This window comes from Raphanus sativus, chromosome 2 (genome assembly GCF_000801105.2).
Source record: "Raphanus sativus cultivar WK10039 chromosome 2, ASM80110v3, whole genome shotgun sequence".
Classification (NCBI taxonomy): Eukaryota; Viridiplantae; Streptophyta; class Magnoliopsida; order Brassicales; family Brassicaceae; genus Raphanus; species Raphanus sativus.
Window position 1 is genome coordinate 21516830 of NC_079512.1, and position 63663 is coordinate 21580492.

The following is a 63663-nucleotide window of genomic DNA, read 5'->3' on the forward strand; positions in this document are numbered from 1 at the left end:
ATTCTTTTCATAAAAACTGATTATGTTTGTTATTTATGATTTTAAATAAATAGCAAAATTTCGTTACAATAAAATCATTAGTTATGATTTTGAAGAATGTATGGAGGGGTGTTTTATCTATTTAATGCTTTAAACACACATAAAAATAATAATTTTGATTAACATTTTTAAAATGCAAAACATATATTTGTGAAAAAGAAGAGTTACGTGGGTGGACATTTGGTGTTAATTTTTATAAGGGTGAAAACCAACTAATCATGAGGTTTGGTAAATACTGTCGAGGAAATAGTTTCGTGAAGTTAAGTTGGATTAGTGAACAATTCTATTATTTTGGTATAAATGTGTTAATTGGTTTGTGAATTAATGGTTTGGTAAATACTGTCGAGAATAATAGTTTCCTATATTAGCTCCATGAAAATTAGTGACTCAACAGTTTAGTTTTATTTTGATTTTTTATTTAAAAAAACAAATTAATCCAATGGTATATATATGTAATTATTAAGGAAAACTTAGGGTTATTTCTAATTTGTACTTCAGTTTTAATAGATTAAGATTATTATGTTGATCTAAATATTTTAAGAATATCTTAATTTTCAAAAACTTTATGTAAATATTTTCACTAATTTTGTAATTAGTAAATAACTATTATTATGCATTAATATATATATTGAGTTATTATTTATAAAATTAAAAATAAATATTCTATCCTACTATATCTATTTTATAATCATAATCAATCATATTAAAAATTATTATAGAAAATATGATACAGTTGTATAAATTGATAAAACTATATTAAATTGATAATATTATAAATTTAATTTTCATAAATATAAAATATTATGTTAAAAATATAATATGATGACAGAACAACTTAAAATTAGAAGACTATATAACACACATATATTAAAATTAACATATCTTAAACTTATGTATATGCAATAATATATTATATAAAATGAATAAACATAAAAATGTTGCTAAAGGAAATCTAGTTTTGAAGGACGGATAACAATTTAACATAAACTAAATACAAAATAATTTTCAAATATATTTTTTCAAACACATATTAATATGTTTAATAACTAAATGTAAATACAATAAGATACATATATAAAAAGAAGCAACAAATACATGTGAATTATAAATTATTGTATTTGAAATAGTTATATAAATATTTGAATATATGATTATAATTAAAATGTATACCACTAATAATGCAAATAAATATATAAGCATATAAAATAGAAAATCACACCCGCGCAAAAGATTCAGTATACCTTATAGTTAATATTTTCTCAGTTTGTTGGGTCCTATGATCATATAAAAATGGGCTTATGTGGGTGTAAGTTTAACTTTCACCATCAGCAATCCTTCGAGATTGCATTATCTTATTGATTTTAGACCGTGAACTTCAGCTATATGCCTATATAACTGTGCTTAAGAGTTAAAGACATTAACTTTGACCAAAAGAAAAAAGAGTTAAGACATTACCATATATCGGAAGCCAAGAAGATCAGACATGGAATCAACGAGATTACTCAAACATAAGGATTATATTGATTTATTTATATCAAATATCATCAGATTGAATCAGGAATCAGTATAAACATAAACAACAATGGGGCTTCTAACTTTATGGGTGCCATCAGACCATATTAAACTTGCGGAAGAAGGCAGCTTTGGGTCGATATTGCTGCCTGAAACAGTCACGGTGAAAGACTGCTTTTCCTTCACCGACTTCATAAACAGGACATCAGGTAAAACCTTGACACTGAGCTTACTCCCGTGATTTAAGACAATCTGTGATTTGTATGTAGAGTTGGGGGTACCGACGTTGGTAACGGTTCTGTTGAAAGTGACGGTGAAGGAGCTATTAGTTTCCGAAAGTTTAGCCGACATTGAAGGATAGTTGAGGTTTCTTGGTAAGGTATTTCCAGTGCAAGTGACAGCTTCACCAGTAATGAGTTTAAGGGCTTTAGAAGTGTAGTTCAAGCCGCAGAGAAAGGTGATGTGGTCAGCTTTGTCCAGTTCGTAGACAAGTCCAGGATTTAGAGCGGCTATTGGATCGACATGGCCAGCTCCATAAGCGAACTCGGTTGATGCAACCCCAGTTTCAGAAGCATTCATCGACCAAGCTGCAAATGTTAATAAAGAGACACCATACAAGAAACAGGGTTATCAGCCAAAAGGTTACTTGTATCACAAGAAACTAAAAGCTGGATATGAGTTTTGCGTACCGGTTGTCATGATGGCAGATTTGATAGCGGCTGGAGACCAGTCAGGATGAAAACTCCTGATGTACGCAGCAACGCCAGCAACATGGGGACAAGACATTGAAGTTCCAGATATAACAGAGTAGTTAACATGTCTTTGGTCGTGTATCCTGTCTTCGGCTGGTGAACCCATAGGTGAAAAAGCAGCAAGAATCTCCACTCCTGGTGCTGTTATATCCGGCTGCATTTCAATCAAACATTTTCTGTCAAAACCATATTTGTAAACAAAATCGAACAAATATAATAAAACAGTATATGTCACCTTAAGAAGGTCAACAGCGATAGAGTTTGGACCACGAGAAGAGAAGGAAGCAACTTTCGGAGCTTTATTCTGATTAAAGACTGCCTCAGTTTTTAGAACAGTGCCTTGTGTGGAGCTGAGGGAAACAAACATAGATATATCAGGAGTTGAGGACAAAGGAAAAATCTAGAGAATATTTAAGTGCATGAAACAGAGAGCGTTACTTTGTGGACTTAACGTGAGAGAGGAGAGAGTCATAGTCATCTGGTGGTATAGCAGAGAGGGGACCGGCGCTAACGGTGGCATGGTTTCTGGTGTCTTTAATTATGGTTGCAACAGCTTCATCTGAACTAAATGAATATATGCTCACCAATATTTTTCCCTTTTTGACCTTAGCTCTTAGGGAGACAAGAGGATAGTTCTTTCCTTGCAGATCAAAAGCACTCACTGATCTCCCCTGTTAATACAAAAACATATGTCTGAAAGGGACAAAGGAGATACTATTATCATAGGAATGAGAATGTTACTTGATACTTACGGTAAATGTCTTGCCGTTTTGGATAACAACTTTGGTCAGAAACTCACGGTTTGTTGTGCTGGCTCCAACGGTTAATATCCACGGCGCAACGCTACTGACTGTGCTTGCACTCGGACCGCTGTTACCGGCTGAGTTCACGGTGAGGATCCCTTTGGCCATAGCGTGGAAAGCCCCTATCGCGATTGTGTCCTCTTCGTAACTCTCGGCCTCTCCGCCGATGGAGATGCTGATGATGTCCACACCATCTGCTATTGCGTCATCGAATGCAGACAGTATAGCATCTGAGGTGCAGTCTGTGCTGGTGCATACTTTGTAAGCAGAGATCCTAGCAGCTGGAACGCCGCCTCTAGCGGTTCCATTTCCGATACCAAAGAAGCTTGCCCCCAAAACTGCGTTTCCAGCCGCGGTGGATGATGTGTGTGAACCGTGGCCGTCGAGGTCCCTGGTGCCTTCGCCTGTGTAGTCTCTTGCTCCGATCAACTTGCTGAAAAAACATTGTAAACAACGTTAGCCTCTTCCTGAAAACAATACTAGTCTTAATTATAAGAGAGACATTTTGGAGAATTTACTTGTTGCATGTGAAGTTTATGCCGCCTGAACAAACACCTTTCCATTTTTTTGGAGGAGGGCCAAAGCCTTTGTCAGAGAAGCTCTCTGATTCTGGCCAAATCCCAGTGTCAATGAGACCAATGATAGTGTCACTTTCTACGGCTAGGTTTCGCTTTGTATTATTTCCTTCTTTTAACCCCATGAAATCCCAAGACGCTGTCGTTTGTATTTGTAACTTCTTGCTCCGGAAGACAGACACAACTCCTTCCATTTCTAAGACAAAAATGAGACATTGGTAATTTATCTAACAACATAAGTAAGTGTGTACTTTAAAAAGATAAGTGTGTCTCTGTCAGAGATTAAACACCGGCTATTCTTTGTCGTTCTGGCTCAGAGAGCCGGGCAGCGAACCCATTGAAACTCCTCTTATAACTTCTCACCAAACGACCTTCGATCGAACTGTATATATGATATGTGTATAATGATGTATCACTTGTTAGATACCTCGTCATAACGTAAACTAATTATAAGTTATTAATGATTAGAAAATGAATCTGTTAATTAGCACCTTTCTCCAGTGATCTCTTGAAGGATGCTCATGTGATGAGACATTGGTGAGTATTCTAGCCCAGAAGGAAGTGATCCCATGTAGACAATATACACCTTCATGAATTTATATTATATCATGTATGTATGATGGATTCAATCAATAGATAAACAAAATACTTGATAATCGTTAATTATGAGGCCATACCTGTTTATCTTGAGGATCCTCTGTAACTGCTGAGACTGAACTCAAAAACAAGACGAGTACACATGAGAGGAGGCAAAATGAGTTTGCTGGTAATTTCTCCATTTTCTTATAAGATGAAGTAATCTGTAAATTTTTATGTGATGGACATGCATGATAAGATGCATATATATATATATGTAGTAAAAAACTCCTCTGGATCTGTTTCTCTTATTGCAATTATATTACCATAATTTGAATGACTTATATTAATAATATCATTGAACATTGACCTGTTTTAGTCAACATTCTATTTACATAACTAATTTGTCACATCTACTTTGAAGTCAAACTCTCTTTTTAAACTTCTTGCTGAAAAATAAAATCTCCTAAACTTATTTAGGAAGTGATTTCCTTATTTGTGGTCACTACACTCATTTTTTCTTTAAAAGATGATATGACTTTTCAAAATATGATATGAGTCTCTTTTTTTTACGCTGGAAGATTATTTTCACAATTTCTTTTTCTATTACCAAGTTTTTAATCATATTATTTGATATCTTTAATAATAAATTTTGGAATAGAATTTTATTCTTTATATAATTTTGTTTGATAATCAATCAATCAAATTATTAAGACAATTAAATGATTATCATTATTTCTTATCAACCTATAAATTAGTAAGTATAGTATTATTATGTAATTTGGTAACTACCATTAATTAGTTTTATACTTTACTTTTTAAAACATAATTAAAATATATAAAAATGAAAAATTATCGACAAATATCAAATTATAACAATTTTCTCAAACTCTCTATATAAATGACACTTAAACAAAAATCACTGAAGTGGCTTCTCATAATATATAATGAGATGGGATTTTTTGGAATTGAGTTTTTAATTTGAGCCGAATCACTAGTTTTATCAGTTCTAGCTAGGTTTACCAGTTTGTCTCAAATCAAGTCTGCTACGATTTTCAAAACACTTCTCTTCATACTTTTTGATTACATATCAATCCAAATTTTAAAGGCCTTATATATAGTCCATCGAAGGGAATTTTCACTCCTAAAACTTAGGTGCTAACATAATTTTGAAATAGTAACCGCTTCAGTGAGAACAGAAGCTGTAATATTATCTCATTTAACACACCCATGATCCCGAGACAACATAGCTAGAGATGGAACATCAAAACTATACTAAAAGGGACTAATAAAGCACTCTTAGGCTGTCCACGTAGGACAGTTAATTCGTCCAATAAGACTTGAGTTCTCTTCCACGTCATTTCGTTTGTGATCTATCAAGTTTTGGGCTTTTTTTAACGGCCCGTTCTGATTTCTTGATCACACGGCTGAGGCCCACTTGACTCTTCCTTCTCCACGTAACCCTATCTTCTTCATCTCTCACCTTTCTCTACTCCCAACCCTTCCATTTCTCATCTCTTCCAATCCGTTTCAAGGATTAACTTCACGAGTAATTGCTCTAATCAATGTATTCGTTTAACCTTCTTCTCTGTTTTCCTATTTATAGGACTTTTTTCCTAGCTTTTTCTTTTTACCTAGCTTATTTCTTTTTACTCAGCTTATTCCTCCTTTGTAATCAAAAGATACTCTGAGATATTCCTTTCGCTTTTGTTGCTGTTAAATATATTCAGTATCATGTTCTTCGTATGATCTCATAGGTTTCAGACAAGACTTATGTTTTGTTCCTTGATTCTGGGTTTTATAATGCGGCGGAGTTTTGGTGGTACAAGTCAGAAGATATGCTAAAGTTTGTTTTTGTCTTTTAATTTGTTTTTATTTATTTTTGAACTTTAAAAAGATTATGATTCTGATTAAATTTCTCAAAATGGAAATCTCTGCGTCTAAGTCTGAGATTTGGTGATAAGACTGATTTGATCAAATGCTGTCTACTTGATTGGCATTAGGATTTTGAAGGTTCTTTGATTTTGAGATTTCTCATTAAGTGAAAAGTTCAAACCTTTATACAACTTTGTGGTTTTTAACTTTTTATTAAGATGAGATTCCTTGCAAATCTTTTATTTTATCAGCTAATATAAGAAGTGATCTACAACGTTCTGTTTCAATCTCTCCTTTTCTCATTTTTCAGTTATTGATTTCAGGTTTGAAACTATGGTGTTTATGATTAATAAGTTAGATCAATGTCTATGTTTTTTTGTTATGTAGGAATCTTTGGAAGCTCATGATGGAGCAAGCAAAGGCAAATACACCATTGGACTTGGCCAAGATTGTTTAGCTTTTTGCACTGAGCTTGAAGACGTCATCTCAATGAGGTAAAATTGCTTTTTATTTTGTTTGCATATATGTATCTCTGATGCAAAGACTGAATTTTATATGTTGATCTGTGTTTCTTAGTTTCAATGGGTAGAAGTTGGACTTTGAGGAGGAACGTTTCCGGTTCCATTCCTATGAAGACTTCGAAGCTGGCTGTGATATGAAAGGTGATCTTTTCGGTAAGTTTTCTATCATTTAGTAATCTGTTGCTTCCACATACTTGGTTTACCTTTTTGTCCAAATCAGACAGTACACTATGGTTTTTTTACAAAACTGAAAATGTTAATCGTTTGCAGGGGACCTGTTCTGAAGCTCTATCTTTGGGACCAAGCTGCTGTGGATTTCTGCAAGAAGTTCAAGTCTTCTGACAACACTCCCTCCGTGATTTTGGTGACTACTGTTTACCCCAAACGTTTAGTAGGTACGCTTTTCACTATCTCAGACTGAATCGCACCTTACAATCCTAAATTCTCTGTATAGCCGTCGTTTAGCTTTGTTCTTTGTAGTTGTATAATTTTTTAAAAATATTGCATAGAGAGTAATGAAACACTTGGGACTGGGGATGACGTTATGGAGCCATCCAAAAGCCCTCAAGATAGGTGATGGTGTTGAGATAGGCAACGCTAAACGTTCTAAAGATGGGAACTAATATGCCTCTCATCGTGGCAAAGAATGCAACTTTTAATACACTTATCTGTTTTAGCTTTCCAGTTTTTTGGCTTTTGTTGGACTATTTCTCCTAATTCTGCTTATTTCATACTTTTGAATCTATTTTGGAAACAATTTGTTAAAATATATTAGTGTTGATAGGATAGCCAATACCAGCTTCCTACAATCGGACTTATCTGCATGTTTGATGATGGGTAAACAGAAGCTTGCAGCAGCTAAGCCAGTTCTTTGTTCATTTTCCAAAAATGATTCAGAAGATAAATTTAGAGATGAGATGGTGAAATATTTTGTTCTCATAATGTAGTTTTCAATTTGCATATGCAGTGTGCGCTGTTGTTTTGTATAGAGCACAAATTTGTATTTATGAATATAGAAACATGTTAATAAGACCGCTCCTGTTGCAACAGCATAAATCTGTTGTTGTAACATAATAAAAAAAGCCTTGGTTTATATTCGAGTGATAGAATACAACGGACTCTTCTCCAAATAAAGTGAGTTGACTAACCAACTTGGGTTTCTTTAATTTATGTGTAATGGTTCAATGCAAACCAGTTTAAATATATGAAGCCATTTTCCATATGTATATTTAATAATGTTAATTGTGAACGTTTTTTTCTAACTTCTGCCTCATATTCAGACGTAAAGAGGTTCTCATATATCTTCCTAAACCGGTCTTCGCACATGGTCAGTTCTATGTAGCCTTCTCACGTGTAACAAGCAAAACAAGACTAAAAATCATTAAAGGCGAAAATTCGCACCCACAAAAAGTAAAAAAACATAGTCTACAAAAAAATCTTCAACCGCTTTCGTACCCATGAGAGTAAGTAGAATTTAAGAATCAGAATCTCACTCAATATATTTTGATGGTTATTTATCTAATAATTCACATTAATCTGTCTTTCAATGTTCTAGCTATCTATCACCAGGAAAAATCAGAACAAAAACACTTTCCCTGACGACGGATATCTCACTATTTCCAAGTACGTCAACATTTACTTAGAATTAAAAAATGATTTTTGTTCCAACGTTATGTTCACTGATTAATTTTAAAATGATTTTAGGCTTCCACTCTTTGATTTACAATCACTCCTATCGTCACCAATGCTTTCTAGGATGGGTCAAGATCACCTTAACCTGCCCAATATGCAGATCAGCTCTTGCTTAACAAAAAAGGAGTCCACTATTTCTTCCTATGCAGTTATCATTTATTTACATTAAGAATGAATTGTCTCTATTTTTCCTATCAAAACCAACGCTTCCATTAATTTGATCGTGATTTACAATTATAGTTTTCATACTGTTTTGTTTATGTTTAGTTAGGAATATCTCCCCGGAAAAAAAACAAAAAAATAATAAAAGAAGTGGCAATAGAAAAGAGTTAAAATACAATTTCATCTCCAATTTAATAGAGAAAAATAAATAGAGAAAATTAGATAGATAGATAGAGAATACAACAACTACAAAAACTTGAGTATTATTAACCATTTAGTAAAACAATTGAAAACTAGATTAGGACCCGCCCTAAAGGGCGGAAATTGATTTGTCAAATTTCAATTAATAATATATGGTATATATAATATTATATATATTTTGTGTAACATTTATATATATATATAATATTTTATTAAATATATAGAGAATTTAATAGTGTTATCATTTGTGTTGTACTTGTTATTAGTTTGTATTTAATCTTCTTTCATTTTTAGTATAATAATTTGCCTTGTCACACCTTTTACCTTCTAACTTATACACATAGTTATACTCTTTTTCAAAAAAAAAATTTATACAACATAGTCTCGTAAATTGTAATATATAAAAAAATATATTTAAAAAATCTACTGACCATATGCCACCATTATTTGGTTGTTTGAATAAAAACAAAATCATGTTCTTACATAACTGTGTATGTTGTGATATAATGTAGGTGAAGAGTAAATATATGGAAGTAAAGTTAGTGATACGAACATGAGTCTATGTTGGTCTATGCCACAATTATTTGGTTTTTGGAAGATCAATGAGCATAAGCATACACGGTCTTTGTATGTTTACGTTGTAAATGAGTCGGATATTTTTTCTCTTTTGTCTGAAATGATATGAAACTCATTGATTTAAAAGTGGTTCAGTTTTATATGATCTAATTATATTAAGAGATTAACCAAAAATATTATAAAAGTGTTACTGGTTAGGTTTAACTAATCTATGTTGGTTAAGATTTGGTTTAATTTAAGTTGGTAGGTTGCATTGTACAGGAGGCATGATATATTCTAGCAACAACCATGAAAGAGTCCAAAATTTAAATGAGAACTTCAAATAGTAGATAATCCCTAAATTAATAGATTAGATAAGATTAAATTGTTTTATTTCTCTCTAAAATATTTAAATGCAAATTCAGATTCAAACTAATAAATTGTATAGAATTTAAATCCCAATATTAAACCCAATTTCCGCGCGTACGAACAATCTAGTTTCTATAATAGAGAAAAAGAAACACATAACAACAACATGGTGGTTTTATTGCAACCGAAGAGATAATCATTGATGAAATGGTAGAAAGATGCCAACTGCATGTGCCCTCATCAGTCACTAGTATAAATAACAATGGGACTTTTCACATTATGTGTACCATCAGACCATATTAGATTAGCAGACGAAGGCAGTTTTGGGTCGAGACCACGGCCTGTAACAGTCACCGTGAAAACCTGTTTTTGGTTCACCGACTTCATGGACAGGACATTAGGCGTAACCTTGACGTTGAGCTTAGACCCGTGATTTAACACAATCTTTGATATATATGTAGAGTTGGAGGGACCGAGGTTGGTGACGGTTCTTTTGAAAGTGACGGTGAAGGAGCTCTTAGTTTCCGAAAGTTTAGCCGACATTGAAGGATAGTTGAGGTTCCTTGGTAAGGTCTTTCCAGTGCAAGTGACGGCTTCACCGGTAATGAGTTTAAGGGTTTTGGAAGTGTAGTTCAAGCCACAGAGAAAGGCGATGTGGTCTGCTTTTTCCAGTTCATAGACAAGTCCAGGATTTAGAGCGGCTATTGGGTCGACATGGCCAGCTCCATAAGCAAACTCAGTTGATGCAGCTCCAGTTCCAGAAGCATTCATCGACCAAGCTGCAAATGGTAATTAAGAGACACCATATAAGAACAGAGTTATAAACAAAAAGGTTACTTGTGGTACAAGGTGGATCTCAAATTTTGAGTACCGGTTGTCATGATGGCAGATTGGATCATGGATGGAGACCACTCAGGATGAAAAGTCTTGATGTATGCAGCCACGCCAGCAACGTGTGGACAAGACATTGAAGTTCCAGATACAACAGAGTAATTCACACGTCTCTGGTCTCCTACAGATGGTGGACTCAGAGGTGAATACGCAGCGAGAATCTCCACTCCTGGTGCTGTTATATCCGGCTACATTTCAATCAAACATTTTCTGTTAAACTTGTTTTAAAATGCCAATAAATATTAAAAAAAAAGAAGAAGATATGATACCTTTAGAAGATCAACAGCGACGGTGTTTGGACCACGAGAAGAAAACGAAGCAACTTTAGGAGCTCTCTGATGAAAGACTGCCCCAGTTTTAAGAACAGTGCCTTGTGGGGACCTGAGGAAAACAAACACACACATGTCTGGACAAAGAAGGAGACTCTTAAGAAAATATAAAACAGAGAAAAGATCGTTTGTTACTTTGTGGAGTTAATGTAAGAGAGGAGAATCTCAAAGTCATCTAGTAATAGAGCAGAGAGGGGACGAGGGCTAATGGAGGCGTAGTTTTTGTTGTCTTCTACTACAGTTGCAACAGCTGTTGCATCACTAAATGGATATCCGCTCACAAATATTTTTCCCTCGCGCAGAGTTCCTCCTGTGACAAGAGGATAGTCCTTTCCTTTGAGATCAAAAGCGTTCACTGATTTCCCCTGTTAAGGACAAAAACAAAAGTCTGAAAGAGACAAAAGCCCTGTTCTTTTGATAAACGCGGCGTCTCCAAAAGCCGTGTAATTTATGTTGTTTTAAAAGCAAGATTGCAGAGAACCATTGAAACCGGTGTTAATTAAACGAGACGCAGCGTCAGATTTCCGATGATATCTGATCGCTTGAAATTCTAGCGTCAGTTACGATTCACACCAGAGACTCCTTTTACTATGATATGAATGAGAATGTTACTTGATACTTACCACAAGTGTCTTTCCATTTCGGAGAACAACTTTTGTCAGAAACTCACGGTTCATGGTGCTGGCTGCAACAGATAATATCCACGGCGCAACGCTGCGACCGTGTTGGGATCTGGACCGCTGTTGCCGGCTGAATTCACAGTGATAATCCCTTTGGCCATAGCGTGAAAAGCTCCGATTGCAATGGGGTCCTTTTCATACGGGTTGACTTGGTCATCCCCAAGGGATATACTAATGACATCGACACCATCTGCTATGGCGTCATCGAACGCAGACAGTATATCTTGTGAGGTACACCCTGTCGGGATGCAGACTTTATAAGCAGCAATTCTTGCGGCTGGAACGCCGCCTCTAGCCGTTCCATTACCTATTCCGAAGAAGCTCGTTCCCGCAACTGCGTTTCCAGCAGCTGTAGACGCTGTGTGTGAACCGTGGCCTTCTTTGTCCCTAGTGCCTTCGCCTGTGTAGTCTCTTGCTCCGATCAACTTGCTGAAAGAACATTGTAAACACATCAATGTCTTCTTTATAAACAATACTAAATCTTATAAGAGAGACATTTTGGAGAATTTACTTGTTGCATTTGAAGTTTTTGCCGCCCGAGCAAACACCTTTCCATTTCTTTGGAGGAGGACCAAAGCCTTTGCCCGAGAAGCTCTCGGATTCTGGCCAAACACCAGTGTCTATGACTCCGACAATAGTATCACTCTCTACTGCCAAGTTTCGCTTTGTACCCTTTCCTTCCTTTAACCCCATGAAGTCCCAAGACGCAGTCGTTTGGAGTTTCAACTTCTTGTTTGGGAACACAGACACAACTCCCTCCATTTCTACGCAAAACATAAATCGTTGAAATTAATTATTATATAACTTTATAATACTATTTCAACTCGGTGGAACCTTTATGGACTCACCGGCTACACGTTCTCGTTCTGACTCGGTTAGTCGGGCGGCGAACCCGTTAAAACTCCTCTTGTAACTTCTCACCAAACGACCTTCCATCGAACTAGAGTATATATATATATATATATATATATATGTGTGTATCACTTGTTAGAATCCTCTTAACGTAGGCTTATGATAACTAATCAATGATTAATAGAATGATTTAATGGAATCACACCTTTCTCCGGCTAGTTCTTGAAGAATGCTTATGTGATTCGACAGTGGTGTGTAGTCCGGTCGGGACGGAAGTGAACCCATGTAAACAATGTACACCTTCATCGAATATTATCATCATTATCTTCGACATGTATAATAAAACGTGATTGGTAGAAACAAACTATATTATTAACTCTTTGTGTCAAAAAAAAAAACGATATTATTAACTCTTATAAAAGTTAGTGTACCTGATTATCTTGACGATTATCTGGGACTGCTGAGACTAAACTGAATAACAACACAACGACACATGAGAGGAGACAAAAGGAAGATGCTCGTTTCACCATCTTTTTTCTTATCAAAGAATTATATGTTACTATCTAGTTTCTCAATTTTAATGGAGATTAACATAAAATGATGCATGAGTAGTATATTTTATACCTAAACCATGTGAAGAAACAAATCCTAATAAAATTCCATTGATTTGGTTTCCTTACTTGTTAATTATAATGAACGTATTACCAGATATTTTATGATATTTTTCCCAAATGACATCATTGTATATTGACCAAAAAGATTCTGGAATATTAATTTAAGGAAACATATCAATAATATTTGTTTTTAACATTTTGTTGATCTAGTATATTTGTTAAATCTACAGTAAAAACTCTATAAATTAATAATAACGAGACTTTGATATTTTATTATATTATAGAGTTATTAATTTACAGAAATTTTTCCTTTTTAAGTTTATACATTTTGAAGTATGCTTCTATGTAAAAATTTTAAAAATTAATTTTAAAGTGTACATATTACAGATACAAAATTTATGTTGTTTTTATTTGATTATTTGGTAAAAATACATACCATAAGTATAATTGCATTTTTAGGTTTAAAATGAAAAAGTAACATATATATATATTTGAAATATTTAGAAAGATTAAAGATAGACTTCAATTTAAATATTTAAAAACTGTACAATATATTAATATATTGTAAAATTTATACCTTGATTAGTAATTTATGTTTATATTGGGATCATATATTAACATAATGATTTTCAAAAAAATTATTATCTTATTCTCTTATTGAATTATGTCATATTTTATAATGGTCCAACTCGGAGTCGGTGAAATTTATTAATTTATCATGCTTATTAAATTATAGAGTTTCTATCATAGCTTGATTTTTATAATAATTGTTGTAAAATTATCGAACCCATCACTCTGAACTATATTTTCTGCGACATTTACCACTGTGCCACAAAGGGTTAATGAAAATTCACGGCCGATTAATCTCTTATATGTTAATCGAAGAGCATTACAACCTTTGAATGTAGCCACGTGTCATCACCAAGATGATTTCAGAATCTTTAGTAAAATAAGTTGATCCATCTAAATATATATTAATTTTTTATTAAATTAACTATCAAATAGATTATTAATGCATAATATATATTCTATATTATTTTCTTAAATAAAAGATACGGAATTACCTAAAATGATTAACATACATATGATGATTAATCATTTTGACTAATAAAGATTTGATAATAATCTTTTGCATCCTCAATCCCTTTTTTAATTTATATTATTAAAATTCTTAAATAAACACATTAATCATATAATAAAAATTTAGAGTTTTTTCTTATATGTTATATTTTAAATTTTTAAAAAGAATATAAATTACTAAAACTGTTAAAAGTCTGACAGTGAAAATTTTGTGAACATTGTTTTACTTTTCTGTTATAAAAGATACAAATGATCATAAAATCATATGAATATGAAGTATCATTCAATAGATATTCAAATCATATATATATATATATATATATATATATTTTTTTTTTTAATATCGTTTAAATTAAACTATATGCCATATAAAAATATATAAATACGTTAATTTCAAAATTTATATTGAAAATGTATTGAAACCTGAATATTTTAATTTTGAACATATAAGATATTCTAGGTATATCATTATACAACAAAAAGATATAATATTTGACTTTACTGGTGTTAATTATTAGTTTATTATCTGGGCTTAGCCCAATATCTGGGCTTAGCCCAATATTATGGGCAATTTATCTGGGCTTAGCCCAATATCAAACTTAAGTCTAGGGGCTTGTAATCTTTTTATTTTCTTTTTCTGCATTTTAATATAATGAAAGCCTGTTACAAAAAAAAAAATTATTAGTTTATTATTTCTTGGTAAGAGGAACTTGAAATATGTGCTATATTCCTAATACGAAAAATCTGTATAACTTGAGAAAGAAGTCGGTTAAACTTAATATCACATGATTTATAGTTAACATAGAAATACATATATAATGCAATCAATATACACATATGCCTTTAATGACTTCTTAAAGTCATATTAATTTTTAACAAGATAATAATATACCATGTTTTTTCTTGTGTGAACATATTTTAATTATTGTAATTCAAAGTCCAATAATAAATATAATGTGCTTTAAAAATCATCATTTTAACATTAATGACATTTTAGTTAACAATCTTATATCCAAGATCCAATATTATATATACATTATAAGAAAATGGAAAGTATTAATTACCACAGTTATAGAAAATATTATATTTTTAGTTTAAATTAAATATCAATGGGAGAGACTTGTAAATATATTGAAATGCATAGACAGAATCCTAAATTTTCAAAATAGAATCCTGATTTAATAGTGTACTAGATTTTAACCCGCGCTTAGAAAGCGCGGGATTATTTTTGTTGACATATTTATTACCCTATTTATGTGCTCACTAATATGTTTGTACGCATTTGGTTTTCGGTTTGGTTCTAATTTGTATTTTTTTGTTTTCAGATTCATTCCAGTTTGATTTCCATTTCTCGATTCAAGAAATATAAGAATCGTTCGGTTATTTATGAATTTGGATGTGATTTTGGTTTGGTTAACTTAGTTTTCGGTTTGGTTCGAATGACAATGTTAAGAACCCGTTAAAATTTTGAGTTCAATTCGACTATGGTCCGGTTCTCGTTTTTAGATAATTTAGAGTAATTGGGGTAAAAATGATCGAATTTTTGGAAAAATAACGGATAATTCAGATAAATATAGATATTTTAGCTAAAGAGTAATCGAGTGATTCTATTCTAGCAGAAAATTAAAATAATTTTAAATATTTTGGATAAAAAATAGTATGAAAATTCATCTTTTGGGTAGAAATATAAGAATTGTTCGGTTATTTATGAATTTGTATTTGATTTTGGTTTGGTTAATTTGGTTTTCGGTTTGGTTTGGAAAACCATTAAAATTTCGAGTTCAATTCGACTATGGCCCGGTTCTTCTTTTTTTGGATAACTTAGAGTAATTAGGGTAAAATGATGTTTTTGAAATTTTAGAAAAAAATAATGGATAAGTCGGATAAATTTAGATACTTTGGATAAAAAATATTCGGGTGATTCTATTTTAGCATAAAATTAAAAATAATTTCAAATATTTTGGATAGAAATAGTAGGGAAATCCGTTTTTGTGTAGTTCAGTTTATAGATAGTATTTTAGAATATTTTATCATTTTAAAATTAAATATAATAAATATTTTAAAAATATATAGACTGTATTTTGAATATTTGGATATCCATTTGGTTTTTAGTTTGGTTTTGATTTGGTTGTAATTTTTCTGTCCCAAGATATAAGACTTGTTTAGATATTATAAATATTAATCCGGTGTTGATTTTATTTTTTTTTATTTGGAAAATACTATTACTAAGAACATAATAATAAACTAAATTTATTTTAAATGTTTGGTAAATATTATATCATATAATATATACTTTGGCTAAACAAATATTCAGGTGATTCTATTCTAGCAGAAATTAAAAATAATTTCAAAATTTTTGAATAAAAATAGTAGGGAAATCTTTTTTTCTGTGTAGTTCAGTTTATAGATAGTAGTTTTAGAGTATTTTATCATTTTAAAATTAAATTTTATCATTTTAAAAAGATATATACTTTATTTTGTTTATTTGGATATCCATTTGGTTTTTATTTTGGTTTTAATTTGGTTTTAGTTTTTATGTCCCCAACATATAGGAATTGTTTAGATATATATAAATATTAATCCGGTGTTGATTTTATTTTTTTAATTTGGAAAATACTATTACTAAGAACATAATAATAAATTAAATTTATTTTAAATGTTTGGTAAATATTATATCAAATAAGTATACTATTATAGTAATATTATTATACTCATAGAAATCTGTACTCAATTATTCATTTAATTAGGATTACATATTGAGAATAATTGATATATTCTGAGGTGGACAGTAAATACAAAAAAAATTAACATATTATAACTTACCATATATTTTCGATTGTAAATAAGGTGGGGTCTACAATTTTATTTTTATTTATCAGCTATTTATTTGGTTGTTATAACTAATTTCTATAACTTATTAATTAAAATTAAATGATAATGGCATTCTTGTAAATAGTTTAAGAAACCAAGGGGATGTCTGAAAAATGTCTGCTGTTTTAATTGTATTGATGCTCATGCCTAACTGATTTTATAAATTGATAAAAAGACTGTTTATTTTGTAAAATAATTATATTAAATGAAAAATTAAGTGACAATAAATGTAACATATTTCTATTTTTATTTAAGTTATTATTTTATTCATAAAAACATGGCTTTGAATAATTTTTTTGATTACGTTATTTTCCACCGGTTGAAACTAAAATAATTTTATTTATTGAACCCGAAGTTAAACTTATTTTACACTGATTTTTTTAATTTAAATAAAATATTTTATATCTTCAACATTCTCTGTATTGAAAAAATTGTTTGTGCATTTTAAAACATTTTCTATAATTTTATTAAATTTAGTTTATGTGTTTTAGTTATTATTACAAATTTAACTATTTTTAAGAAGTTGAGATAATCTAGACCCGTATTATGATTTTGTTGATTTAATCATTTGTTATTTCAATTTGATTTTATTTTAAAGTTTCATTTAATAAATGCTTTCAAATAATTAATAACGTGAAAGATTTTTGGAAAGCTATGGCGTAAATATTTAAGAAACAATTTTTTTTAAAAAATGGTAAGAACTGAATTATTAAATACTCTTTAATGTAATTGCAAAATAGTGACTTTTTATTGGTTGCAAATACTGCAGGCGAAAAGGTACATACAATATTGGTAATTAATTGAAAAAGTCAGGACCATATTCATAAAAAGTATTATGCTTTAATAGTATAGATGCTCATGCCTAACTGATTTTATAAACTGATAAAAGACTGTTTATTTAGTAAAATAATTATATTAAATGAAAAAATAAGTGACAATAAATGTAACATATTTTTATTTTTATTTTATTTAAGTTATTATTTTATTCATAAAACATGGTTTTGAATAATGTTTTTGATTACGTTATTTTCCACCGTTGAAACTAAAATAATTTTTTTTACTAAATCAAACATTTAACCATATATAAAACTTAGTTATTTACATTTTTGATTTTGATAATTGGCACACAATCTATATTGATTAACTAATAAATAAAAATCTGCACTATTATTATTATGGTAATATAATTAATGATGTGTATTAACGTTAAGGTAATATAATTAATAAAATTATTAAGCTAATGAAATATGGAAATACAATTAATGTAATACTACTTGTTCCCAAACAACTTTCATTTAGAATACTATACTTGTTCCCAAACATCTCCAAAATGTACTTCAATTTTAATAATATAGATATATAATTTCCTTGAGGTAGAAAAGAAAAGAAATATGGAAAATTTATATTTAAGATGCAAAACTTTTATCAACAAAGCAAGAATTGAAAATAATTTATGGGGAGTTAATGAAAATCATAGTAAATGCAAATCGTATTCTTTAATGGTAATTATAGACGAAGTTAACCTATGAGCTCATCCTATTTAAACGATGAGTATCATTAACGATACCATCATCTTCCAACTAGCAAATCATCCAGATAACCATTAACCCTTTGCAAATAAGGTCCTCTAATAATAATATATCAACGTAGTGTGGTTTAAATACAAAGCCGAATCGCATATTGAATTTTTTAAAAAATCATATATTTTTTTGCATCTTATGTGTTTACTTTTAAATTCTGTACATTTATGTAAAACAGTATGCCCCGTTCGATCGACCCAATAATGAAACTTAATTCTGTCAATATGGAGAAATAGAAATATACATTGTCATGCCCAAAATAATACAATCAACAACATCCCCTATATATTATTTGAGAAGACTTTAAAAAATATGAACCTAATTTTTGTAAGAATTATAAAACTACCCCATCCTATGTGGCGAGTTTTTAAGAGCTAAAAAATCCTAGGTGGCAGTCATAGAAGGGATTTGAGAAACCATATTGTTAAAAAAAATATTTGATTATTCGACTTACTATGGTCCATAGACGTTTGTCCCGGTTTGTTTTGAACCCATTGTACCGAACATTTTTTTAAAAATATCGGCTGTGATTACACCACAATTTAATAATCACGTAACTGCACTGAAATAAAAGCTGTCAACTGTCATATACTAAGCTGTATGAAAACTCAATTCGTAATATAAGTTGATTTTAATCAAATGATCTGATGTAATCTCGATTACACAATTTCTTGGTGTACAGCAGTTACCTCATCTTCGTTTTTTGGGGGGGACCATTACGGATTCAAATGAAGGGATCTATTAAGGATCATACAAATTATTTCTCATGTGTCAGTGGATTACAATAGGCATCTATGAATGTATGATGGATCATACAATTTTGTTTGTATTATTTGAATGTTACACTAATTTTGATTTGTATTTTATTATTTACTTTATAGTTGTAGCATATAAACCGTAATATCACTTCAATCGGTGGTATTGTTATTACTTTAAAAGAATCAATTGAACCGTACCATCAACTGAATCGTCGGTATGAGAAGAGAAAAAATACCTATATAGCTAATTGAAATATCTACAACACTGATGACCTAACAAAATGGAAAGGTAGTGTTGTTCAAGTTTGTAAATGTTCAATGAGGAATATACATATTTATGATATTGTTTATATTTTCCCTATAAGGAAAATAAATTTAATTTCACGTTTTCAAAATTTAGAAACTTCCTTAGCATATATGTTGTATATTGAATACATGATTGGGCATATTGTCCAATTTTACATTTTTTTTCTGCAAGCAGTTAATTTTGGTATTACTTATAGCGCAAGCAATATTACCTATCACGCAAAATTAATGCGAGATGTGTATTGCCATATAGATTAAAAATCATAAATAACCATTTAAAGATCAGATATTGCAAATGCAAATTTTATGGGATAATAGATATATTCCCCAGCGTATTAATCCCTTATATATTAATATAGAAACATTTTAAAGTTATAACATGTATTTTGTATTAATTAAAAAAGTGTTTGTTGAGTTGTCACGTACTTAGAATGCTAATTTTTTTATGTGGCGGCTTGCGAATCAATCGAGAATTTGTTATCCCAAAATTAAATTGCTAAAGAATGGTATATTATATGGTATGTCCATTGTGGACCATTAATTTATCGAATTGAAATTTATTATTTCATTTAATAAAACCTATAAATTACGTAATTTGATTAAAATATATATATGGTAATTAATGATTTTAAATAATAAAGATTTGCTAAAAATCTGTATACTTTCTATCATTTTTAATTGTTTATTATTAAAATAAATTACATAAGTACATTAATCATATAATAAAAATTTAGATTTTTTGTATATGTTGTATTTTGAATTTATCAAAACGAGTATAAATTACTAAAAATGTTAAAAGTCTTACATAAACTTTTGTGATCAAAGTTTTAATTTTTTTCTGTGATAAGATACAATGATTATAAAACCAATTAAATAAATAATTTTATTTTAATAGGTGTTTATGTTTTATATATATATATATATATATCATATGAAAACATACTTATATTTTGATATTTGCATTGAACATATATTGAAAAGTTAATATTTTAATTTTTAAATATTCATTTTTAAATGATTATAAACTATTGAAACCACTAAAAATCTCATATTAAAAAAAATCGTTGAAAATTTTGTTACACAAATTGGCAAATAATCATATATTTATATGAGTAGAAACCTCATTTAATAAATATTCATATTAAAAGTATACTATATATCTATGTTAATATCATTTAAATTTAATTATTTATCATATACGATAGATAAGATTGATTGTTTACGAGTAAACAAGAGTGATTTTTTTTATTTTTATGAGCATGCCAATTTATTACTTAATAATAACTGATTTTTAGTAATTTAATATATAATTAATATTTTATTATTTCATAATATGCAGAAAAACATAAAATAAGTAAAAAATATATTTATTTTGCACAGGCGCGGATCTTAACCTAAGTATATATCTTTTTAATAATTTTAAATCTTACATTTTCTAAATCTCAGGCTAAAACAAAAGAACGAAATGAGAATAAATTACAAAATCAATATTTATATCGAGCAATAACTAAAATGAAAAAAAAAACACAAAAAGAGAAAAAATTGAAGACAAATAGATTTGGCACGTAAACTTCTTATAACCATAATTAACTTTAAAAATGATAAATCATGATATAAAACTGAGCTGTCATAGTTTCATTGTAACCAAATAGTAGGCTTGAGATTTTTCGGTTTAAATGTTAGATTATTATACGATAAGTGACTTTTTGTCTAAAATATTTTTAAAAATATGATCAGCTCATCAGTAACAAAGTTATGTAATTAACAAAAATAAATTTTAAAAAAATTAAGAGCCAACATTATTAATTCGATCAAGAATATATATTTTATTTTTCTATACAATATTTCTTAAATAATTTTCATATATATTCATCCTGCGCAAGGCGCAGGTCTTATCCTAGTAATAATAGTATAATAATAAATTATATAATAAATATCACTAACGATACCATCATCTTCTATCTAGCAAATCAACCAGATTACCATTAACCCTTTGCAAATAAGAAATCCTCTAACAATAATATATTAACGTAGTGTGGTTTAAATACAAAGCCGAATTGCATATTGAATTTTTAAAAAAAATCATATATTTATTTGAGAAATACTTGGGTTCACCCCTAGAGTGAACCTTTAGGTTCACCCAGCCAATAGGATTTCGTTATTTCATATTCAGTATCTTTTAAAAAAGGAAACAAAATATTGTCAAGTTTTATTATGTTTTCAAAATAAAAAATAAATAGAAAATAATAGTAGTAGCAAAAAAAGATTTTATATTTAAAATACCGTCAACAAAATACTAAACCCTAAACCCTAAATCATAAACCCTAAACCTATGGTAAACCCTTGGATAAATCCTAAATCTTTTGATTTTTTTTAAAAAAAAATACACTTTTAACACAATCGGCAAAACACTAAACCCTAAATACTAAACCCTAAACCCTAAATACTAAACCCTAAACCCTTGGGTAAACCCTAAACCCTTGGATAAATCTTAAACTCTAGGATTTAGAATTTATCCAAGTGTTTTGGATTTACCAAGGGTTTTGGGTTTACCCAAGGGTTTATGATTTAGGATTTAGGGTTTACCCAAGGGTTTATGATTTAGGATTTAGGGTTTAGTGTTGGTTGACGGTATTAATAATATATTTTTTAAACGTGTTTTTGTTTACAATTATTATTATTTTTTATTTTTTTATTTTTATTTTAAAAATATAATAAAACTTGATAATATTTTGTTTCCTTTTTTAAAAGATACAGAATATGAAATAACGAAATCCTATTGGCTGGGTGAACCTAAAGGTTCACTCTAGGGGTGAACCCAAGAATTTCTCTATTTATTTTGCATCTTATGTGTTTGCTTTTAAGTTCTGTACATTTGTGTAAAATAGTATGCCCCATTCGATCAGTCCAATGATGAATCTTAATTCTGTCAATATGGAGAAGTAGAAATATAAAATTTCATGCCCAAAATAATACAATCAACAACATAATAATAGTATAATAATAAATTACATAATAAGTATTACTAACGATACCATCATCTTCCGACTAGCAAATCAGCCAGATTACTATTAACCCTTTGCAAATAAGAAGGTCCTCTAACAATAATATACTAAGTGATTACCCGCGTTCTGCGCGGAGTGAGTATACTAAAAATAACCATAATTTATATTCTACATATTTTCTTAATGTATATAGGTGGTTGACATATATTTCATTACATATAATAACCTATATATCAAATTTGCAAATAAGAAGGTCCTCTAACAATAATATAATAAAGCAGTGTGGTTTAAATACAAAGCCGAATCGCATATTGAATTTTTAAAAAATCATATATTTATTTTGCATCTTATGTGTTTGCTTTTAAGTTCTGTATATTTGTGTAAAATAATATGTCCCATTCGATCGGTCCAATGATAAATCTTAATTCTGTCAATATGGAAAAATAGAAATATACATTTTCATGCCCAAAATAATACAATTAACAACATAATAATAGTACAATAATAAATTTAATATCACATATAAATATGGTTAAACTTGGCAACTTCGTTGACAAAAAAATAGTAAAAAACTTGAGAATTGTAGGGAAAAAAACAAACCTAAAAAACTGGGCAAATGTCCATTTTCCTATTTTCAAATTTCTAAACTCACTTTGTGCAAACTGCGGATCTTATTCTAATTGTATCTAAAGTATATTTGAGATTTGTTTAGAAACATAAATAGCAGAATAAAAATGTGTATAATGTTGTTTGGAAACATAGATACCAATATATTAAGAAAAGAAAAGTAATGACCAAGTTATTGAGAATAATTAGAAGTCTGTTATATTACGAGAACCTATATGTTTTTATCAGCTTTAAAATATATAAAAAAACAATCTAATTAACTAAAAATCTTTTTTTTTATCAAAAATAGTCATAAAACTAAATTTAAATTTTATATACATATTTCATATAAAAATAATAATTTAAGATTGATTTATTTATAAAAAATGTATTCATAACAACAACATGTTGGTTTTATTGCAACGGAAGAGATATATGATGGACTGGTAGAAAGATGTCAAATGCATGTGGCCTCATCAGCCACTAGTATAAACAACAATGGGGCTTCTAACTTTATGGGTGCCATCAGACCATATTAAACTTGCAGAGGAAGGCAGCTTTGGGTCGATATTGCTGCCTGAAACAGTCACGGTGAAAGACTGCTTCTCCTTCACCGACTTCATAAACATGACATCAGGTGTAACCTTGACACTGAGCTTACTCCCGCGATTTAAAAAAATCTGCGATTTGTATGTAGAGTTGGGGGTACCCACGTTGGTGACGGTTCTGTTGAAAGTGACGGTGAAGGAGCTATTAGCTTCCGAAATTTTAGCCGACATTGAAGGATAGTTGAGGTTTCTTGGTAAGGTCTTTCCAGTGCAAGTGACAGATTCACCGGTAATGAGTTTAAGTTTTTTGGAAGTGTACTTCAAGCCGCAGAGAAAGGTGATGTGGTCTGCTTTGTCCAGTTCATAGACAAGTCCAGGATTTAGAGCTGCTATTGGGTCGACATGGCCGGCTCCATAAGAAAACTCAGTTGATGCAGCTCCAGTTTCTGAGGCATTCATCGACCAAGCTGCAATTGTCAATTAAGAGACACCATAAGAAGAGAGTTATCAGCCAAAAGGTTACACTTGTGTCACAAGAAACCAAAAGCTGGATATGAGGTTTGCGTTACCAGTTGTCATGATGGCAGATTGAATCGTGGATGGAGACCAATCAGGATGAAACGTCTTGATATACGCAGCCACGCCAGCAACGTGTGGACAAGACATTGAAGTTCCAGATATAACAGAGTAATTCACACGTCTCGGGTCGATATCTACAGATGGTGTACTCAAAAGTGAATACGCAGCGAGAATCTCCACTCCTGGTGCTGTTATATCCGGCTACATTTCAATCAAACATTTCTGTTAAACTGGTTTTAAAAAGAAAATAAATATTTAAAAAAAAAAAAGATATGTTACCTTTAGAAGGTCAACAGCGATAGGGTTTGGACCGCGAGAAGAGAAGGAAGCAACTTTAGGAGCTCTCTGATGAAAGACTGCCTCAGTTTTAAGAACAGTGCCTTGTGGGGACCTGAGGAAAACAAACACATACATATCTGGACAAAGACTCTTAAGAAAATATAAAACATATAAAACAGTGAAAAGATCGTTTGTTACTTTGTGGAGTTAATGTAAGAGCGGAGAGACTCTAAGTCATCTAGTAATAGAGCAGACAGGGGACGAGGGCTAACGGAGGCGTAGTTTTTGTTGTCTTCTACTACGGTTGCAACAGCTGTTTCATCACTAAATGGATATCTGCTCACATATATTTTTCCCTCGAGCAGAGATCCATTTGTGACAAGAGGATAATCCTTTCCTTTGAGATCAAAAGCATTCACTGATCTCCCCTGTTTAGGACAAAAACAAAAGTCTGAAAGAGACAAAGAAGATCTATTGTGATATGAATGAGAATGTTACTTTGATACTTACCACAAGTGTCTTGCCGTTTCGGAGAACAACTTTGGTGAGAAACTCACGGTTCGTTGTGCTGGCTGCAACACTTAATATCCATGGTGCTACACCCACGACCGATTTCAGATCTGGACCGCTATTGCCGGCTGAATTCACAGTGAGAATCCCTTTGGCCATAGCGTGAAAAGCCCCGATTGCAATGGCGTCCTTGTAATACGGGTTTGCTTGTTCATCCCCAAGGGATATGCTAATGACATCGACACCATCTGCTATGGCGTCATCGAACGCAGACAGTATCTTTTCTGAGGTACACCCTGTCGGGATGCAGACTTTGTAAGCAGCGATCCTAGCAGCTGGAACGCCCCCTCTCGCCGTTCCATTGCCGATTCCAAAGAAGCTTGCCCCCGCAACTTCGTTTCCAGCAGCTGTGGACGCTGTGTGTGTACCGTGGCCATCGAGGTCCCTAGTGCCTTCGCCTGTGTAGTCTCTTGCTCCTATCAACTTGCTGAAAAACATTGTAAAAAACATCAATCTATACAATACTCTAAGAGGGAACTTAGAGAGATCAGTCTTTCTTTATAATCAGTAATACTAATATAATTTTTTGAATGAAAAAATACTAATATTATAAGAGAGACATTTTGGAGAATTACTTGTTGCAAGTGAAGTTTTTGCCGCCCGAGCAAACACCTTTCCATTTCTTTGGAGGAGGACCAAAGCCTTTGTCCGAGAAGCTCTCTGATTCTGGCCAAACACCAGTGTCGATGACTCCGACAATAGTATTACTCTCTACTGCCAAGTTTCTCTTTGTTTTCTTTCCTTCCTTTAACCCCATGAAGTCCCAAGACGCAGTGGTATGAAGTTGTAACTTCTTGTTCGGGAACACAGACACAACTCCCTCCATTTCTACCCAAAGCATAAATTAATTATTAAATAACTTTATAATACCATTTCAACATAAGTGTGTCGGACTCGGTGGAACCTTTATAGACACAACTCGATCGATTGTAGATCACTCACCGGCTATATGCTCTCGTTCTGACTCGGTGAGTCGGGCGGCGAACCCGTTAAAACTCTTCTTGTAACTTCTCACCAAACGACCTTCCATCGAACTAGAGTATAGATATGTGTGTGTACATCACTTGTTAGAATCCTCTTAACGTGGACTTATGATAACTAATAAATGATTAATAGAATTGTTTAATGTAATCACACCTTTCTCCGGTCAGTTCTTGAAGAATGCTTATGTGATTCGACATTGGTGAGTAGTCCGGTCGGGACGGAAGTGAACCCATGTAAACAATGTACACCTTCATCGAATATTATCATCATTATCTTCGACATGTATAATAAAACGTGATTGGTGGAAACAAACTATATTATTAACTCTTATAAAAGTTAGTGTACCTGATTATCTTGACGATTATCTGGGACTGCTGAGACTAAACTGAACAACAAGACAACGACACATGAGAGGAGACAAAAGGAAGATGCTCGTTTCACCATCTTTTTCTTATGCAAAGAATTATATGTTACTATCTAGTTTTTCAATTTTAATGGAGATTAACATAAAATGATGCATGAGTAGTATATTTTATACCTAAACCGTGTGAAGAAACAAATCCTAATAAAATTCCATTGATTTGGTTTCCTTACTTGTTAATTATAATGAACGTATTACCAGATATTTTATGATATTTTTTCCCAAGTGGCATCATTGTATATTGACCAAATAGATTCTGGAATGTTAATTTAAGGAAACATATCAATAATATTTGTTTTTAACATTTTGTTGATCTAGTATATTTGTTAAATCTACAGTAAAAACTTTATAAATTAATAATAACGAGACTTTGATATTTTATTATATTATAGAGTTATTAATTTACAGAAATTTTTCTTCTTTAAGTTTATACATTTTGAAGTATGCTTCTATGTAAAAATTTTAAAAATTAATTTTAAAGTGTACATATTACAGATACAAAATTTATGTTGTTTTTATTTGATTATTTGGTAAAAATACATACCATAATTATAATTGCATTTTTTAGATTTAAAATGAAAAAGTAACATATATATATATATATATATTTGAAATATTTAGAAAGATTAAAGATAGACTTCAATTTAAGTATTTAAAAACTGTACAATATATTAATATATTTGTAAATTTTATACCTTAATTAGTAATTTATGTTTATATTGGGATCATATATTAACATAATGATTTTCAAAAAATTATTATCTTATTCTCTTATTGAATTATGTCATATTTTATAATGGTCCAACTTGGAGTCGATGAAATTTATTAATCTATCATGCTTATTAAATTATAGAGTTTCTATCATAGCTTGATTTTTATAATAATTGTTGTAAAATTATCGAACCCATCACTCTGAACTATATTTTCTGCGACATTTACCACTGTGCCACAAAGGGTTAATGAAAATTCACGGCCGATTAATCTCTTATATGTTAATCGAAGAGCATTACAACCTTTGAGTGTAGCCACGTGTTATCACCAAGATGATTTTCAGAATCTTTAGTAAAATAGGTTTATCAATTTAAATATATATTAATTTTTTATTAAATTAATTATCAAATAGATTATTAATGCATAATATATATTCTATATTATTTTCTTAAATAAAAGATACAGAATTACCTAAAATGATTAACATATATATGACGATTAATCATTTTGACTAATAAAAATTTGATAATAATCTTTTGCATCCTCAATCCCTTTTTTAATTTATATTATTAAAACTCTTAAATAATCAAATTAATCAAATAATTAAAAATTTAGAGTTTTTTTATATGTTATATTTTAAATTTTTAAAAAGACTATAAATTACTAAAACTGTTAAAAGTGTGACAGTGAAAATTTTGTGAACATTGTTTTACTTTTCTGTTATAAAAAAATACAAATGATCATAAAATCATATGAATATGAAGTATCATTCAATAAATATTCAAATCATATATATATATATTTTTAATATTGTTTAAATTAAACTATATGCCATCTAAAAATATATAAATACGTTAATTTCAAAATTTATATTGAAAATGTATTGAAACCTGAATATTTTAATTTTGAACATAGAAGATATTCTAGGTATATCATTATACAACAATAAGATATAAAATTTGATTTTACTGGTGTTAATTATTAGTTTATTATTTCTTGGTAAGAGGGACTTGAAATATGTGCTTAATTGCAAATAATATTATTATACGAATAATCTATATTCCTAATACGAAAAATCTGTATAACTTGGGAAAGAAGCCGGTTAAGCTTAATATCACATGATTTATAGTTAACATAGAAATACAATATATGAATGCAATCAATATAAACATATGCCTTTAATGACTTTTAAAGTCATATTAAATTTTAACAAGATAATAATATACCATGTTTTTTTCTTGTGTGGAACATATTTTAATTATTGTAATTCAAAGTCCAATAATAAATATAATGGGCTTTAAAAATCATCATTTTCACATTAATGACATTTTAGTTAACAATCTTATATCCAAGATCTAATATTATATATAAATTATAATATATGACATAAATTTTTCAAGTAAACGTTATTAGAGAATTTTACCCCGCGCATGGGCGCGAGTTATCAACTAGTTCATTATATATGTGAAGCAGAAAGTTCAAAATTTTTTAAGCTTGGTATCAAGGCCAGCACTATATATAGCAATATGCATCAAAAAAATTATAATGAACTATTTAACCCCCAAAAATCATCCTTCATCATTTCTACAATATATACTATATTACTGTTTTCATTTATTTCTTTAATTTTTTAACTTTGCTTTTTTCTATAAGCTAATTTGCTCAATATCCTAAAATAAGTGGGACACCATAGAATAGGGGGAAAATGGTAAAGATGAGGGGAGGAAAATTGAGGGGATATTGTGTATGGAGTGCAAATATGGTGGATTTTGTGTGCATGGAGTGCAAATACTCTTTTTTTTTCTTTCCCCTAACATCTTTATTCTTAGACAATATTCTCAAAACTTTAAAATAGGGAAAATCTTGTATTTAGGAAAACTTTCATATATAACGCTCCGACAATTCAAAGGCAATGGACTTACTGGACCAGGAATTGGTCCAGGGGCGAACCCAGAATCTTTTTTTAGTAGGGTCATAATGAAAGGCAGAAATAAAAAAAAAGGGTCGCTTAAGGGTTTGAACCCAGGTTCTGTGGGTTCATTGGTTAGCCCTTTAACCTAATACGCCAAAGTCACTAATTGATTCTAGCTTGCAGTTTTAGTGTTTAATATTTATGTGGTGTCAAGTGACCCCATACCTCTGTACGTGGGTCCGCCACTGAATTGGTCACTACAATTATCTCCATTAACGAAGAATTCGTTCCCCAATTCAGTTGTTCCTGAACTGATAATTCAATATCATCCTGAAAGATTTCCGGATAATTAATCCTAATATGAGTCTCTAGCTCTCAGGTTTGTGGTATATGGGAGTGTATATTAAAGGGTTTAAAATAATTTATCGATTATCTATGTTACCAAAATATATTTATTTTTTCAGGCATATATCAAGAAAGAACTGTAGATTTAAACGTGCTTGAGATAGAGTAGTCAAAAATGAATGATTTATCGAGAAGTAATTTGTGATATCGTATGAGTGAGATCAAAATGCAGGAAAAAGTCATGTGGTAATTGAAAGATCAGTAAACATTTCTAATGCACCAGCGTCACATAGATAATGAGACCCACATGATGAGTGAGCAGGCATATGAGACCCATGAGTTGTGGGAGGTTAGAATGTTATAAGTTGTTTCAGAGCCTAAAAATTAGACAAGAATGAAGTCATGTGCAAACTCACACTAGCATGGTTTACGATCTTGGAGAGTAACGAGGATGTTATGTTCTGTAATAGAAAATAATTGTAACATGCTGGTTTGTGATATATGGTAGAATATGTTAAAAGGTTTATAAGATTGCTTGGTTACCTAGGTCACCAAAATGCACTTATGTTTTTAGGTACACATCCAGAAAGAGCTACAAAGAATGAATGACATATTGAGAGAAATCATTTGTGGTATCGTGTAAGTGAAACCAAAACACATGTAAAGATCATATAGTAATTGTAGGATCATTAAACAAATCTTCCAAACTTCCGAAAAAATTAATGGACCATCTATTACATGGAGTGGAGTCCACGAACCAAATGATCAGGCGTATAAGACCCATTAGTTGTAGACAGTCAGAGCGATATAATACATTTATGAATATCTTACTGAATTTGAATTATATATAACATCTTCCTAAGTTTTAGGAAAACTTTCCTCAATTTAGTATCTAAATTTTATAAAAAAATATTATACATAAATATATTCATAAATTTTAAATAGATGCTGATACTGAATAATATTTCTTAAATATACATATATTCAATTTTTTAAATAAAACATCATTCATATTTAGGAAGACCTTTTTAAATATACATAAAATTTTATATTCAATGAATTTAGTTACATGTTTATAAATGAACTTTTGAATTCCGAAAAAATTATAAATTCATAAAATATCATAAACATTATATTTATAAGTTTTAGTTTCCCAATAAAATTTTTAATAAATGAAAAGAATTTGACAAAGGATAGTGTTGAGATTTTTGTTTTTAAAAGCTATTTAAGAACTACTTAAGAGATCTGAAATTTTATTGATGTGTATTGTTAAATTTTTTAAAAATTTACTAACTTCTTTAGTGTTATTATAAAATGATTAATTAGTTACCTTCTTCTTAAATTATTCATTACTGAAATGCTCTCCGAAATTGAAACATTTTGTATGACAAATATTATCAGGTATATTACCAGTGGCAAAGAATTTGAAATCTTGTGAACTAGACTGTGACTTACAGTATAGTATTTCTGGGGCAGGGAAAAGAAGGAAACCACTAATTATGTTCTTTTTAAGTGTCAACCGGCATTATAGACTGGCTTTTTTAGGATTTCTTCCAACTCAGGCATTTACCCGGCCTCTTTTCTTTTTACTGGTTTGGATTATTTCTTTTGGAAATTCCAAAATATGAGGATTTCAGCTATTTCCCATGTATTATGTAGTATATTTGGAAGAACATGAGTGATAACATTTATACCAACAAAAATGAGAATCCAGAGGAAATTTTAAGGGTAATTGAAGTAGAAAGAACACTTTGGACTGAGGCATAATTATCAGTGAAGGAACATCATGAGAACACACAATCAGAAGTATCTTGGCAATCTATAGGGTACAACATGATGCTTTTACAGGTCAAGGACGGTATTGTCGAATGACTGGTTCAGCCGATGTGATGATGAGTCCGATGAATCTTTGAAGAAGCCTATCACCTTTATATGTTGAATCTGAAGTGTTGATTTGGACAATGGAATGCCTGAAGATCCTGCAGTTCTCTGATGTAGGTTTTGCGATAGATCGTTTTTAATTGGTGAAAATGATGTTGTACTCTGAAGAATGATCAGTTTTTTTGTACACATTAAAGAATTTCAGTACGGTAAAATTTTATTTCCTATTTTCAAGATTTAATATATACTAAAAGCACAAAATATAATGATGACAAATTTGCACAAATTTTTCTTCGGCTATACTTTCTGTCAATTCTATATTTCCGGTTTAGTTTTCTGAATCGGCGAGTCCATTTTCTTAGTGTAGTAGTTGTTTGTCAACAAAAAGAAAACTTGACAACTGTTCTTAAATATATGACAAATTTCATTAATCACGAGGTAGGTTCAGCGTTTGTCTGGACTCATTTCTTATTTAATTGGGCTTGAAGATCAGCCCATGTGATCGAATAAAAATGGTCGGTCAAAACTCTAGCCATGTCATATGTCAGCCACAGTTTCCAAAAGATCATCATCATCTTCAACGAACCTGAACACATTCATAAACTACATATGTTCCTGATCATTCACGAAGCTAACTCCGAACCTCAATCTGTTTCCTCTCCTCCTTGGCTTGGCTCTTCCAGAAAGGTTAGTTCTTTTCTTAGAACTTGTTATATTTGTCTCTGATTCTAATTTGGAAAAATTGAACACAGATCTTGGAAGTCTTCGTCTCAGGGACAAGAATCCTAGTTTGTTGCCCGAAGCTTTAAGCTATGGCTGTCACCAAGATTTATATAGTGTGAGTCTTGAGTCCATCTGTCACGGTCAAGATTCTGTACCGGTTATCATACCGGTTTGGTTTTGACGAGTTCTCTGTTTACCTCGTAGGTACTATTCGCTGCACGGCCACGTGGAGACAATGGCAAGGGAAGTTCTCCGAGGAGCAAACGAAGTTCCAGACGTGGAGGCAACGCTCTGGCAGATACCTGAGACGTTACCTGAGAAGATACTCGAGAAAGTGCAGGCCGCTCCAAGACCAGACGATGTGCCGGAGATTCAAGGGGAGCAGCTCGGTGAAGCCGACGGGTTCATGTTCGGTTTCCCTTCGAGGTTTGGAGTGATGGCGTCACAGGTCATGACGTTCTTTGACAACACAAACGATCTCTGGACCTCACAGGCACTCGCCGGGAAACCCGCAGGGATCTTCTGGAGCACGGGGTTCCACGGTGGAGGCCAAGAGCTCACTGCGTAAGTATAGTACATAAAGCAATGTTTGAAGAACGTAGTAAGTAGCAAAGTGATTTGTTTTTTTTTGTTGTTGTGTGTAGATTGACGGCGGTGACGAAACTGGCTCATCATGGGATGATATTTGTACCGTTAGGGTATACGTTTGGTAAAGGGATGTATGAGATGGGAGAGGTGAAAGGTGGTTCACCTTATGGGTCAGGGACTTATGCAGCTGATGGGTCGCGTGAGCCGACTGAGCTGGAGATTCAGCAGGCAAATTATCATGGTAAGTACTTTGCAGGCATAGCCAAGAAACTCAAGAAGCGGTCTCCTGTCTAGAGCGGAATCTACTCTGTCTCTTTTCTGTACTAATCAATCTGTAAATGCAAAGGAGAGGACTTTGAATAAGATGGACATAATACAATACAGAGAAAACATGTGTAAGCTAATGATCAATAAATCTTTTATCTCATATAGCTTCTAGCTATCTACTGAAAAAGTATTTTGATCATGTAAAGCATTACCACTTGATATCAATATACACAATACTTGTTTGTATTTTTATGTCGTTGTGATATTTACTTGATCTCACCTGGAACTTGTATCATATTTGTGACCCCACGCAACGGGTGTTCGGACCTCTCTGTGCATATAGAGAAACAATAGAAACTCAGTGAGAAGAACATGTTGAAAACCATTCCTGCAAGAATCTCCTCGAGTACATTCCTCTGAAAAGATCTGCATACACAGCGAGCCTTTCTCTTCTGCTGCGTGTCTCGTCATCTTCCTCTTCTCTTTTTACATATTCACCACAATGGTCCACTTTTATGATCCTTCGAACACCTTAGCTTCATTCAGATTGTCTTACTTTAACACATTTACTAGATTCTAACATGCTCTTCCGGTTATATTTTTTATTTTTCTCTTTAAATAATTTTCATATTTGTGTTTTTTTGTAATTATATTTGTACTTTTCTTCGTAATCATATTTGTGTATAAATTTTAATCATTATCTATTCTAATTATTTTTATCTCTAAATAAAGGAAAATAATAGTTTGAATAAATGCTGGATAGATCATGTTCCTAATTTAATAAAATAGATTTATATTTAATTTATACACCATGGATTGATAGAGCTGAATATTTTATCCGTTAATTTTGATTTGATTAATTATTCGTTTGATTCGATTCGTTTGATTCGACCCAAAAATTTTGATATCACTAAGTTTTCGAATCAAAGAAAATATTACAAATAAATATATGTTAAAAATAAAATAGATCACAAATAATAAAAAAATAGAATCATATATCTGCTTCATTTCGACTTTTATATAAATAGATGGATAAAACAAAATCGATAAAATATTATAAATATTCACAAATATTTATAAAAAAGTTTGAATATCCAAAAGACCAAATATTCATATTAGAAAATATTAAATTTCTGTAAAATACAAATCAAATCATAAATAATAAAATTGATAGTAGTATTTCATATGTGCATCCCTAGCTACTTAATGACATCCTAATAGGCTAACACAACGAAAAATGTAAAAAAAATTTAGAGGTGCAAGCAAAACACCTAGTAAATACTTTTTAAAACATCAATATTTCCAACCAATATATGATTACACACTGATTTAATTGATTGCTATGCCATCCTTATATACGAACTAACTATTTCATGTGTTTTTTATATGAGAGAACTCCAAACACGAGTTCCTTTTTTTTCAGTTAAAAGCAAGTCACAAATAATCGTCGACAGCCTTACGGTTTTTGGGCCGTATAAGAGGCTAATTGGAACATCATGCTAGTGTGCGTTTCATTTTTCAACTAACCTTTAATGCTTGCCTAAACATCTCTTCTACTACAAACAAGGGAGCTCGTTGATTATTCTTTTCTTTTTAACAGTTGGGAAGAAAAACACCTCTACCAATTTTGTATATATATCAAAGAAAAAAATTATGTTTTAGAATGTATATTTAGTTTGTTGGTGTTTTTAACATAGTATTTATTATTGTAGTTCTATAAAAAAGAATGTTGAGATATTTTATTTTCAACCGTTTTCCGTAATCATAAATGTTTGACACGGCTCTATATACATGCAAACAAAATGTGAGAGCATGACTATATCAGTACGAATCATACCTTCAATTTTTCCTGACGAATGTAAAATGTTAACATCATACTTTTTATAAAACATCTTATTTTTCCCTACTTGGGATGCCAATCTTTTTACTAATCACGTGAGAAACCATTTAGCGTTTTTCAAGTGTCGTAAGATCTTATTAACCTTAAATACGTATGACCTGTTTTTGCGTAGCATCTAGAGGAGCCAGAGAGCGAGAGAGAGAGAGAAACCATTACATTGATCATGAGCGTCTTTGAACGCGAAGCTCTTTAAGTACATAGCCGAGTGCTTCAATTCGGAAAAAAGGAAAAGAAATGGAACAAATGGTGTATATAGTCTCTGTTGTTTTCACTTGTCTTGCTCTTCTTATCATCCCTGTTATCTTCGTAACTCGGCGTCTAAGTGTTCATCTCTCCTTCAAAAACATCCTCAGATTCATTAAACTCGTAGCTTCTCAACTCGATGATGAGGAAGAGAATAACGAGAAAGGGTACGTCTGCTTTTGTTAATCATATTTTTTACGTGTTAAGAGCTCCTTAATAATTAATTATAGTATAGTTTGTGGTAAATTGAACAGTCTCCTTGAGTCTAATCTGAAATATTTAACTAACCACCCCTGTATTTTGGAGTAGCAAATTATGTATGTTCTTCTACCAACCTAATTAAGAAAACTATTTGATTTATCCAATTTTTTTTGACAGTTTTCGTCTTATTGTAGAGTGTGAGTCCATATTGATAGAACTACGTGGTTATTTGTCCTTAAAATCAATGCCGATACATCTTACTCAAATAAAATCCCTCACATTTCAAGTTGCATTTTTAATATTCCACAGTCCACAAATTTTAAAAATATAATATCTAACTGAATTCATCAAATGTAACTGAAGTTGTATGTTTTAGTTTAGCTTTAAAGAAATGTACGTTTTAGTACATTTTAGAAATATGATACCTGTGTTTCAAAAAAAAAAAATGATACCTAACCTCTCTCTATTAATTGAATATATCAAACATACTTGAAGTTTACATATCATTGATTTGATATAATTGAAAAAAATATATAAAACATTGTCTCTACATAGCATATTAAAATAAATAAATAATATATCTTTGTGAAACAAAACAAAAACCTAAAACATTCAATTTGAAAGAACCCTAAAAAACGGAGAAGTGTTTTATGGATAAACGGGTCTCAAGTTGGATCTCGAACATTCTACTAGAATTGCATGTTTGTTATATGAAGGCCACAAAGTTTTGCTTGTTCTTAACTTTATGTAGTGGTACAATGGGAGAGGAAGAGAAACGACGGAGACTGCCAAAGCACGTGGCGATTATATTGGACGGAAACAGACGTTGGGCGGAGAAACGAGGACTCGGAACATCGGAAGGTCACCAGGCCGGAGCGAGGAGGCTTATCGAGAATGCTAAAGACTGTTTCGCTATGGGGATAAACACTGTCTCACTCTTTGCTTTCTCCACCGAAAATTGGGCAAGACCTGAGGTAATGATGAAAATGAAAGATAACTTTGTGAAAACATTGCAATAACTTTTCTTACATCTCGTTTGAGCTTGATTTTTGTTTTCTTTGATCAGGATGAAGTTAACGGCCTGATGGCCTTGTTTGAGAAACATTTGAGGTCTGAGATGGCTTTCTTCCAAAGGTACTCAACATCTTACTTTGATCCTTTTATTAAAAGCTATTAGTATATAGTTTTTAAGTTTCTATTATTTAGGGAAACCCAAACTCGACTAGCTTTCTAAAAATAATATAAAAAGGGTGAGAAATAAACTATTTCTTTATATGAAAACACATTTTTTCAGCAACACACAAAAATATGAAGTTTTAATTTTAAGAAAGAACAATAACAAAAATGGTTTTGATTATCTTATACATACAGTGATAAAATCAAGATCTCGGTGATTGGAAACCGAACAAAAATCTCCCAGTCGCTTCTAGGTTTGATAACAGAAGCAGAGGAAGCTACAAAGAGCTACGAAGAGAAGCATCTCATTATAGCAATAGACTATAGTGGAAGATTTGATATTTTACAAGCTTGCAAAAGTCTTGCAGAGAAGGCGAAAAACGGGCTGATCCAAGTAGAGGACATTGACGAGGATGTGATGGAGAAAGAGTTGATGACAAACTGTAGTGAGTTCCCAAACCCTGACCTATTGATTAGAACGAGCGGAGAGCAAAGGATCAGTAACTTCTTCTTATGGCAATCTGCTTACACTGAGCTCTACTTTCCTAACGTTCTATGGCCTGACTTCGGTGAGGCTGAGTATCTTGAGGCCTTGACTTGGTATCAGCAAAGGCAGAGGCGATTCGGTCTAAGAGTTTAGAATTTGAGTGTTATGTCTCACAAATAAATTGTTTCAAGTATAGTAGTGGTCCGATTGTTTCAAACATATATACTTTGCCTTTGTTTTTTTTACGTTTACTAATTATAAGTGACTTTTTCACACTTACAAATTATGAAAGTTGTAAATAACTATTTAAAACTATATCATGATTTAAGCATGTGGTCGATTTGACATCCTAGATGGGGCAGTATAGTTTTGAATGGTAGATAACACAATTTATTAAGAAGCTGACAACATCATTGATTGCGCCTTACTTAATTCAAAAGAGACAACTAATCATTTTACTTGCTCTGTTTCACCTAATCGGAAAAAAGCACAGTCTATCAATCCTTTAGTATTTATTGTTTAGTTGAATCATGCTATTGTTTTTTGGGAAAAATGTAAATATATAACAAACAAACTAGTACATTGTCCCTATACCATATATTGAACATGAGATTGTCCCTATACCATAATTTTTTGTGTAAACCCAATTAAACCCCTAATATAAACTTAACCATATCATTTTTAAATATTTTTCGTAATTAGTTTTTAAGAACATTAATTAATTAATTAAATAAAAACAAATAAAAATATATTTAGAATATGGAATATAAAAAATCTAACCATATCTGGATTACACGTTTAAAAAAAACTTAGGAAACACGAAAATTATGGAAAAAATTGATTTAAAATATGATTTTGGAGAGATTTTAGGAAAATATACATTTCGAACTTAGTAGATTATACATTCTACTACAGTAAAAAAGTATATAAAACAGTAAATTAGATAACCCAACAATGGTAGAGTAGAGTATTTTGGTAGAAAATAACAAGCATACATTCGTAGATATATTAGGAAATATAGTTAATGAAATAAATTGTAATCCAGAAATAAGGAAAATTGCAGCTGAACAATTCTACGATGGTAGAATTGTATTTATTGGCAGCTGAATTATTCTACGATGATAGAGTTGTATATAATGGTAGATATGATAGTTTTACCACATGTAGATAACTATGTTATTAACCGAATGTACAATTTATGGCCCGTAATTAGTGAATTAAGTTTTATGCTGTCTATAGATCAAAATATTAAATTTTGATATACTAATATTTAGTCTATAAAAATATTCTTGTTTATATACATTTTTAATATTTTTTCATATTTTCTGATTGTTAAAATAGTTGATATGAATTTTTAAAATTATCCAGGGGTATGAGAGTCCAAAATAGACCAAAAAATGATTTATGGCAAAGAGACAATGTAGTTGTTTTTTTGTTCCATTTTGGCAATTTTTCTTGTTTTAATATCGTTTTTAAGGTGTCTTTCTATTTTGAAATTATTTATAGAGCAATGCCGTTATCATCTTTTTATTAATAAATTTAATTATTTTTAATCAAAATATATTTAAAATATTTTTGGTTACCTTAAATCTCTCCCACTCTTTCTCAATCTAGACAACAGCAACAGAGGATTATTTTCGACAAGAATAGTTGTAGGGTAATTGAGCAGATCGTGAAATGGAGTTCTTGCGGCAGTGAAATTGACTGAAAAGAGTCAAAATAGTGAGTCTAATAAACTTGCTTGTTCAGATCATAGACGAGGTATTTAAGCCAAACAAACAATCAAATATTATGATGGCTACTATGCGAGTCTATGTACCTTTGTTTTTTTTAACTGAAAATGGTTAAACCCGAATCTATTAAAAACACAGACCTAATCCCCGGATGGGAAGTGCAGCCCACGGATAGATCATCTCCCGGGAATTTAAATAAGTCCAAAAACATGGATCCATATCCGTGTGGTGAACAAATACATCGTAAGATAGTTCCCTCTGGCAGGGTTCGAACTCCCTACATGGATAAAGACAAGAACCCGATCCTTACCATTGGGCCACGATAATCCGTTCCTTTGTACCTTTGTTTTTCTTTGTAAAATTTAATGATTCTAATTTTGTTAGAAATTAGTTTGCTAACGACCTTTCTTTTTAGAGGTTTCGTTAATCGATGTACATGATTTGATGGTGAAATTGTTTTGTTTTTGTCTACGGACGAGAGAAATTTCAGTCACAAATGATGAATTTCAAAGGATTCCAGCTCCAGCAAGATGATAATTCAAGCAGTATCTGCCTAAATAAGGTTTGTGGGTATTCAACCAACAATAAAAAGCCTTTTCTTTCATTAAATTACTTTGATATGAATGTCTACTCTCTGTTCATAACAAATTCAGAACTCTTGAAAAGGCAGATTATATGAAAGCGGTGACTTTGTAATCTAACCCTAAATTATTTCAGTCCTTTTAACTTTTAAATTCTATTAGATTTTGACCCGCCTTTAAAAAAAACAGGTATATTTTTTGTTGGAAAATTATTTTACGTAATAAAAATTATGATTTTTGATAAATTATATATTTTAACATTTTTATGAAATTTATCTTAAATTTATTTATATGACTTATTTTTGTTATTTTCAATATGACTAAATTTTAGAAGACTCTAAATAATTTTAACCCGTAATATGATTTTATTTATTTAAACCGAAGTTAAACTTATTTTACACTGATTTTTTAATTTAAATAAAATATTTTATATCTTCAATACTCTTGTATTGAAAAATTCATTTGTGCGTTTGAAAATATTTTCTATAATTTTATTAAATTTAGTTTATATGATTTAGTTTTTTGTTTTAAATGAAACTATTTTTTAAGGAGTTGAGATAATTCAGACCCGTATTATGATTTTGTTGATTTAATCATTTGTTATTTCAATTTTATTTTATTTTGAGTTTCATTTAATAAATAATTTCAAATAATTAATAGTGTGAAAGATTTTTAGAAAGATATGGTGTAAACATTTAGGAAACAAAATTTTCAAAAAGGTTAAGAAATAAATTATTTAAATGCTCTTTAATGTAATTGCAAAATAATGACTTTTGATTGATTGCAAATAATGCTGAAGAAAAGATACATGCAATTTTTGTAATTACTTAGAAATTTCAGGGGCAGATTCATAAACAATCATCTGCTTTAATAGTTTAGATGTCAACGCTGTTGAAAACAAACTATATCATATATCTTCTACTATATCATACTAGCTAGGCATATTTCTTGACATATAAATAAATTAAAAAATGAAATAAGTATGAAAGAAGGAGAAAATAGGTGTGAGAGAAACTTTTCTAATATCTGTCTTATGCCTATTGATCAAAACTAAAAGTTAATTTTTACTTTTGTTTATATTGATATTTTTATTTTGATAAAGGATTAAGTTTATATTGATATTATATGTGCAGAAACTTAATGTCAAGAAACTTACCGATGTCAATGCTCTAATGTTATAGGATAAGAACCAAATCTCTATAATATTATTTGAAAATTCATTTCTTATGTGTTATGCTCACATCAGTTTTTAGGATGATTAATTACAGAGTCATACTTAATGAATTAAAAATATTATATATAATTATCTTTAGTAAAAATGTTTTTCTTTTTATTTAATAATTTTTGTTAATTAGAAGTTTCATTTTCCAAATAAAATATATAATTAGAAAAATTTAAAATTTTGAAAAGTGAATTAAAATAATAAAATATATTTATATGTAATGTGATTTTCATAAAAGGAAAGTTAACAAAATAATTTTGATATTAAGAAAAAGTTATTTCCTTATAATATTTTTAGAAATTCAATATACATATATATATATATATATATACACATATATATAATTATTATAAATATTACAAAAATATATGTACACACTTAAGATGAAAATCTGAACTAATGCGATAAATAAACCAATCTAATTTGGACTAATCAGTTTTCTTATATCTAAATCAAAGTTAAATAAAATATGTTATTTTATAGCGGTTTTTTATATTTTTAAATATAAATTACGGGATGCTTCTAACAATAATAATAAATAAAATAAAATATTAACTAATTGTTAAAATTTATTTATTTTTGTAAAATATATATACATGAGATTTCAAAATATTATTGTTATATTTATTTATGTAGTTTTGAATCGATCTACACTTTAGTGTACTTTTCTATTTGATTTTTAAAACAATATATAATGTTATATATAATATTAATAAAATATATTTACATATTGAGGAGAACAAACAAACTAAATGAAAATAAAAAATTAATCAAATTTTTTTTTAATTATTATAGTTGTGTTCGGAGAAGTTGATGCTATTTAATATAGTCCAATGATAATCAAACCGATTAGATATTACATATCCAAAATCACATGTGTAGTTAAATAAATATTATTTATATAAATTATACATATAAATTGTAAAATAATTTAAGATAAACTTTTAATCAATTGCTATAATATATTTATATTATGAATTCGTGCACGAACAGTGAAGAATCACCTAGTTAGTTTAGCCCACCGTGTTATGTCAACGCTATTGAAATCAAGAAACTATATCAGATATTTTCATATTGTAGGTTTTGTATAATGTTATAATATTATTATCTAAATAACTACAAAAGAGTGTCATTGAATTAATAATAAGTTAATAATTATTCATTTTAAATGATCATTTATTATTATCACAATAAATATCTGATTATTCAGTAAAGGAAAAAGTCACATGTACTCTACTCCAAGACATACACGTTTCATTCTTTCGCAAAAAATCTATTTTATTAAAACAAAAACATTTTATTGGACTTAACATTTATTTTGTAAGTTTTTAAATTAAATACACCTTTATACTTTATATACTTTATAGTTAAACTTACATTAAATCATTAATGTTTCTTTCTTTATACTACTATCTATGTTTCTAAACAATATATTATTTCTTTATACTACTATCAATGTTTCCAAACAATATATTTTTTTATACTATTATCAATGTTTCCAAACAATACAATAATTAATCTTAGTTATGTTATATCTATCATTTTCTTTTTAAAATTTTGTAGAAACATCATAATTTCATAAATTGTAAAATAATGAACTTTAAAATTTGGAGTATAAGATTACAAATTATGAAATTATTACAATTTAAATCAAATTAGATTACATATCGGTCATCCAACAGTTCAATCGGTTAATCTCGGGTTTTAGTAATTTTTTTAATATGAATATTTTAAAAACCTAAATTGAATTGTCATATCTCCGAATTAACCGGTATAATCACAATCGGTTGAATTTAAAAACGCTGATTTGAATGCAAAAATATTTTAAATACACACTTTTAAAAATTACCAAAATATTTGTTAAGTTATTAGTGAAATTTTTCATCGTTAAATATTCCGCACTTCCAAAGCGCAGATCAAGATCTAGTACTGTCTGTAAACCAATAAGACAATAACTGTCCAATACATTTAAGTAACCAAGTTAAACAATTATTCTATCATTTAACAAACCTTAAAAAAACACGGAACAAACCTATTATTTTAAAATCCACACTATCAAAGTCATTTGTGTAAACTGTATGTAGTGAATAATTAAGATTTTACGTCAGGAGCTTGGTACCCAATCTTGTGTTAAGAATTTAGATCCTACACATTGATATAATAATAATAATAATAATAATAATAATAATAATAATAATAATAATAATAATAATAATAGTAAACAGGTTAAAATGTGTAAAAACATACTATTCACCCATGTTGGGTAGGCCACTGGTTCTGAGTTAGATATAATTAACAAACTAATAAAGCTTTTATTTTTCTTCTTGCACACAGAGTTATTAACAGAATTGACCCGAATATCTTTACTTATTCATTTTAAATTAAATAGATATGGTTGCTGTTATCACAAATCTAAACTTAGCAAATGGTGAAACCTATTCAAAACAAATCAATCACCCCCGTATATTAACAAACTGTGCAAACCATGTAAAATATAGAAAACAAATTCAAAAACAAATCTCCCCGTATATTTTGTACTCATAATACCACTATATAACCATATAAAAACAAATTTAATAAATCAATATTCGATAAATTAATAAACATGGTAGATTAATAAATTTATACGGTTTTGAATTGGACTAACTAAAAATATGACACAAATTAATAAAATAATATTTTTAAAAATTATGTAAATATATAGTACCACTAAAATCACAAATTAATAACTTATATATATAAGGTTTATACAAGTACAAAAACATTGTATTGTTTATTTTATATTCACAATGAAGTTTATCTATTTTAACATTTTTATATATTTTGATAATATTTGATAAAATTATATTAAGACTATATATAAATTCTCTGAAACATATTCCATATGCACCACAAATAATATAACAAAAATGATATAAAATTCGAATTTCTAAAAATAATTCATATATATATATGAAAGAATCAATCATTTTTATTTTATAAAAAACATACTTTAAAAATAACGATATCCAAAAAAGAAACTTTATATAATTTATTAAATCTATATAATAAAATTTCATAATTTATACAGTTTTTACTGTACATGCTAAATATTATGTATCTGACCCAAAACTATATATTTACACATAAATTCATTTTTTATAATTACATCACTGATTCAACAAAATATTCTAACTAAAAATATATAACATAATCAAGTAACACGACATATGGTCTCAACAAATAAGTTAAAATATCACAAATGCAACAACTAACTTTTGTTTTTCATCAACCACTAAATTGTTATATTTTGGAACAGTTATCTATAAATAAATATCCATGCAGACGCACAGACAAAATTGTAGTTATTGTTATTATTCTTATGACTAATATTATAAGCTACTTCCTATTATCTTCAAAGATATTTTTTGATACTAACAAAATATATTGTCTTCAACTTCTACGTGCAATCACCATAAAAGATGAAAATGGAGCAAATCTAATATTTAAAAATAAATGGAAGAAAATCTTTTTGTGGTCAATTGAGATCTTTAATATTAAGACTCTAATATTGTTTTGACAGGAATTAAAGAAATTTAACAAATATATACTAACTTTAAGAATATCCTTCCAAATTTTCATTATTTGCTAAATATTTCAAGTATATAAAATTATGTTTTACATAGTAAGTTATTGATTTATATACTATCAGGGAAATCTAATAAAAATTCATAATTATAAACATCAAAATAATTTGAGTAATATTTCAAAAAATACTTAGAATATTCTATAATTATAAGTGGACATTTACAACAATTTATTATCATAACAATGTTAAATATTTTATTTATAATCGATCCCTAAAATTTTCAAAACGGTTATTTATCAAATACAAGACAAAATTTTACAAATAGATTTAACCTTAGGCATATCAAAAACCGAAAATCGAACCGAATTAAAACAAAAAAAAAATGAAACCAAAACTGAATCAATGTTCACATAAATTTTAAATTATCATAATTTTCCGGTATAACTGAATCACCTGAATATTTTTGTCAAAATATTGAAATTTGTCCGCATTATCTGATATTTTATCTACAAAATCCAAAAAATGAAACTTTTATCATATTATTCGATATTTGACATAAAATAGAAACCGAACCAGAACCAAATTAAACTTGAATCAGATAGGTAACATTTTTATCCAAACCAAACCGAAAAACTAAGACAACCAAACCAAACCCAAATCCATAATATTCTAACAGTTAATATATCTCTTAAATTTAAAAATAAAAAATTACAACCGAAACGGAATCGAAGCAAAAGCCAAAAAAAAATTGGAATCAAACCAAAAACCAAATGCTCATGCCTGAACATATTAACGAAGAAACAAACGGTTAAAAAAACTTCAACAAAAATAAATTTGTCATCAAAATCTACTAGTAAATTAAATCATTTACTGAAAAGGTTTATAAAAATGTGAGAGAAACAACCAGAGCCAGTCATTAGAACTTAATCTTAAGATGATGTTCACATATTATATAGTCAACAAACAACTAGTATTTGGTAACACTTAATCTTCACACTAAAACCAGAAAGAACCATAACAACACTAAGATGTTGTCTCTGCTCTGTTGCTTTCTGTTTTTCCTCTCTTTTCTTGTACATTCTTGTCTCCGCCTACGGACTCAAGCTAAAAGATCTCTGAAAGATGAAAAGGAGATGTAAAATATTGTTTTCCGATTAAACTTGACGACATTTCCCACTATTCTCATTTAACCTATCTTTGTTCTTTTTGTTGTTTTGTAGTGACGAGGGAGCTTATGTGGTCGGGGAGGAGGAGACACCTACAAGGCTTCTGAGAGAACTAATGCCGAGACATGTGGCAGTGATAATGGATGGAAACCGGAGATGGGCCGAACGGGCCGGATTGCTGACGTCACAAGGCCATGAGGCTGGGGCCAAACGGCTTCTAGAGTTCGCTGAGCTCTGCTTCAAACTAGGGATAGAAACAGTGTCAGCTTTTGCTTTCTCCACTGAGAATTGGGGAAGACACAAGGTGAGACGATTTTGATACATACAGATTGTTTTGGTTTTTCCTAAAGTACTTCAATTTCATTCTCTTAACAACTTAACCACTCAGATCGAAGTTAAATGCTTGATGTCTTTGATCCAACGATACCTCAAGTCAAAGATCCAATTTTTCCAAAGGTATGTATATATATAATGAGCGAGAATAGTCAATGTTTGATTATGAAAATGACTTAAATCTGGGTGTATTTTATATTAATATAAAGAAAAAAGAAATATTGGATTTCTTAAAAGTATAAATATGTGTCTGAAATTTAAATTATTTATTCAAACAATCAAAAAGTAAACTATAAAACGGATATTTGCATGAACGTAGTTTTTTTTCTTTTGCTAAAGTGTTGTTCGTTTGGTTGACGCAGGGCGGCAGCGGCTGCGACAGCGGCTATTTTTTCACAAAGTTTGTTCATTTGGTTGACGCAGATATCTGCGGCTGCAGCTGCGTCTAGACGCTGCGTCAATGCGTTAATAAAATCTGGACGCCGATAAAATCAGCGTCTGAGACTTAAATTCTGCGTCTATCTACATAATTTACCATTTTGTCCTTAAAACATTTAAGTATTTACATAAAAACCTTAACCTAATTGACGCAAGACGCAGCTCTCTCTCATCCCTGACGCAACCTCGAGCTCTCTCATCTCCATCTCAGGCAGACCTCGAGCTCTCCCATCTCCATCTCACGCAGCCACGAGCTCTCCCATCTCCACGGCTCGAGCTCTCTCATTTCCATCTCCGACGAAGACCTCGAGCTCTCTCATCTTCAACTCCGACAAAGACCTTGAGCTCTCTCATCTCTATCTCACGCAGCCACGAGCTCTCTCTTCTCCAGGCCTCGAGCTCTCGCTTCTCCATCTCACGCAGCCACGAGCTCTCTCAACTCCAAGACTCGAGTTCTCTCTTCCCCTCCGATTTGGGTTTCAAGCATCATTGAGGTAATTGTCTCTGTTTTTGTGTTTCATATGAGTTTCTGAGAATGGATTTTGGATCCAACATAAGAGAATTTGTTCTGATGGGAATGGTTTATTTATGCTTTATTTCATAACTAAGACAAGAAGAAGCTGATAGTGATGGTCTCTGTTCTAAAACATTTAGGATATAGAACGTGTTAATGAAATAGAGTTTCCACATTCTGATTATTTTAATCTCTGATGATTGTTTGATGCTCCCTAGTGAGTCTCTGTGTGATGTATCTTTGGTTCCATTGTGAAAGAGACCAAGCTTGCGAGACTTTTAGCAAAATGAGTTAGGGTTTTTGAAAGTCATTAGCATCTTATAGTGAAACCATTTCATGTTCTCAAAGTGCCTGCCTTCATTTATCATTTGATTCACTTGAATATGTAATCTGAGACTTGATTTGTGTTTGCTACAGAGTGGTCATGCATTGTGCTGTTAAAGGCAATCTACTTTCATTCTCATGCTCTTTACTGTATTGAGATTCATGTGACTGGTTTCATACGACATTCATGTCACCTCCTTGTCATCATCATCGTATCTGTTTTTGTTTCCACCTCCTTTGCTTTTCTAAGCTTGAGATTATCATGGATTTTGCTTTAAACCGATTTTAAACGTGCTTTGGGCATGACTCAGGTTGTAGAAAGTTCAGATGTTGTATCCAAGCTTGTGAAGTTTACTGAACAAAGCAAAACCATGAAGGAGATGTTTGGTCTGGCCTTCACGCATCCTTCCTTGTTGACATCTCAGAAAGCGCATGGTTCAAGTGTTTTTTTGCAGGTTATTGCTGGTGTTACTGGCAAGAAAGATAGCTAAATACATGCAATGATTTTCCCCTGTTTTCCTTACATTCAGATTCTCTCTGTCTTTAACTCATTCCATTCCCAAATGAAATATGCTAAGACCTCATGTTGTTTTTTACATAAAGGCTTGTGTGTAAAGTACACTGTTCAATCTTTTTGTCACATGTATTCGGTTCTCAATGACCAAACGAAAAGCTTTAAACTTTTGTTGCCACATGAAAGTCCACATACATACATCACAAAGATATTAATTTACATTATGATGAAATTGCTAGTTTTACAAACACTCTTAATAGCTCTTTTACATCAACTTGATCCTCAATAGGTAGACCAAAAGATGGTCAGTATTTGCTTGTAAATTGTAATGCACTTGAACATATATGCTTATGATAAATATTTTGATATATTATATTGTTTTAATTTAGCTTATGATTTATGAAAAAAAAATGTTGTTATATTTATAGACTATATGTATTATTTAGCTTTTTATTTGTGATAAATTTGTAAATTTGACTAAAAATTTATGATAAAAATGAGTTGTTAAATTTGTAAATTTGACTAAAAATTTATTACCAGTAAATTATAATATTTGGATAGATGTAAATATATTTAAACTATATTTTATTTATTTAAAATATAATTTTACAAATTTAAACTACATGTTTCTTTTATCTGTAACATATATTTGCCTTATTTGTTTGAAGTGCTAATTTCGAAAATTAAATGTATGATTTAGTTTTATGACAAAAATATTGTTATATCTGTATATTTGACCAAAAAAATATTACCAAGTAAACATAATATATTTGTGGATGTAAATATATTTAAAATACATTTTATTTATTTAAAAGACAATGTTACAAATTTTTAAAAATAAAATATGAATAAAATGATAATAGTCGCAGCGTCTGTCAAACGAACGGTATTTAATTCTGTTTCCTGCGTCGGCGTCAGTGTCGGCGTCAACTTCCTGCATTTTCGAAACGAACAACAATCTGCGTTGGCGTCGGCGTCAGCGTCGGCGTCAGCGTCTATGAAACGAACATCAGATAAATGAGTTTGACACAGCCGCCGACGCCGACGCCGACGCTAAAACCTGCGGCAACCAAACGAACAGGGCTTAAGTCAGAGTTTTTCTTTATTAATTTTCTTGATTTCTTGGAAGTTTAGTCTGCGGATGTTCTCAAAAGTAAAGCTTTTCATCAGTTCATTTTCTTACCAAGATTCTTGATTGTTATAGCGAGGAAATACGAGTTTCCGTTATTGGGAATCTTGAAAAGATCCCTGAATCTCTCCTCGGAATAATCAAAGAGACAGAGGAGGCTACAATGAGGTACAAGAAGAAGCATCTCATCTTGGCCATAGATTACAGCGGGAGATCTGACATCCTTCACGCTTGCAAGAGCATTGTGAAGAAATCCCAACAAGGTTTGATCCGAGAGGAAGACGTGGACGAGACGTTGTTCGAGCAGGAGCTTCTGACAAAGTGTACTGAGTTCCCAAGTCCAGATCTCTTGATTAGGACAAGTGGGGAACAGAGGATTAGTAACTTCTTATTGTGGCAGCTCGCTTATACCGAGCTCTTCTTCTCACCGGTTCTTTGGCCTGATTTTGACAAGTATAAGTTTCTAGAGGCCTTGATTTCGTATCAACGCAGGGAAAGACGATTTGGCTGTCGGATTTGATCACATGTGATCTCCTATGTTTACTTGAAACAAGGTTGCATGTGATCCAGTATGCCCCTCTGTTCACTTTTTCTTTGTCCACTCTGTTTTTTGTTTGTTCAAATGTGTACTCTGTTTTATCTTATGATGCTTGGAATGAAAAACAATATTATTTTGAGTTGCTTATGATTCTTTTGTAGGAGTGCGAGAATCCTGATTGAAAATTACGAAAGAAAAAGTATATAGACGATAGTATAAATATTTACAACGTTTAAAAAATCGTAAGGAAATAGACGAATTCACGGAGTACAGATTTGATCTCTTTCCATAACTCAATAAATCGCCCGTAATGTGTGACGATTTTTATGCAATTTTTGAATCCCAAGATATAACCGAAATGAGACTTTCGCAACACCTGAAACAGAATCTACGAACTAACTCTACGATAATTCTCGAGACACTTGATTAAAAAAAAATCTAAAGAGTATTTTTCTTTCTAGTGAGAGAAAGTGGTTGTGAAAGAGATCAATGTGTGATCTTGTCTTCACAAATTATGGAGAGAGCATGGGTATTTATAAGAGAACTAAGCAAGCTAACTACACTTGGAAACCAAGTTAGCTAAGCTTGGTCTCCAAACTAGCTAAACTTGTAAACCAAGTTAGCTTAGCTTGGTCATCAAGTTTCTCTTAAATTTTTTTTTATATTTATTTTAAATTTGTTATCACAAATTTAAATGTCAAAACACCAATTTGCTCAGCCTATTTGGCTTACAATATTAACCCAATAATCTTCATAATTATTCACTTTGAATCAAGAAATTTTATCCAACCCTTTGGGCTTATAAAATTCTATTCACACTTCCATTTTATTACACAGCCCATGGGCTTATAATAAATTGGTCCAACAATTGAACTAAACCTACTCTATCCCCCACATGAATAGAATTACTGATTCTATTGAGTTAAGATTGTAGGAGCGCGAGAATCCTGATTGAAAATTACGAAACAAAAAGTATATAGACGATAGTATAAATACAACGTTTAAAAAATCGAAGGAAATAGACGAATTCACGGAGTCGAGATTTGATCTCTTTCTTTAACTCAATAAATCGCCCGTAATGTGTGACGGTTTTTATGTGATTTTTGAATCCCAGGATACAACCGTAATGAGACCGTTTCGCAACACCCGAAACATAATCTACGAACTAACTCTACGATATACTCTCGAGACACTTGATTAAAAAAAAATGTAAAGAGTATTTTTCTTTCTAGTGAGAGAAAGTGGTTGTGAAAGAGATCAATGTGTGATCTTGTCTTCACAAATTATGGAGAGAGCATGGGTATCTATAAGAGAACTAAGCTTGGTTACCAAGCTAGCTACACTTGGAAACCAAGTTAGCTAAGCTTGGTCTCCAAAATAGCTAAACTTGTAAACCAAGTTAGCTTAGCTTGGTCATCAAGTTTCTCTTAATTTTTTTTTTTATTTTTATTTTAAATTTGTTATCACAAATTTAAATCTCAAAACACCAATTTGCTCAGCCTATTTGACTTACAATATTAACCTAATAATCTTCATAATTATTCACCTTGAATCAAGAAATTTTACCCAGCCCTTTGGGCTTATAAAAATTCTATTCACACTTCCATTTTATTACACAGCCCATGGGCTTATAATAAATTGGTCGAACATCTTTTCTGATTTTGGTATATATCATGTATGCATCAGTTGTTATTCAAATGTTATCTTGTAGCCCAAGAAACCAGTGACGTTGGTTTGCAAAGCCTATTGAAGCTGGAAAGGATGAACTCTAGGTTAGATATAGAATGGAATTAATTTCAATCCGTGATATGTTTTTTGTTCGTATTCACGTATCAGTTGTTAGTGACATCGATCTCTTGTAACACAAGAAACTGGCATATCTCAAAAAAGCCTAGTTCTTGAGGTATAAAATGTCCATTTATTACACATCATATACAGTCCGTTCTTTTATTACATCAATTTGTTCTTTGCACAAAGAAACACTGAGATTTTCGACCACCAAACCGTCGCTGTCTCTGCTGAAACGACATCAAGGCTTCGAAAAACCGCATCTTTCAAAATCAGGCCAGAGTTCTTGAGCAAAGAAGAGCTCGGTATAAGCCAATTGCCACAACCAGTGCCGGCTCAACAGGGAGGGCAAGGCGTGCACTCACCCGGGGTCTACCCGAAAATCCAATAAATTAAATAGCAAAAAGGGTCTATATTTTTAATTTTTCTTTTACAGCAAGGGCCCATAATCTTAAGGTTAATAAATTATTAGGTGAGGAATTATTCTGGCCACAGCAAGAAGTTACTCACTCTTAGCTCACCCAAAAAAGTTATATAAGATCAGAGTTTCCATATTCTCTTAAAGGTGAAATATAATATCAAATGTTGATTGCATATATTTTCTGTGCATTTTTAGTGATTAAATAACAATAAATTTGTCAAAAATCAATAACAATAAAAAATGTTTTTAACAGACTAGTAAACTTTGGTAAATATATATATACTAGTGAACAACAGTGTAACAAACCACATGTTATTAGAGTATTTCCAATGTAAAATTCCATTTTTTCTTTTAAAAGGGAGTAAAAGTGAATATGGAATGAAATTGCTCTAATTTCTACTTCATTCTCCACTCCATAATGGAGTCATGAACAAACAAAAAATACATTACTCCATAAATAGAGTAGACTTCAAAATGGAGTGAGATATGGGGTTGGGTTAGAGCATTTGTTATTCAATATTCACTTTTACTCCATTTTGGAATAAAAAATGGAGTTGTGTTGGAGATGCCCTTACACACTTATCATTTCAAAGTACGGTACCAATAGAAAGCTGTTCCGCTACAGTTTATTTTCTTGTTTATAATTATTTTATTTAAACAATCAATATTCAAAATATAATGGTGAATGATAACATCATTTTCGGAAACGTTTATAAAACTGTGAGAGAAACAACAGAGCCAATCATCAATACTATTAAAAGATGAAATCTTTTTTTTTCGAGATCCACTTGATTTTTAAAATATTTACAAGTGTGTCATTACTATTTAATTATAATATTTTTTTTAATATTTCCAATTGTTAATACTTATATCTATCTATAGTTTTGAAAAAAACTTATACCTACCTAGGAAACCATACATATTCAAATTGATTATGTAGCTAGAATTAATTAACAAAGCATTACAATATAGAGGACCCCATCACCACAAGAAAAAATATTTTTACGAGGGTCGTATTCCTCATAACAGGATGTCTCTGGGCATATATATGATTGTTATATATTTACCAACATTTCCATGATGCATCATGATCTATTGTAATGCTCGGAACCTCAAAACTCAAATTAAAATGGATTGAAACAGTGAAACCATATATGAGGTATCATTGTTCAAAAGGTTGTATTTGAATTTTAATTGTTAAAAACTTATATTTGAGGTTTCATAAATTTTTTATAATATCAAACCAAATTCAGAGATCTTATCATATATCCAGAAATATAAGTCACTAATTACTCTAAGAAAGTTGAATTGAACATTATTTATAGAATATTAAATTTAGATCAACGCTATAAAAGAAGGTGAAACTATTTTTTTCCCCATCAAGTTTAATTTAATTAAAAGGGGACAAAGCCCGATAAATAACATACAAGCCCGAGGCCCAGACCACAACACACTTAAACAAAAGATAAGATGACCGACGGTCCAACACAAAAGGCAATAGAGCAAACCCTAGGCACGCGTCACACAGGACCGCCTCATCCGATCTGACCTAAATTAACCCCGAGACGACAAGAAAGGCTATCCTCATTTCGCTGGAGCTTATAATCGCTTCAAGCTTCCACCGAAACCAAATCACTTCTTCACCTTCCTGATACCTTGTCGGAGAACTTCCTCCCTCTATTGAGATCTCATCCAATGGCGAAGTTTCATACCCTTGTAGATCTATAACCGAGAACATCTCCCGAACCATGAACCAAATTCAAACTTAAACAAACAAACAAAACCGAGAACCTGAAGCCGGCTGACGGAGCCCTCACTACGTAAGGCTGACGGAGCCCTCACTTCCCGGAAGCTTGAACTGACGACGGCGAAGTTGAAGGAACTTCCGCCTCTCAGCGACTAAGACCGGCGGCGACGGAGCTGTTATAGCCTCCCCTCCCGGAAGATCAATAAACGGTCATCTTCACCGCTCGATACCTTCTAGCCTCCGCGTCTTTACTCCAAAACAGAAACACCGCAGGTGGTGGCTGGCCAGAACTCAGACAAGGCGGATGCCGTAGGATGCGAGGATGAGACACATGCAGAAACTTTAGCTTAAAGATTAAAGATGACGGTCTCCGGCTACGGTACGGACGCTCACGCGCCGGCCGTACGCCGAAGGTCTACTTTCTCTCTCTTCTCTCTCTTCTCTCCCCCTTTTCTCTCTAGACACGGGTTTGTTCCTTGTGTCTCTAGGTGAAACTATTTAATTTAAGAATGACTAATTATCAACCTTTTTCCACTAATATTATTTCTTGTCACTGTAAAATGTAATGAAATACATATAAGAGAACATGTAAAATATTTATAAAATAACATAAAACGGAATTACATAATAAAAACGAAAATCCTTGTATAACAGAGGAATTATTTGAACAAATGTTTATATTATTAAAAAGATGTCGGAATTAATTGTTTCTGATATATTTTCTTGTTGCTACAAACACCAAAAAATATATATATGAGAGCACATGTAGCATAATTAATATGAACTTAAAATTTAGTGTCAATAATTAACCTTCTATTAATTGGATTCTCTTGATAGTAGTAGAAATAATAAACTGAATAATAAAGTTATGTAACTGCCGAATTTTTCATCTACATGATTAGCGACAAGACAACAATCTTCAATTTCGACCCAAATTCTTTTCACTAAATGAGCTTCGTACCGACGAATGAATTTGTTTCTCATTCTTGCTTGAATTTTAAGCCCCTTAACAGAAATCAATCGGTTGTATTTAGTATATAAAATAAAAGTATATATTACTTTGAATTACATGTACTTTTTTGTCGATCAACACAATATTAAGTGATGTACCCTGGTGAATGATATGTTCTTTACATATACTTTTAATCTTCACAAGGATAATCCAATTTATTTTTGTTGAAATTAAATCTTCTAAGTTGTCAATCAATATTTTGCTAAATTCTTCAATTTTTACTTGATATGTGGTTTCTATGGTGTTTATGTTCAATTTCTGAGAGGATGTGACTTACAAATAAGGTTAAAAATAAAAGTTCATGTATCAATGTAGATATTTATTTGATACTAAGTAAACTAAAGTTCCTTTATATCAATCTGTAATATTATATTTTGGTAAAAAATATAATAATATCTTATGAAAACTAAAATGAATAGTTTATTTAGAAGACTGTATATGAAAAAATGGAAATGATAAAATATTTATTGCTTGGTCTATACTATGAGAATTTAAAATGAACTTATCAATGAAATTCGTTTTTAGACTATGGGATATCCTTTGAATTTTCTCTATAGATTGAGAAACAATCAGATAATAAAAGATTTGATATAGACATCTCTGATTCACTTATTCAAAGAATATATTTTGTACTCTATCTTTGACATCATTATGAAGTTGATAGCTTAAAAATAAATTATATGTATAATCAAGTGTGATTTAAGAAAAAATGAATATTTAAAAAGTTGTATTGAATATTGAATCTTATCTACCAACATCTACATCTGTATCTAAAATTTATTGAAGTAACATTCCAAGTTTTTTTAGAAAAATGAATTATCTATCATGATTTGAAAGGCTGCACAAATTAAAAAAATAAACTGGGGAATTGTGTTCGATAGCTGTGCTTTCATTTACAGGGATTGATTATTAGAATTTCCTGAGACTATTAAAATATATATTCTTCATAGATATATTCTATTTATTTGGATATATTCATAATATATTGTTGTAATCAAATCAGCTAAAAAATCATAAAAATGATACATAGAAATGATAGATTTTTTTAAGAAACTATAATACTCAATTGATAATATAAAATTATATTTCCCTTTAGTATTTATATTGTTGATTAACAGTATCACAAAAATTTGGTGTCGTAAATATTCTTAAGGTATCATCATTACAAATCTAGGGACTAATAAACAGCTATATTGTCTTGAGTTTGCAGGACTAATAAAGGATATTGACATACACATTTCCATCAAAAGATAGAAGAGAAAAGTCATAGATGTTCACTGTAACGTAACACTAGATTGGATAAATTATTTTTATCTAAATATTTAACAATGATTATTTCTTTAATATGCTTTTACTAAATTTTAATCATAAACTCACACTAAATTCCAATAATCTTTTTATTTTCTCTATCAGATCGATATCATTATGGACTAACCCTAAATTCAAATTTAAAATAAAACAGTGAAAAAAATTAAAAATATATGAGGTTGAAATAGTTTTCCAATAACATAATGAGTAATTTTTTGAGTTGTAAACAACTGAAGAACCTTCTCTTGCAGTTCATGGTGTAGCGAAAGCAACCTTGTATCCACCATTAAAATTTTCTGACTGGACGAAGAGAATTGATATTTTAGAGATAGATAGGTATTGATCTAGGTTTGATTGTAAAAGGCAGGCCCAGCCTAAAACATATTAAGTCCCTGTGCACAACAATAATTTAGGATCTTTTTGTATAAATAAAAAATTAGGACCCTTTCTTGTGTGTTCAAAAAATAAAAAGACATTTTCTTGTATAAAAATAAAATTGGAGGACCTTAAATATAAAGAAAATTAACAAAAAAAAAATGGGACCCTGTGCCAGAGCACCGTCCGCACACGTCTAGAGCCGGCGCTGGTAAAAGATACAATAAATAGAGAAGAAAATTGTTGGTTTAAAAAGCAATAATAAGAAAGATATGTTAAAAGTAATATATGATTAGTTATTAATAGTTATATAGTATTAGTAAACCATTTGTGTTTTAAAGTTGCAATTGTACACGAAACTAACACATGTTGAGAATAATAAAAAATACTATACATGTAGAATATTTGGGAAAATATAATAATATTACATTTCAGTGATACATAATTACCATCCAATAAAATTGAGAGATCTTTGCATAAATTAAATAATAGGGTTCATTAATTAGTCTAAAACGTTAACAAATTACATTAATTAAAAAATTACATGAACTTAGATAACTCTTAAATTCACTTATGAATAATTTTATCAATCTCTTCCCACTGATATATTTTCTTTTTACTGCAAACACCAAAAATATATTTGAGAGCACATGTAACATAATTAAAACTTAGTGTAACCTTCAATGAATTGGATTCTTTGGATAGTAGTAGAAATAATAAACTGAATAATAAAAGTATGCAACCGTGACTTCTTCATCTACATGATTAGCGACAAGAGAAAAATATTCAATCTCGACCCAAGTTCCTTCTATTAAATGAGATTGGTACTGACAAATGAATCTTTTTGTCACTCTTGCTTGAACTTTAATCCCCTTAACAGAAATCAATCAGTTGTATTTAGTATATAAAATGGAAGTATATATTACTTTGAATTACTTTTCGTCGATCAACACCACAATAAGTGTTGCACCCTTGTGAATAATATGCTCTTTACATATACTTTTAATCTTCACACGGATACTCCAATTTGTTTCTGTCAAAATTAAAATTCTAAGTTATCAATAGAGATTTTACTAAATTCTTCAACTTTTACTTGATATGTGGTTTCTATGGTGTATATATACAGTTTCTGAGAGGATGTCATTTACAAATTAGGTAAAAAATAATTGTTCATGTATCAATGTAGATATTTATTTGATATAGTATCATTGACATCTATTCCTCTTTGATATTACGTAAACTAAAGTTTGTTTATATCAATCTGTATTATTATATTTTGGTAACCCAAATAATAATATATTATGAAGAAATAAAATGAATAGATGATTTGGAAGACTGTATATAAAAAAAAATTAGAAATGATCAAATATTTATTGGTTGGTCTATACAATGAGGGTTTAAAATGAACTTATCGATGAAATTTGTTTTTAGACTATGAGATATCTTTTGAATTTTCTCTATAGAGAGAGAAAGAATCAGATAATAAAAGATTTGATATAGATGTCTCTGATTAACTTATTAGAAGACTATATCTTGTATTCTATCTTTGACATCATTATGAAGATGATAGCTTAAATATAAATTATATGTATAATCAAGTGTGATGTAAGAAAAAAAGAATATTTAAGAAGTTGTATTGAACATTGAATCTTATATACAAAAATTTGTATCTAAAATTTATTAAAGTATCCTTCCAAGTTTAAAAAAATACGTGAATTATCCATCGTGATTTAAAAGACTGCACAAATTACAAATAAATCATTTAAATTATTGGAGTACCTTATTTTGCTATAAATTTTGACTTTGAAAACTGGGGAGTTTTGTTAGATAGCCGTGCTTTCATTTATAAATATTGATTACTAGAATTTCTTAAAAATATTAAAATATATATTTTCCTAGATATCTTCTATTTATTTGGATATATCCATAATATATCATTGTAATCAAATCATCTAAAAAATCAGAAGAAATGATAGACAGAAATGATAGAAACAATTTTAAGAAACTATAATATTCAATTGATAATATAGTATTATATTTCCCTTTAGTATTTATATTATTGATTAACAGTATCACAAAAATTTGGTGTAGTAAATATTCTTAAGGTATCAACATTACAAATCTAGGGACTAATAAAAAGCTATTGTCATTGAGTTTGAAGGACTAATAAAGGCTATTGACTTACACATTTCAATCAAATATATAGAAGAGAAAAGTCATATATGCTCACTGTATTTAAAAATGAAGGCTATTGACGTAACCCTAGATTGGAAAAATTACTTTTATCTAAATACTTAACAATGATTATTTCTTTTAGATGCTTTTACTAAAATTTTATCATAAACTCACATTAAATTCCAAAAATATTTTTATTTTCCCTCTCAGATCGATATCATTATAGTCTAACCCTAAATTCAAATTTAAAACAAAGATAGTGAAAAAATTTAAAACGATATGAGGTTGAAATAGTTTCCGATAACATAATGAGTAATTTTCAGCTGTAAACAACTGAAGAACCTTCTCTTGCAGTTCATGTGGTAGCGAAAGAAACCTTGTATCCGCCATTAAAATTTTCTGACTGGACGAAGAGAATTGATATTTTAGAGATAGATAGGTATTGATCTAGGTTTGATTGTAAAAGGTACAATAAATGGAGAAGAAAATTGTTGGTTTTAAAATCAATAAAAAAGAAAGATATGTAAAATTAATATATGATCAATCATTGAAATTGTAAATATTATACTAGTTATTAATAGTTATATATTATTAGTAAACCATTTGTGTTTTAAAGTTGCAAATTGTACACGAAACTAACACATGTTGAGATAAATAAATTATACTATACATGTAGAATATTTGGGAAAATAGAATAATATTACATTTCAGTGATACATAATTACCATCATATAAAATAGAGAGATCTTTGCATAAATCAAATAATAGAGTTCATTAATTAGTCTAAAACGTTAACAAATGAAATTAATTAATAAAATTACATAACTTAGATAACTCTTGAATTTAATTTATGAATGATTTTATCAATCTCTTCCCACTGATATATTTTCTTGTTACTGCAAACACCAAAAACATATATGAGAGCACATGTAACATAATTAATATTAACTTAAAATTTATTGTCAATAATTAAACATCTATGAATTGATATCTCTTGATAGTAGTGGAAATAATAAACTGAATAATAAAGGTATGTAACCGTCAACTTTTTCATCTACATGGTTAGCAACAAGACAAAAATCTTCAATCTCGACCCAAATCCTTCCATTAAATGAGATTCGTACCCACGAATGAATTTGTTTCTCACTCTTGCTTGAATTTTAAGCCCCTTAACAGAAATCAATCATTTGTATTTAATATATAAAAAATAGAAGTATATATTACTTTGAATTACATGTACTTTTTCGTCGATCAACACCATATTAAGTTTTGCACCCTGGTGAATGATATGTTCTTTACATATAATTTTTGTCTTGACACGGTTAATCCAATTTGTTTCTGTCTAAACTAAATCTTCTATGTTGTCAATAGAGATTCTACTAAATTCTTCAATTTTTACTTCATATGTGGTTTCTATGGTGTTTATATACAATTTTTGAGAGGATGTGATTTACAGATTAGGTTAAAAATAAGTGTTCATGTATCAATGTAGATATTTATTTGATACTATAGTATCATTGACGTATATTCTTTTCGATACTAAGTAAACTAAAGTTATTTTATAGCAATCTGTATTATTTATTTTTGGTATGTTAATATCTTATGAAAACTGAAATGAATATCTGATTTGGAAGACTGTATATGAAAAACTGCAAATGATAAAATATTTATTGCTTGGTCTATACTATGAGGGTTTAAAATGAACTTATTGATCAAATTTGTGTTTGGACTATGGGATATCCTTTTAATTTTCTCTATAGTTTGAGAAATAATCAGATAATAAAGGATTTGATATAGACATCTCTGATTAACTTATTTGAAGAATATATTTTTTATTCTATCTTTTACATCATTATGAATATGATAGACGTCTCTGATTAACTTATTACAAATAAATCATTTAATTAATGGAGTACGTTATTTTGCTATTGACTTTGAAAATTAGGGAGTTTTGTTCGATAGCCGTGCTTTCATTTATATGAATTTATTATTAGAATTTCCTATATATATATATCTTCCTAGATATCTTCTATCTATTTGGATATATTCATAATATATTGTTGCAATCAAATCATCTAAAAAATCTTAAGAAATGATAGATACATAGAAATGATAGAAACAATTTTAAGAAACTATAATATTAAATCGATAATATAATATTATATTTCCGTATAGTATTTATATTGATTAAAAGTATCAAAAAATTTGGTGTCGTAAATATTCTTAAGGTATCATCATTACAAATCTAAGAACTAATAAACGGCTATTGTCATTGAGTTTGTACGACTAATAAAGGCTATTGACGTACAACATTTCAAACAAAAGATAGAAGAGAAAAGTCATATATGCTCATGGTAACGTAACCCTAGATTGGATAAATGATTTTATCTAAATATTTAACAATGATTATTTCTTTAAGATGATTTTACTAAAGTTTTATCATAAACTCAACTATGTTTTTATTTTCCCTATAAGATCAATATCATTATAGACAAACCCTAAATTTAAAACAAAGATAGTGAAAAATGTTAAAACAATTTAGAGTTGATGTAGTTTCTGATAACATAATGAGTAGTTTTCAAGTTGTAATAAGAGCAGCCCTATAATGGGCTTGAGTTTTCATCCTTGCTTTTTTATAACCTTCTTGATATGTTGAGCCATGGTCTTCTTCCAATGGACGTTTCAACTTCCGGTCACTCTTGTCTGCCATTTTAGAGTTGAAGTAGTTTCTGATAACATAATGAGTAGTTTTCAAGTTGTAATAAGAGCAGCCCTATAATGGGCTTGAGTTTTCATCCTTGCTTTTTTATAACCTTCTTGATATGTTGAGCCATGGTCTTCTTCCAATGGACGTTTCAACTTCCAGTCACTCTTGTCTGCCATTTTACCTTGGTCATAAAATAAAATAGGATTAAAAAAATGAATCTGATATATGAAAAAGGAAAATTGATAACTTTAAAGAGCACATAACATATTCAAATGATTGTTGTTTATATTAAAGACATAGTTACATACAAAAAAAACTTAATCATTAGATAGCTCATCTAATATCTTCCAAATATTCTATTACAGTTCTCTGTCAAGTCTAGAACCTACATCACAAACTCATACTTGCATGTGATATTAGAAGAAAAGAAGAAAACCTCACCAAATCTAAATGCTGAAGAGACTACAAAGCAAATGAAAACAGATTAGGGTTTGGGGGGGGGGATGAGCCGGTTTGTGTACTTGTCATTAAAATAAATTCAAGAGTTATGTCGTTTTGGATTGAGAGACACGACTCTTGGGTTAATAAAGTTTGGACCTTGTTCTGAAGTACAAATATTATCTGTGTATTTGTAATTTGGGTTTTAAATCGTGAAGCAAATCAGTATGTTAAATTTGCATGTATAATATTATTTATTTTACGCATGAAACATCAAATTTATTTTTTTACTTAGATTAGATTTTAGGTTTTTATTTCTATGTTTTAAATTATTTTAAATTTTCATATTTAGGAGATCGTGTATGTTTTCATGTTTGTAAAAAATTGGAGATATTATGTAGTTTTCATTGAGCGTAAATGTTGACAATTAGGGATTATAAACTATAATCCGGAATTTATCTGGTTTAATTGTAAGGAGTAAATGAATAATAATTAGATTCTAACAAAAAGCATATTGGGTAATAAATATTAATAAAGAAAACAAAAAGATTACTGCATAAACAATTATCAAGAAAATCAGTCAATGTGTTAATTCTTCAAAATACGCATATACCCTCATGTATTTACTAAATATGATGTGGTTATGAACATTTGTAAAGTTTAGATATTTCGAGTTGTGATATATAATTAGTCCCATACTCTTTTGATATCAACTATGTTGGGCTAAATAAAATGAACTCTTGAATACGACTGGTGTGTTTATCAAGCTTCCCGCATGCTAAACAATTAGTGAAATGACGTTTGCGATTCTCAGCACAACTCTTCCAAACGAAAACCAAAGTAATATCTTTTATTTCTATTATGTGAATCCCTAATTTAATCAATGGTGGACTCTACTTTTCCGGTCCAAGTAGACACAAAATTCGTCTAGAACATGATTCTCTTCAAGGCTCATTAACTCGATTCATCTCCGACGAAGCTCGCGTGAAATATATTGATCTTTGCATGAGAGGAATTTTATCTTAAGGTATCACATTACCAAATGAGGTTAATCTTCACAAAGTTCGTGAAATCATAGCTAGTGTAGGTTGGATGAAAATGATGACGAATCTTAGAGCATTATAAACAAATTATTATTAGATAGGATGATACAATTATAAAACATCAGAATATAAATGAATTATTATTAGATATCAAAATCTTAATTGGCAATTCAGAGTATGATAGCAACAAACTGGAACTGCATAATAGAAATTTAAATAGTACTAAACATCGTAATGTTTTCCACATCTTTGACAAATTCCTTTTTAGTTCTTATCAGTAGCACCCGTCTTTTTGAACTATGTATTTGTGTTGGTTTTTAACTTCCCATGTCAAATTGATTGATTTTCAATAAGGTTCCTGTTTACGTCTTCAAACTTTATCATGTTGAGTATATCATCCAAAGACATTAACTTACCTCGTAGGAAGCTACGCCTCAAATAAGTCTTGAAATTCAGCTAACTCGTAGGAAGCTTCTCGATAAAACAGTTTAAAATGAAATTATTGCAAAGAGAAATATCCTCTGAATTTAAATCGATGCAGATTGAGTGAAATTGATCATTTTTTTTAACATAGGTTTAGAATCAACCATTTGGAAGTGTAAGAATTTGATATTGGCAAAATGTTGTCACCTCATGACATCTGCTTTCTGATTCTTCTCCAGTGATAACCACAGAGTCTTAGACATTTTTTTTTCCTGAGAATACAATGTATAAAAAGGTCGATTAGTTGGCCTAATATCACTCTTTTACACATATAGTCACCATGGATCCACGCTTCTTCACTTACTAAATTGAAGACATCGGTGTTAGCAATAGGATTTGTTGGTTTGTCATCAGTAAGATACTTATCCAACTTCAAATACGTTAAATACAGTTCTGTCTCTTTTTTCCAGATACAGAAATTCTTTCCGTCAAACTTATTTGGCAGTATAGGATCTGAAATTCTTCAAATACTTATGTCTTTTTAGTGCCGGTTAATAGGTATAATACTTTCATCGGTGACAAAGCATTACATTTACTAAAGTTAGTAAATATCTCCTTTTTAGTTGGTATCCAAGTTTTTGAGGCGGTTACATGAACAATATGAATATTAATATGTTATATTTTTTTGGCGGTTAATATGAATCTACTTTCATCGGTGAGAAAGCATTACATTTCCTACAATTAGTAAACATCTCATCGGCGAGAAGCATTACAGCTATTTTTCTTTTCTTTTTTTGACGAAAGGCATTCTTTATACTTTGTTTAATTGTCTTAACATCAATCGAATTGATATCACTCAAATTACACTAATGAGTGGCTTTATTCTCTCAAATAAGAGGTTTAGTTGTAGTACTTAGGGATCGAATCCATAGAGACTATATGATTATACAATATATTTGTAGTTTTCGAATTAAAGCTAGCTAGACAGATATGATTTAAACAGTAAATAGCAGGGCTTGTTCAGTTGATTGATTTGAGGTTGTAAGAAATTTAGGAAAACAGCTAGATTCAGGTCAATTCTCAAGTATGATAAGTATGCAAACTAATTAGGTTATCAGGGATTCATAAAATATTAATTGTTCTCGAA

The 63663-nt window shown here is 30.2% G+C and overlaps 5 protein-coding genes, 1 long non-coding RNA gene and 2 pseudogenes across 6 annotated transcripts; 5 read left to right on the forward strand and 3 right to left on the reverse strand.

Annotated features, from left to right (window-relative positions):
- Positions 1–1593: 1593 nt before the first annotated feature.
- LOC108840799 (subtilisin-like protease SBT4.8) lies at positions 1594–4522 on the reverse strand (annotated as a pseudogene).
- A 1167-nt stretch (positions 4523–5689) lies between these two features.
- On the forward strand, positions 5690–7746 carry LOC108839890 (uncharacterized). Its single transcript, XR_001947798.2, has 5 exons — positions 5690–5824; positions 6520–6626; positions 6709–6806; positions 6924–7048; positions 7163–7746. It is a non-coding gene; the product is annotated as an uncharacterized LOC108839890 (long non-coding RNA).
- A 2126-nt stretch (positions 7747–9872) lies between these two features.
- Positions 9873–12914, reverse strand: LOC108837382 (subtilisin-like protease SBT4.8). The gene is given in 10 exon segments (XM_056993366.1): positions 9873–10411; positions 10504–10711; positions 10793–10904; positions 10988–11217; positions 11476–11570; positions 11573–11961; positions 12044–12296; positions 12381–12445; positions 12590–12684; positions 12816–12914. Coding segments are annotated over 10 exon segments (2085 nt in total).
- Positions 12915–23614: 10700 nt separating this feature from the next.
- LOC108836271 (subtilisin-like protease SBT4.8) lies at positions 23615–26675 on the reverse strand (annotated as a pseudogene).
- A 5291-nt stretch (positions 26676–31966) lies between these two features.
- Positions 31967–33262, forward strand: LOC108827437 (probable NAD(P)H dehydrogenase (quinone) FQR1-like 3). The gene is made up of 4 exons (XM_018600836.2): positions 31967–32121; positions 32187–32272; positions 32362–32721; positions 32802–33262. The coding sequence occupies exons 2-4, from the start codon at positions 32247–32249 to the stop codon at positions 33037–33039; spliced, it is 624 nt and encodes a 207-aa protein (XP_018456338.2). The 5' UTR covers positions 31967–32121; positions 32187–32246; the 3' UTR covers positions 33040–33262.
- A 1633-nt stretch (positions 33263–34895) lies between these two features.
- LOC108840608 (dehydrodolichyl diphosphate synthase 5-like) lies at positions 34896–37290 on the forward strand. Its single transcript, XM_056992625.1, has 3 exons — positions 34896–35322; positions 36108–36330; positions 36423–37290. Exons 1-3 carry the CDS (start codon positions 35147–35149, stop codon positions 36531–36533), a joined length of 510 nt encoding a protein of 169 aa, XP_056848605.1. The 5' UTR covers positions 34896–35146; the 3' UTR covers positions 36534–37290.
- LOC108840625 (dehydrodolichyl diphosphate synthase 5-like) lies at positions 36665–37172 on the forward strand. Its single transcript, XM_018613460.2, has 2 exons — positions 36665–36669; positions 36728–37172. Exons 1-2 carry the CDS (start codon positions 36665–36667, stop codon positions 37170–37172), a joined length of 450 nt encoding a protein of 149 aa, XP_018468962.2.
- Positions 37291–45065: 7775 nt separating the features above from the next.
- Positions 45066–49224, forward strand: LOC108840620 (dehydrodolichyl diphosphate synthase 4). The gene is made up of 4 exons (XM_018613455.2): positions 45066–45258; positions 45344–45593; positions 45678–45745; positions 48617–49224. Exons 1-4 carry the CDS (start codon positions 45152–45154, stop codon positions 49059–49061), a joined length of 870 nt encoding a protein of 289 aa, XP_018468957.1. The 5' UTR covers positions 45066–45151; the 3' UTR covers positions 49062–49224.
- Positions 49225–63663: the final 14439 nt, after the last annotated feature.

What these genes read in the sequence shown, in the direction of transcription:
- LOC108827437 (XM_018600836.2), top strand. Translation starts at nt 32,247, where the DNA reads ATGGCTGTCACCAAGATTTATATAGT. An exon ending in GTCACCAAGATTTATATAGT is followed by an intron (nt 32,273 to 32,361) that starts GTGAGTCTTGAG and finishes TTTACCTCGTAG; the next exon opens with GTACTATTCGCTGCACGGCC. An exon ending in GGAGGCCAAGAGCTCACTGC is followed by an intron (nt 32,722 to 32,801) that starts GTAAGTATAGTA and finishes TGTTGTGTGTAG; the next exon opens with ATTGACGGCGGTGACGAAAC.
- LOC108840608 (XM_056992625.1), top strand. Translation starts at nt 35,147, where the DNA reads ATGGAACAAATGGTGTATATAGTCTCTGTTGTTTTCACTTGTCTTGCT. An exon ending in GAAGAGAATAACGAGAAAGG is followed by an intron (nt 35,323 to 36,107) that starts GTACGTCTGCTT and finishes AACTTTATGTAG; the next exon opens with TGGTACAATGGGAGAGGAAG. An exon ending in AAAATTGGGCAAGACCTGAG is followed by an intron (nt 36,331 to 36,422) that starts GTAATGATGAAA and finishes TTCTTTGATCAG; the next exon opens with GATGAAGTTAACGGCCTGAT.
- LOC108840620 (XM_018613455.2), top strand. Translation starts at nt 45,152, where the DNA reads ATGTTGTCTCTGCTCTGTTGCTTTCTGTTTTTCCTCTCTTTTCTTGTA. An exon ending in CTGAAAGATGAAAAGGAGAT is followed by an intron (nt 45,259 to 45,343) that starts GTAAAATATTGT and finishes GTTGTTTTGTAG; the next exon opens with TGACGAGGGAGCTTATGTGG. An exon ending in AAGATCCAATTTTTCCAAAG is followed by an intron (nt 45,746 to 48,616) that starts GTATGTATATAT and finishes TGATTGTTATAG; the next exon opens with CGAGGAAATACGAGTTTCCG.